Raw genomic sequence first — 72089 nt, 5'->3', positions numbered from 1 at the left:
ACAGAATGATCAGTCCTGGAGTCTGAGGTGCTCTGATGGAGGTTACTCTGTCTGTCACAATGAGAGAAGAACACCCATATCCTCCTCCTCCTCCTCCTCCTCCTCCTCCTCCTCCTCCTCCTCCTCCTCCTCTTCTGTCTCTAACAGAGCAGCAGTGTATGTGGACCGTCCTGCTGGCACTCTGTCCTTCTACAGAGTCTCCTCTGACACACTGATCCACCTCCACACCTTCAACACCACATTCACTGAAGAACCTCTGCATCCTGGATTTACAGTCTGGTCACCTGTTTCCTGGTTGTCTCTGTGTTGAGTATAAAGAGTTTCCTCCTGTCAGAGAATCACTGTTGAACAGATAGTTCAGTCTGTACATGTCTGTCTCTTTCACTCAGAAACACATTTTCAGATTCATGGATTCAGTCACTTTCTGTTTGAAACTCTTCTAAATGACTCCTTGGAAACTTCTTCCTCTTCCAGTCCTTTAAAGATGGAAGCTGCCATTCTTCCAGGATGTTGTTTTTCTGTGTGTTTCCAGTCAAAGCTTCACACTGAATATCAGTATGTTGTGTTTCTCTGAAGCTCACTTCAACTGAGACCATTCAGTTGCTGTCAGCTGCAGTTAGTTTGCTGCACATGTGACAAACTGTGATATCAGAGAGGAATCACTGAGCTGCAATCAGCCAAGATGAATTTCCAACCTGCTGACAGATCTTCACTGATTCTGCTCCAATGTTTAGGGACTCTGGTTTAAACTGATAGAATTACTCAGTTCTGTCAGAGACAGTCGAGTTCTGTCAGAAACTTTCTTCCTGGTTAACTTGTCATAGGCGTGATGACACCAGCAGAGAGTTTGACCAAAGCCTGTCTCATACATCTCACTAAGACCTCAGAAAATTGGGTCAAATTGTTACGAAAAAAAGGCAGATGTGTCTTTCTATTTAAATGTGTTTTAGTTTGTGTTGCAAAAGCTTTAAAAAAAACATGGATCATATAAAGAAAGCAACAGAACTGAGTGTTTGTGTTAATATGGTGTTATCTACTCTAAATATTGTTTTCATTATCTGTTCTCTGTTAATTATTCACAATAATAAAGCTGAACTTCAACCTAAATGCAGCCGTGCTTCCTTAAAGCGTAAATGATTCAATGAATCTGATGCTGATGTTTCACAGAGATGTTACTACATTGTTGTTTGTTTGATTGTTGAAGATTTGGATCATATATTGATATCTGACTGGACTTATTTACCCCATTAAATGTGTAAATCTTCCACCTCTCCGTTAAAACAAAACTTGTTTCTGCAGAGAGTTTTATTCTGAAATAACTGAGTCATGCTTTTCCATCAGGATGCATCACAGACCAGACTTCCTGGAAGCTGAAAAACAGCTGGAAGGTCGCGCACGTGTGATGATCCAGACACTGATGTTTAATCACTGATGTTATTTAGATATTTAAGAGTTGACAATATTCTTGGTTTTCCTGCTGCAAACATTCAACACATTAGTTTTTAAGAGGTTGAAAGCAAAATGCTGCAAAGGTGAAAATCTTTCTCTCACAGCGGTTGTGTTTTTCTGAGCGGTCTGATGTCTGTCCCGCGACCAACTGGACTGGAAACATCACTAAAACAATGAAGCTGCTGTTTTAGCAGCCTCATGAAGTCGAGTGTCGTCCTGCTGTGAAAAACAGCAGCTGAGAGCTCAGATCAGGCATGAGGAGGGAAAACTGGGCAGAAACCTTCAAACACACCAGACTGAGAGCTGAAAGCACCCAACCACAGAGCCACAGCCAGGACCAGAACCCACAACCAGAACCAGGTACCATAGCTTTGGCAGAACTAACAATTAGCCACTTTAAATATATTTTAAGGATGTTAAAATGTTTTCATTTTACACTGATTAGGGTCAAATGTGGAACTAAGAATTACAAAGAGTCTTTAAGATCAGATTACAGTTTAAGTACAGACGGTTCACGCTTTGTTGTCCTCTGGTGGGACCATAAAGATGTGAAATGACAGCTGATCATCATGCTGATTTAGCTGCTGCTCTGATGCCACATGTTAACATCTGTCTGTTTGTCTCCAGGTGAACCATGACGAAGCGTACTCTGACCGTCTTTGTCCTGCTGAACGTCTTCACGCTGCTCAGGATTCCTGCAGGTGAGACACATCAAACATCTTCATCATTTAGAGTTTCAGCTGCTTTCACACAGAAAAACTCTAAACTACCTCACAGAGGAGACAAAGACCTGCCTGATGCAGCCAGGAGCTCCATATTCACCTCACAGACGCCTCTTATTTAATGTTGTAAAAGGAGTTTTACTGCCGATCTGTCATGTGTTCATGTTAGCTGCACCAAATAGAGAAATTTCCCTCACTTTAAAAAAAAACAGACAGTTTAGTTTAGATCAGACAGTTATCGCTCATTTAAATACAACTTATTCCTCAGAAGTTCATAAAACCATTCTTATCATCCAAGCACTGCTTGAGCCACATTATTAACTGATGTCATTTATCATAAAGTTAATTCACTTTACATTCAGCATCCTCCAGATGAAAATAATCTCTTCTTAAAGTGGTGCAGAGATGGTGGTTCGGTTGCACCTGGGACAGATTGTGCATTTGCAGGCACCGGCTGACCAGTCTGCCTTCTTCCCCTCAGCCTGCTTGGACTCAATACCAGACGGCTGCTTTGTCTCTGTTCTGATTCATGACTTTGTCTCTGGCTGTTTTTATGTGTTTGTTTTGGTCCTACTCGTTATCAGTTTATTGTGTCTGATTATCTGTTTTGGTTCATAGTTTTGTGACCTTATTTTTCTTATTTTTCCCCATAAGACTAATGCTCACTCAGGTGAAAGCCACAGACTGTGCAATGATTTCTGCACCAGACACGGGCAGAAACACCATATATACAAATGCATTTGGATAGTTCCAGACATGTGTAGTTATAGATATGTTTGGAAGCACACAGCAACACTCCCACATCAGCCAGCACAACAGAAACTGACAGAAAGTGGCGTCCTAAAACAGATGCCAGCTATAAAAGAGGGAAAGAAGACTGAACTCAGCCTTGAACAAGTTTAAGTTTGAACTTGCACAACACTTCTCAGAGTATTTAGTATTCAGGAGTATTTTACAGCAAAAATCAGCATTTAGCTACATGTCATTAAACTTGTTTAATAAGGGTTGTATCGCATCGCATTAAAAGGCAAAAGAGCGGGAATTAGTTTCATTACAAACTCCTGATCCAGCCTCATTTCTTTCTGACTGTCCTGTCATCTTTAAAGTGGTCCTGATCAATAGTTCTCCAGCTTTCTGAAGGTCTCTCAGAGTCTTTCTTTGGACATTTTCCGTCCAGTCCTGGTACCTGAGCATTTTCAGAGGAATGTGTTTTTTCTTTGTTAAGCCACTTAACTCTGACCTATGAATCATTCAAGCAGAAAAAAGGCTCCTAACTCAAGGGATGAACCAGTGTTGTGTTGACACATAACAGACAACTTAGCAAAGAAGCCATTTTAAATTGGATCTTTAGGCACTTTGTTGCTAGCAGCCTGTCACAAAGACACATCATTTGTTCCCATTTCTTTAGTTGCATCTATGAAAAACACCAAAGATAACACAGTTTGACAGACAGAAAATTGTATTTTTACAGCAACAAAGTGATTCCCAAAGAGCTATGAGCTGAAAACTTGGCATATCTCAGCATGGTGTGCAGTGTGTCCTTAAAACATTTGAGGAAACTGGACAAGTGGAGGACAGAAGAAGAAGTGTGAGGCCTAAAAAACTATCTACAGCAGATGAACAGTATCTGAAAGTGATGTCCTTAAGAAAGAGGAAATAATCCAGTAAAGACCTGACAGGACCTGAGAGATGCATCTGGACCTTCAGCTGATCCATCTACTGTTGGCCCAAGCCTCATCAGAAATGGTCTCCATGGAAGGGTGGCTGTCAAGAAGCCGTTCTTAAGGAAGGGAAACAGGGAGAAAAGGCTGAGCTATGCCAAATGATACAAGAAGTGGACTGAAAATCAGTGGCAAATGGTCTTATGGAGGCATGAATCCTCCCCAGAGCCCGGACCTCAACATTATTGAAGCAGTGTGGGATCATCTGACAGAGAACGGAACAAAAGGCAGCCGACATCCAAAGAAGAGCTTTGGGATGTCCTTCAAGAAGCCTGGAGAACTATTCCTGAAGACTACTTAAAGAAATGACACAATCCTGGCAAAACATAAAGGAATGAGGTGTGTTTTAAGACTTTTGATCACAGTACTTTAGATAATCTGCATATTCCAAAAAGTTGAGAACTTTTCCTGTTCTAAAAGCACAAACTTTCTGCTTTACTGAAGAAAGGGATGATATGTATCTGTTCAAGCTGCTCTGTATTTAGTCTAACCTACAACTGGTCCCAACAGGACGATCATCTTCAGCATCAGTGCTCAGTGACAGCTTTAGAAGTATGTGTAGAAACCTGATTTGTATTTAGACTGTTTCTGTCCAGTCGAGCTCTCTGAGCTGACAACAAAAATAAACTATTCTGAACCATCAACTTGTATTTTAGACCCAATTACACCAGACTGTTCGAGGAGGTTTTCCCCTAAATCCACACCTCCACAATGGATTTGATCAGTCCACCACAGAGTTTTAAGGCTGCTGGAATTAAACCTTTACTTTAAACTTTCCTTTTACTCTGGAAGCAGAAATTCCCCTTAAACTTCTCTGAGCCATAATTGGTGGCAGCAGAGGCCTTGGAGGGAGTCCATTCCCTCTGAGTGCAGCCCACAGAGGGAGTGGGAGAGGTTCCTGAGTCTGTAAACTTCCTCTCGCTTTGTTGAGCTGCAGAGGCCTGGGGATGATTCTGCATCTTCTGGCCTGTTGGCGGCTTCCTCAGAACTTTCCTCTTTGCCACTTTCAAAGGGAAATATGTAGAAACCCTTGGACTCATTCTCCAGAATCTCTTCATCTACTCTGTCACCCCACAGAAGTGCAGGAGAGGATATTTTGGTTTGACTCAAAAAGGACTTTTTAAGTAAGTGTTGTTTTTCAGGCGGTTTGTCTTTCAGGCTTTTATAAACTACAGTGATGTCATGTCCTTTGATGACATGTTTCCATTGTGATGTCATGCAGAACTGTGAGGTCATAATCAGTGATGACATCACTTCTTGTGATGTCAGCAGCGATGGTGCTCTGTTCTCAGTCACCAGTCATCACGTGTGCTGTTCTGCTCTCTTTTTCAGCTTTATGATCTTAACTGTAAATAATATGCAGCACATGTTCATAGAGCCCAGGCAATGGTGGGAAACATGGATTGTATGAATGCTGAGTGAAATGTAAATGAAAACAGAAGCAGTGACCTGCAGATCCTTTATATATATGTGATAACTGAATCTGAATGTATCAGTGTCCAGGTCAGTAATAATGTATTTATTGTATGTTACGGTGCTCACAGCTGCTTTCTGCACGCCTCACCTGGAAGTATCTTTGAAGCTGCTTTGTATGTTGTCTACACTGACTGTGAAGCAAAAGTAACACAACAGCCACATATTCAGGCTGTTCTCAGTGTTTCCAGCACAATCATTCAGCTGTTTTCATGCATCAACATAATACAGTAATAACAGTGTAGTTATGGTTGTTTCTATTCAGAGCTGCTTACAAGCAGAATGGGATTATTTCTACGTGTCAACATACAGTGTATAACATCATTTCTAGTACAAATCTGACATTGAAAGATGTTCAAATGACAGAATCAGCATGTAGATGATAAAGTGTCTTCCTGTGGATGTTCTCAGATATGTACAGTATGAACACTGTGATCCTTTCCCACATGTCCCAGTATGTTTGATTGTGTTCCAAGTGAGGGTCAGACTGGAGAAAGTGTCATGAAGCTGTCACCCTTAAACAATCAATAAAAGCTCTGAATACAAAAGCATTTCAGTGTCATCTCTATAAGTAATGATGAGAGAAGCAAAAGCTTCAGCTGCACCTCCTGAGCTCTACTTTCCATATTGTCTACACTGACTGTGAATCAAAAGCAGCACAACAGCCACATCTTCAGCTTGTTGTTGAAAAGCTGTTCTGACAACATTCACAGCCCAATAAGCAGCACAGTGACAGCAGTGTAGTTGTGTTTGTGGGTCAGAGGAAATCTCATGTTCCAGCCATGTGATCCAGAACAACCCATGTGAGTGAAGGACAGACTGCAGCACTGATAAAAATGTCAGTTTGAGATGAATTCACAGGCATCAGTGTGTCAGTGGAACTGAAGGTGAACTGTTTGAGAGCTGAACACTGACAGGACTTTGTTTGCATGATGGAAACATGATGAAGAACAACATGACAAACTAAATCCATCATGTCAGAAGACAGAGTGGGAAAAGAATGAAAGTCAGCAGAAATTCAGCTCCATTATTGAATGAAGTCAAACACATTGAAGAGTTGGATCAGAGTTGAGGAGCTGTGTGGATTTGTAGTTGTGCATTTTCATCCCAGCTCTTAAACAACAGATAACAGTGTGTGTTACTAAATTCACCACCAAGCTGAATGTGTTTGTGGGAACATGAATGTTTTTTACTCTTTCTGCATCATGTGACTCTGATTTTTTTCATCTGCTGTCAGATTCAAATCAAGACCATGAAACCACACAGCAGCTTCAGCTGAGCTGTCAGTCAGCAGCAGCGGTCTTATCTGTGGGTCGCAGGGGCTGATGGGAGCTCTGAGGAGCTGTTAGAAAGCACGTGGCCCTGGTCTGATCTCACAGCTCGTCCTTGTTTGGCCTCAGCTGCATCAGAGCGCCACTTCTCCCCAGGTTCACCAGAGGAAACACCACTGCACAAAATGCTTTTCCTCCCAGCTGCTGCTCTGTGCTGTCTGTGTTCAGGTGAGTGTTTCCAGCCAATCAGGAGCCAGCAAACTCCACCTGGAACAAACACTGTCACACTGACCTTCATCTGTCTGTCTGTGTCTCTCCAGCGCTGGTTGCCATGGCAGCACAGCTGATCCAGGACCAGTTAACACTGACCAGGAGAGTTGGTCAAAGTGTCTCCTTCAGCTGTGGAACTGACCAGTGTGATGAAAACTGGATATACTGGTACCAGAAGAAAGAAGCAGAAACATTCACAGTGATTCTGGATATTAATAAAGATAGTGGTGATGTTTATAAAGGTTATGGTCATCCTCAGAAAGATGATTTCTCAGCTGTGAATAAACAGAACGGATGTGAGAGAGCAGTAAACCACAGCCCAGGTTCACATATTTCACCTCCATCTCAGACAGAGTCACAAACATACTGAGCTGAGGGAGTTTCTTCCTCACTGCTGTCTTTATTTATTTCAACTTTTATTCAACTTTTTCTTCTTATTAAGAGAAGTTTTCTGAAGGTTCAAAGATAAAAACTGTGAACATTTCAAAGATTTGTTCTGGAAAATGATCCAAATGAAACTTCAATTCACCATAAATAAAAGCAAGACATTTTAAAGACATTTATTTAATACTGAATGTTTTCATTCAAATGTCCAGATAAATATGAATCTGCTGCTTTGAGCTGCTGCTGGAATAAAGTCCATTCCTCCTTTAAAAAGTTTAATGAGCTCTTCATGAAAACACTTCCAGCAGCACTTGTTGTTTAACAGCTTTCAGCAGATTTCACCTCATCATTTCACTTTATTCCATTTTAAAAGACAGATCTTGGACTGATCTCAGGTCAGGATTTTGTCCTTCTAGCAGCAGCTTATCAGGACGCTGATTTTGTTGGACAGATGTTCATCAGTTTCCTGTGGATGTTTCTGCTTCCCAGAGGATGAATCCAGAGTGCACTGAGACTGAGGCAGGAGCAGGAAAACTTCCTAAATTCATGTGAAGTCTTTGTACCACATTACAGCTCAGAAACAGAACACATGCACAGTGAGGGCATGATGCTCAACACGTTTCTCAAAGCATTTACACAAGGACATTCATTATGTGCTGATAGTGATATGATTTCCTTCCCCTGACACTGAAATAACAATCATCTTTAAGTGATTTCATGTCACTTTTAGATCCATCAGCTCCACAGTTTTATATCTCTACATGTTAAGTATAAGGCAGCTTTCACAGCGAGCTATGTGGCAAATATCTGGAAACAACTGAGACTAACAGCCTGAAACATCCAGTTTCTACAAAGATAGCTCATATACACAGTTCTGTTGGAATGTTTCTGTACAGTCATCATGGACATTCATGTCATTTCCATTTAGTCATTTAGCAGATGCTTTGATCCAAAGTGACTCACAGGTGAGGAAACAACATCCCAGTGCAGTCAGGCATACCTCTCATTTCCCTGTATTTGTGTCCATCCTCCAGACTCCTGTGGATCCTTTTTACCTCACGCTAAAAAAGCCAATATCACAGACAGAGAAAAGTTAGATCATGAGAGAGAAAAAAACTCTTGAAACTTTCTGTGAACAAAGCAAGGAGGTCAATAAATAAGTCTACACCTCATTACAGTGGTTAATATTTCTGTCTGAATACGTTTTTGTTTGCATCTGTGTGGTTGTGGACATTTTTTATCTAAGGGAACTTCAGATTGAAACCTCGCCAGTGAAGAACTGAATGTAGCACAACGTGTTGGTGTAAAAGACCACTCTGATGCTTAGAAGTCCATACTCCCACCAACTAGTTTAAAGCTGAATAATCCTTTCAGATGAGAGATGAAACGTCTTCAAGAACCAAGAAGAAGAAGTTGCCCTTATTCAGGCTCTTACCCACAAAGTGTCACCGTGAGGAGCCCCCTTTCCAATCAGTAAACCTTCTTCTAAAAAAGTAGCCCTGAACAGCTGCCTCCAGCTCCTCTGAGGGACACACCTGCTGAACTGGTCATTGATATTAAAATAAAAAGGCTGCAGACAGACCAAAACTCCTGCTTTGGAGACGAACCCTCTGTGTAATGCTTCTCACAGTTCATGAAAGAATATTATAAAATAACAAGGATTTTAACCATCTGTAATTATACTGGGGCAGCTGCTTATCTGAAGTGTTGCATATGTCACTGTGATCTATGTTATTAATGTCCAAAGACATGTGAGCTGTGTTTAGATTTAGCCAAAAGCTGAAGTGGAGAAGAAGATCTTGGAATAAAGAAAGAGGAAAGGATGATGCACAGTTTTTACAGTAATGAATGACACACAGTGGTTCTAACGGTGCCCTGGAGCTGTTCACATCTGGTCTTAACATGATCAGAAAAGTGAACTAAGTACATCTTTGAACACGTTCAACAACGATTCAGCAGCTCCTTTCTCCACCTCTCAGCAGAACTCGTTAGTTCTTGTGATGAGAGATTTCAACTCATGTAACCTCTCCCAGGAACTGACGAGCTCCAAACAGCTGGTGACATGCGCCATGCAGGACAGCAACACACTGGACCACTCCTACTCCACCATAAAACCCTCATACCGCTCCATCCCCCACGCTGCCCTTGGACACTCCGACCACTGCATCATACAGATGGTCCCCACATACAGGCAGCAACTGAGAAGGGCCAAACCATCCAGGACTACAGTAAGGAGGTGGACTCCAGAGGCAAGGGACATGCTTCAGGACTGCATGGAGTCTACTGACTGGGAGTCACTGAGGGGCCCTGATGATGACAACGGCAGCTTTTCTGACACTGTATGTTCCTGCATCAGCTTCTGTGAGCAGGTCTGCCTCCCAACCAAAACCATCACAAGGTACAATAACCAAAAGCCCTGGTTCTCCAAGCAGCTCAGAGAGCTCAGGCGCCGGAAAGAGCAGGCGTACAGAGAGGGTGACATGGACACATTCAGGCTGGCCAGACAGGGCCTCAAGAAGGCCATCAAAAATGCTAAAGAGGACTATAGAGCCAGACTGGAGAGTGATTCAGGCACCAACGACCCTGCAGTTGTTGGAGCCCCCTCAGAACCATCAGACACTACAAAGGTAGAAGCCCTGTGGTCGCCCCCTCCCCCGGACTAGCTGACGATCTCAACACCTTCAACACCAGGTTTGAGAGACCCCCTGCTGCTTTATTGTCTCCAATCCCCCACCCCACCACCCCCCTCTCTCTCTCACAGGCACTGAGAGCTCACCGCCACCCATTTCTCATCCCCTTATCACATATGTGTATGATGAAATATTTCTTAATGTATTCTGTGTGTAAATTCTCCCAGAAAGGTAGCATCATATGATATGGAAGGTTGTGTGTGTTTTTCTGTCACTTTACTCAAAGAAAGTTAATGCCTTAGCATGCAGGAGGTGTTGTTATTGTACCCCAACTCCTTGGAACACAGTAAACACCTCACCTATGAATACATTAAGAAACTGTGAAAAATACAGTTCTTGATCAGCAAACCTAATGCATCTGAAATATGTTAGATTAAGCTTTACCTTAACAGGACATATCAAATCAAACACGGGGGAAATCTTCCTCTTCCTAGGTGGCTCCATCCTCTTACCTATCCTTCTCTCCTCACTCTCCCTAATCTCAAAACTATCTCTCTCTCTCACTTAACTCCCCAAACTATCTCCAAATTACATTAACGCTATCCAAACTCGAGTATCCTGAACCTGAACTGACCGCAACTCTCCATAAAAAAAAACACATCTTAAATGGAGACTGAGGGGTTTATATGCTTGTCAATACTCGGACATATAAATCTGACAAAAGAAGCATTTATGGAAGCAGTCACGTGGTTGGGACGGGTAGGGAGGTTGTGGACGTCATCATTTTCGGCTCCTCCCCTAAATGAAGTAAACCGTCTCCTCCATTATTCCACACACACTTCGAAGCCTCAGCACATTTCAGAACATCACTACAGGAAGCTGCATGCAGGTGAGTCCAGAAAAGAATACATGTAGCGGTCAAACATTTGCAGAAATGTCTTCAAAGTGCTTTGTATCATTGGTTTGATTCCTGCACCTGTACACGGGCAGTCAGAACATGTACTAAAGAGTAAAAAAGTTCAAATAACCTGGCTGCTATACACATTTAGCATGTCCTGCTAATGTTGTGCTAACCGTTGTACTCAAAGCAGAAAGCAGAAACACAACATCAACTATAGATTTCAATAAGCCGGCCAGATGGACAAATAAAATGGAGCTTTATCCTTTTAGCTGTGTTTTAAACATACTTCTGGACCCTTTTCTTCCGATTTTCTCACCTTGTTGGACAGTTTTTGACCATCTTGTCGCATTTTCCACTAAAGCTGCAGTTTTCTAAGCTTTTTTCTGTAGTTTTGCTGAAATCTTTTGTCATTTAAGAAATTTGATAAAAATGTGGAGAAAGAACATGTGATATGATGTGTTTAATGTACACACTATGCCATAGTTCATGATTATATTTTTAAATGGGATTTAATTGTGTTCAATATAAATGCTTCAATTACATTTAGAGTTTATGTTGTTTGAAGAGGAGTCATAGCATTATAATATAGATTTGTCAGTGATCCAGGAAAGTATCACAGGAGCAGTAGAAATATACAGTTCAGTATCAGTGTCTTATTTCTCAGATTTACACTCAGAAGCCCATTAAAAGACAGTCTGACTGTCCTCTTCAGAAGTGTCTCATGAAAGCTTCATTATTCAGTTTTCTTTACATATCCAATATTTTCTTTTATACACAAATCAAAAAGGACTGACCGCATGATAAAAAGGTTGTACATGTCTTTACTCATAAAGTCCACCTGCCAACATCTGGAGTTAAAATGGAGCTAAAATTATCTTTATTACGAGGATCTGTGCAACTTTTAGGAGCTGATACTCTGATCTGACCACAACACAAGATCACTTTTTACTCTTTAACTGGACACGTAAGTTTACTAGGTAAGATAATTTCCTAATCAAAATAAAGGAGACTGTAGGTTATTTGGGTTGAAAAACATTTCAGAGTTTTAAGGGTCAGAGAGTTTCCTTCATCTCAAACTTTAGGTTTCACTAAAGCAGCTTTCTGGAATGAATCACTGGACGAGCACTTCTGATGCCAGAAAAACACTCCTTTATATTTAAATGACAGCCTCAGAATGGTCCACTTCATGTTGTTCTTCAGAGTGTCTCAGATCAGTCAGACAGCTCCTGCTGACGTGCTGTTCGCCGCACAGAACTAGATCATTCCCCCACTGAACCATCACATCTTCTCAGTTTCAAGCCTCAGTCCAGACTGAAGCTTCCTGAGAACTGAACTGTTCAAAAATGGGCTTCAGAGTGTAACCTGTGTCAAATCTGAGATTACTCTGTTACTTTTCTGGATCCATGACAGCTTCTGGAAATGAGAACAAATTTAGAACTAGAGAAAATCTGAACTTCAGGCTTTGGGATGATATTGGGACCCTTTCCTCAAACAATATCTTTGTCTTAATGTAGTAAAATGATTTAAGTTGATCATGTTACACGGACTCAGATGAGATTCATGGGATATTGCACACAGTGAGATTCGTTCTACAGAGTATATTATGAAATTTTTTTCTGAATTTGATCAAAAAGCTCCAAATATTTTGAACTGTGACCTTAGTGGGTCTTTAAAGAACCATTTAAAATTTTTCAGGGGTTTAAATAAAAACCACGGTAATAAGTTTAATGAAATGTGACTAGATGGTTAAAACCTGTCCAGAAAGGTTATCAAGAGAAGAAGAAAAGTGGATGTGGTTTAACATGCTGCACGCCACAGCTGGATCTTATTGTTTGTACTGACAGTTTCAGACAGAGTCCATCAGTCGGAGGACCAGGACCAGAATGGAGCGGCAGAACCAGGATCCAAACCCCTCCACCAAGAACAGAGCCAGCTCATCGTCTGGTTCCACCGGGCTACAGGTCAGTGTGGAGGACATTAAAGACACGAGGACGAGTGTCAAGGCTCCTTGTATCATCCGCTTGTTCTGCTTTTATTTCAAGTGTGGAAAAAGTGTTTCTTGGTTTCATCTCCTCTCTCTGATACAGATGTGCTTAGACTGAAAATATGCTGCAGGCTGATTGATCTGCTGGAAGAAACTCAGTGGCTAGATTGTTGTGGTGGGACATTTTCTGTCAGTCTTCAGATTTGAGAGGTTCAGGAGCTAATATTCATTATTTGTGTTTAAAGTCTCTGGATTACATGAATTAAACCTGGTGGTGGTAATACTTCTGGGTCTTTAATGGTTAGATGACAGGTTTGTAGATCTCTCTACCTCAGGGTAAAGAGTTGTTTTAGAGAGAAACGAAGGTTAACCTAAAACTGTGTTTCCCTGATAATTGTTGAGCTCAGTGGCTGCAGACCTCTGGGTTGTAAGTTGGAACAAATGGTTAGTGTCAAGAATGTCATGTATTACCACCACTGTTACTTTTATTCATTTAAACCACTGGTCATCAACCTTTTTCAGTCCAACCTCTACATGGTGTTTAATTGAACAACTTGGACAAGACTGTGCTTCCTTCTATCATTTAGAAATATTGTAGCACAAGTTCCTTTTCAGAATTTCATCATGACAAAAAATAATTAGTGAAAGAGCAAAAAGCAAGAGTTTACTGTTTAAAAACCTGAATGTGTGCAGAACACATCAGAGCACAATGCTGACAGCTGAGGGCATTTACAAACACACTCTCAGCATTCATGTTTGATCTGAGATATTGAGACCTGTAGCTCGGTCTATACACATCCAGTTAGAATATGTTGGTTAGCTTAGAGAAATCTTTTGTGTGAACTTCAAAAGGATCTAAGTCTTTATTCTTCTCTGTCATTGCAGAAACATATAGCCCACGAGGGATCCAGATGTCACTCCTGTAAGCACTGTGGGAAAGTTTTCAAAAGATCATCACATCTGAGGTATCATCAGAGGCTTCACACTGGAAAGAAACCATATAGCTGTGGTCAGTGTGGGGCAGCTTTCACTCAATCATCTAGTCTAAAGACACATCAACGTATTCACACTGGAGAGAAACCATATAGCTGTGGTCAGTGTGGAGCAGCTTTCACTCGATCATCTAGTCTAAAGACACATCAACGTATTCACACAGGAGAGAAAGCATACAGCTGTGTTCAGTGTGGAACAGCTTTCACGACATCTTCCGATCTTAAGAAACACCAACGTATTCACACAGGAGAGAAACCATACAGCTGTGGTCAGTGTGGAGCAGCTTTCACTACATCTTCCAATCTTAAGCAACACCAACCTGTTCACACAGGAGATAAACCATACAGCTGTGGTCAGTGTGGAGCAGCTTTCACTCAATCATCTAGTTTAAAGACACATCAACGTATTCACACAGGAGAGAAAACATATAGCTGTGGTCAGTGTGGGGCAGCTTTCACTCAATCATCTAGTCTAAAGAAACACCAACATATTCACACAGGAGACAAACCATACAGCTGTGATCAGTGTGGAGCAGCTTTCACTCAATCATCTAGTCTAAAGAAACACCAACATATTCACACAGGAGAGAAACCATACAGCTGTATTCAGTGTGGAGCAGCTTTCACTACATCTTCCGATTTGAAGAAACACCAACGTATTCACACAGGAGAGAAAACATACAGCTGTGATCAGTGTGGAGCAGCTTTCACTCAATCATCTACTCTAAAGATACATCAACGTATTCACACAGGAGAGAAACCATACAGCTGTGGTCAGTGTGGAGCAGCTTTCACTACATCTTCCAGTCTTAAGCAACACCAACGTGTTCACACAGGAGAGAAAACATACTGCTGTGGTCAGTGTGGGACAGCTTTCGCTCAATTGTCTAGTCTAAAGAAACACCAACATATTCACACAGGAGAGAAACCATACAGCTGTTGTCAGTGTGGAGCAGCTTTCACTCAATCATCTAGTCTAAAGACACATCAACGTATTCACACAGGAGAGAAAGCATACGGCTGTGGTCAGTGTGGAGCAGGTTTCAATACATCTTCCAGTTTTAAGCAACACCAACGTGTTCACACAGGAGAGAAACCATACAGTTGTGATCAGTGTGGAGCAGCTTTCGCTCAATTATCTAGTCTAAAGAGACACCAACGTACTCACACAGGAGAGAAACCATACAGCTGTAGTCAGTGTGGAGCAGCTTTCACTACATCTTCCAATCTTAAGAGACACCAACGTATTCACACAGGAGAGAAACCTTATAGCTGTGGTCAGTGTGGAGCAGGTTTTGCTCAATTATCTAGTGTAAAGACACACCAACGTACTCACATTGCGGATAAATTATTGGTTTAAATCAACAATATATTTTACGGCAGATAAGAAAACATTCACCTGGGAGCAGCAACAGGAACTACCAATCAGAAGAATTTCCCTTGTTCACATGAAAAATCTTCTTTGTGGATTACCACCTTCTCTTGTCAGGACTTTTGTTCTGAATGTTTTGTGGGTAGCACATGTTTGTAGAATCATTGAAAGTGCTTTATAATTTTTTGGGATTGTTTTAACTGTGGACAGATCTCCCACCGTTCAAGATAAATATGGCATCAGTTGTGAGTTAATAGACAGAACAATATGTGCCTTGAGGTGACATTGATTTAATTAAGCGCTATATGAATAAAACTGAATTGAATTGAATATGCAATCTGTTTGAAAGTAGATACATGTTTTATTCTATTATACTGAACATGTATGTTTTGTATAAAGTTAAAATTCACAAACATACCCACCAGCTGTGGGTATGTTTGTAAACATACATCTTTAGAAGCAATATATAATTTCAGTTTGATGTAAAGTCTAGCTTTACACTTGTTTGTATTTCATTGTTTTCATTGTTCTACAAGGTCAGATGTCAACATTTTTCATGCTTTTCATGTTCTTGCTACAGAGATATTTTTAAAAAAATGTGTGTTTGGTGCTAATCTTTCCCAAAGACTTAGACATTTTTAACGCAGTCTGAAAAAGGTTTGGAGTTGTTCCCTGTACTTTCCAGACAGCTGTTTGATTGTCATGACTAAAGCTGAAAGTTAAGGCTGTTCCAACACTAAAAGGGCACGAGGCTCAACTTCAAGCTGTGAAACTATGTCAAATGTCTCTGTTGGTGTCATGAAAATTCTCTCAAAATGAGGCTCAGAGTCGCTGGAGACAATTAATACCAAACATTTATTCTCACAGCAAGGAGTCTGCATGACATATCAAGAAGCTGACACAGAGTTGTCTGAGTTAAAATAAACAAAACAATGATACTATCGTTTTTTAGTTTCCAGTTAGTTTATTCTGTACATTTCTGTATATAACAGTGCTGAGCCTGAGTGAGATGGAGATTTCAATTTCCCAGAGGCAACCTCCCAAAGGGATTAATAAAGTCATCCATCCATCCAACGAGATCACTGGCCACACAAGGTTATGCGACATTCAGTCAAACAAGGATTAGATAAAAGTTGAAGTAAGATAGATAAGAGGACTCTCAGCACACAGTGTCTCTTGACCCTGCAGCATCTCACACGTGGTACTTGCTTTTTGTCATAGTATAACTTCATGATATTTTTTAACATTTCCTTACTGTTTATAATAGAAAAGAGGGTGTAAATTCACAGTAGATTCATATATACACATGCATTTTTTTTGTATATCTTCTACATCATTGTCATTGTTAAACAGTTTGTTATGTTGACCTCTGTTTGTTCTTGGCTCTCAGTCTCCATGAGAGATGTCCCAGGTCATTGTTGGCTTTGATCCTCACATTTATCTTTGTCCTGAGAAAGAAGAAATTCCAAAAAGTGAAACAGGGACTGCTTTTGGATTTGACACAGCTTATATCATGTCAACGTTCATTTGGGTCTGCCGTTTTTCATTTAGTTTCAGACTTGTTATTGGATTCAAATGTTGATGAGTTTCTGTGTCAGGCTCCAGTCCCCCTGAAACCATGTAAAACAAATGGAAGGATGGATAGTTTGTGGGACATTCATTCCACTTCGGTATTGAAATATTTTTGTTCCATTCAATGTAAAGTTATCCTGAGGATAACAGGCAGGATTTGAACCAGCTGTTGCACCACTGGCAAGTTATGGTCTCTGTTAAACTCACCAAGCCACCTTCCCACTTGAAGATGTTTTCGGAGTGCTTTTTAATTTGTATTTTTAGTGTTGGAGCTGAAACTTCACTGAGTCATAAGTTTTGATCCCAGAACATCTGACATTTAAAACATTCACCAAACAGTCTGAGCTATTCCACTGAACCCTTTGCTCTGACTGTTGCACAGGCAGCAGTTTCATAATGAATCAGTCGGGGTGTTGAAAGGAATGTTTCCATGACATCGAACTCAGAGCCGTCTCCATTAACCTCAACAGTAAATATCATCTTCCCCCGTCCACACTACCTCTGTGAAGAATGTTTGCTGCAATTCTTCATTCACCATCCTGTCTCCTGTGTTACTAAGAACAGCAAAGTAAAGTAAGTTACTAAGTAAAGTAAGTAAAAAGATCTGGTTTGTGTCCAATGAGTGTGATCCTGACCGCATCAAAACCAGTCAAACGTCTGCTTAGTTCAGGTTAAATTGAAGGTTTAGCCAGTGGTGTTATTTATTTAGTCATTTACAAATCCTCTGAAAAGTAGATCATACACCAAATGAAGTTTGATTTATTCAAGCCTGCTCTTTAAAGTACAGAGCGATGTCACCTCCCAAACCCAACCCTGTCCCTGGTTCTGAAGGAGAGGAGGATGTTAGCAACGACTACAGGCAATGTGAACTTGTCAAAAGTTTAAAACTGTATGTTTTTCCTTTGACTAAATATTAGGTCAAAGGTTAAGAAAATTGAGCATGCGCGGTCAAACGCAGTTTTAATTGCTATTAGCTTGCTGTGGTTTGACAGGGGAGCAAATAATTAACAACTGGCATGGAAAACTCATTTCGTGAGTTATTTTTTTACTACTTGAATCCATCTTCTCAGTATCTAGAAATACTATCAATCGTACAACTCGCATAACAATTGCCAAGATATATTTTTTGTGTTTAATGCAGCAGGACGATTGTATATCGCCCAGTTAGCAAGCTAGCATGCTAACGTGAAACTCTTTCTGACTTTATTGGCTAACTGCGCATGTCTTAATTTATGTAACAGTTGTCGTGAGTGGTGACGTTGGTGGAGTCTTACGTCTGTTATCTTTTATTTTTACTAAATTATTAAATATTGTACTACGCTGAATTTCACATCCAGCTCGGTTGTTGAGAGAAGGGGCAATTTCACTTTTTATAGACATAATATAAAAATATATATATTTGTCTGAACTAGAATTGAGTACCCTTCAGTTAATGATTTGTAAATACTTTAGCTACATTTAGCTATGACTTAATCACAACATTGTGTATTTAGTGTTTATTTTAGGACCCTGTTTTATGGCTCATTGTCTATTGGTTGAATCCTGCAGTTACCTCTGTTCTCCACCAGGGGCCGATAGAGCTCTATAAGTTGTTTTACAACCTAACAAACAGCTCAGTGACTTTCACTTGATCATTTTCATGTCTAATCTGTTCACAGATTATAAGTAAAACATGGTTTTAAGCCCCAGCTTTCACTCGGCATCAAGTCTGTTTGAGCCTCCTATTAGCTGGCTGGTAACGTAGTTGTGGGTGAAAGAGGTTACCAGTGTTAACAAACAACAAAGTTTACTCTACAAACCGGCAAACTGCCATTTGGTTGATATTTGGAAGCTAAGTTTGTCAACTGTTAATTATAACTGTTCCCAATGGAAAAGTGCTGAAGCTTTTAGTAAAGTCTGTGATTAGCATTTAGAATATTAGTGATGTCATGATGTTGTATCCAGCTGTGTGCCAGCCCACCTTACATCTGTTTGCTTTTCTGTTACTTTTCCTGCTCACATATACCTGTGTTTCCCAAATATATTAGGCAACCTATTCACAATACCAACATGATTTTTTGAACACCTTCTTTTCCTGCTCTTTTACCGGCAGATGTTACAGCTGACTTTACTGCAGCTTCTCCAGTGAGTAACCAAGAGAACAAGGAGCAGCTGACAAGGACACAAATGTGAGTGAGACAAAAAAATCACAAGCAGGTTATTATGTAATGATGTGTAATGTAAAGATAAATATAACTGTACACATAGATGTAGCAGTCAAATCCCATAATTTCATGTTTCTGGAGTCAGACACCAGTGCAGCCCATTAAAAATTAGATTCTGACTTTGTAACGTCCCTTTATGTCCCTCCAGTCTCTCTCCATGCTGAATATATAAACATACAGACAGTAAACAGTTTAGAAGGTGCAGCACTTAGCTGTGATTTCTGTGCAGAGTTATAACTGTTATGGCTCAGATGTTTGTTACACGGTTGAATCCTGCAGGTATTTCTGTTCTCCACTAGAAATGGACTGAGCTGATTTATTTATTTATTTATTTGTAGCACGAGTTTCTTGTTTACTTTGAATTCCAGCCTGACAAACAGATAAATGACTTATTTATTGATGCTTTACACATGTGAAGATAAACATTCACTTTAAAGGTTATTAGGAACACCTTGTAGTGGTTCTTAAGTGTGTCGTGTACTTTTCAGCAAATAAAACCAAAAAATCCCATAAGTCACCCAGTGCAGTTCCCACCCCAGAACAATAGGTGGCAGTGTGAACATTATCACGCTCCATACTGAGTCAGTTTCATGGCGCCACAAACAAACAAAGAAAGAGGGAGCGCTAACTCTGTTAGCAGAAAAGAACCTGTGATCTGTGTGTTTTTATTCTTTTTTCTGGATGTCAGGTGTGTATTAAACAGTTTCCGGATGCTGTTTAAGTGAGATTTGGTTCACTTGAACTCCATGTTGGACCGTTGGTGGCTGCAGGGGGACAGATGGATGAAATAAGGGATTTCCTTCAGTTAGCCCAGTGGTTCTCAAACTTTTTCGTTCATTCCCCACTTTGGACAAGCGGGACTTTTCAAGCCCCACCTGGCCCCATCGTCCCAACACAATGCCAGTGAAATACGCCAAGCTTAACATTTTCAAGTAACATCATGCTGTATCTAAATTCTAACTCAATAACATCAAGACAAGATTGACAAGACAGGTGAGCAAGTGAACACAGCAAAGCTACAAGCTTAAAATGTTTCAATTTATTAAAGTAACATCAAGTAACATCCTGTTGTATCTAAATTCTAACAACATCAAATAACCGCAAGTTCAAAAATAAAGAAAAAAAGTGCAGCTGTGTCATAAGTTGCAACAAGTTAAAAAATAGAGAAAATAAAAGTGCCACTTTGCAATCTGTTAAAAAAAAGAAGAGAAATACATTTGGTGAACAGGTGAACATATGATTGTTATCCCTGCATTAGGGGCTGCAGTGAGCCTGTTTTGCATTGCACATCTTTTCAAAGCGGGGTTGCAGGCTTGATACCGCCACTCTCAAGTCATGCTCAATGTTCAGCTGAGATCTGTATTTTGTCTTCATTGAAGCAACAGCTGAAAAGCCCATCTCACAGAGATATGATGTTGCAAAGGGAAGCAGAATGCACGCAGCTCTCTGCCCGATGAGTGGATACTCCCTCTCCACTCCAAACCAGAATTCACTCAGTCTGAGCCTTAAACCTCAGTCTCAGGGTGGAGTCAGATGTCATCTCAATTAACTGGTCCTCCTCAGCAGAGCTAAAATCAGCAGGTGCTGCAGGCAGAATATAAATAAATGAGCTTACTTGTCATTGCATAATAAACACAAATCTGTTTGCCAACAATCCATTCCAGTTAGTTGGTAGCAAACATCATAAATAAAATGTCAAAATACCAACCTGCTGCATTGAATGGATCCATAACCCAGGCATACTGAGCACTGTTGTTTGGGAAGTATTTTTGAAACAATCCTCTCAGGGAAGAGATGTGCTGCTTAATACATGGGATCACTGTGGTGGCTCCAGAATCAGTGGTTTCAGCAACTTCACTCAGGTTCTCAAAGACATCTATGTTTGGCTGATCGAGGCGCCTGCCCCATACCTCGAGCTTTCGGGAGAATGCTGTGATCTTGTCTGCCAGGTGAGGTAGGTGCTTGTCTTTGCCTTGAAGCTGAAGATTTAATTCATTCAGCTTGCCAAACACATCGCTGAGGTAGGCCAGTTTAAGCAGAAATTGTTCATCACAGAACTTGCTTGCAGCCTCATACATGTGCTCCTCCTCCAAGAACATCCAAATCTCTGCCCTGAGCTCAAAGACACGCGACAGCACTTTACCCCGGGAGAGCCACCTTGCTTCACTGTGAAACAGCACAGATGTGTGATCAGCTCCCATTTCCTCACAAAGTGCGGAGAACAGTCGCGCTTTCAGGGGTCGGATTTTGATAAAATTCACCACGCTCACAACTTCTGTCAAAACCTCATTTAGTTCAGGGCTGAGCTGTCTTGACGCGAGCGCTTCCCTGTGAATAACACAGTGCGTCCAGTGTGCATCTGGCGCAACCCTCTTTATTAGCGCCTGCAGCCCGTTTCTTGACCCTGCCATTGTCTGTGCGCCATCAGAGCAAAAGCCCACACAGTTTTCCCATTTAAGATGGTGTTCTTTGAGGTAACTGTCCATGATCTTAAACAGCTCATCAGCTGTGGCTCTATTTTTTTATGTATTTGCAAAAGAGCAACTCCTCGCACAGTGACTCGCAATTCACAAAGCGCACGTACGAGATGAACAGGCAGTCTTTATTGCTGTCAGTAGCTTCGTCCACTTGTAATGCAAAACGACTTTCTTTTAATTTTTCTATGAGTTGTTCCTCAAGATCACTTGAAATGTCCCCTATACATCTCGCAATTGTGTCGTTTGACAGTGGGACAGCTTTTAATTTAGCTGCGCTTGTCTCGTCAAGCATAACTGACACCATGTCTAAAGCAGCGGGGAGAATGAGCTGCTCAGCAATTGTGTGTGGTTTTTTGCATTGTGCAATTCTGTATGCAACTCTATATGAAGCCATCTGTGCTTTACCGTTTACTGATGCAGCTTTTATCATGCGATTCTCCTGTTGACGGTATTCTGCCAGTTTTCTTTGAAAGAAATCAATGGGCTTATTGACGTGACTGGGGTGTGTGGTCTCTAGGTGTCTTCTTAATTTGTTGGGTCTCATGCTGTCTGCTGCTAGCGGTTTAAGACACAGAACACACATGGGTCTCTCCTCTGCCCCCACCGCCGTTGCCGTGAATCCAAGAGCAAGATACCCTTCATCATATTTCCTTTTTGGTTGGCTTTTTGGTTGATGAGGCCCGTCTGGTTTGTGTCTCTCTGCTGGCGCTGGTTCCACAACTTTTGTGGTCCGTGTCACAAATTTATCCATGTTGTTATTGCCTCCGCTCGTCTGCTACCCATCGGCGCGAAAGTTTCCCTCCCACAAACGGCTTCTGTCCAATCCTACGTTAGCAACTGTAACTATGCACAAGAGTCCAGTCAAGCTTTCGGCAAATGTTGAGTTCCTTTCGTTTGAACTTCGCCAACATTTAATCTGGTGAATGTATCTTTCAAAAAGCTTATTGTAAAAAAAATTATAAAGATAGAATCCCAGCCTCTGTAACCTCTGGTGTAGTTAGCTTATAGACTGTTTGCACCGTCAGTGTGCTCAGTATGTGTGTGAGTGACTCCCCCCTCAGTGAGCTAAACAACTCATACTTACTTGGCAGGGGAGCTACCATGATCAAGAAGATGGTTCTCCCAAGGTGAGGCTCAGCCATTGCACTGAGGCTGTTCTGACCTTTGTGAATTCCCCAAATGTGGGAATGTCAACTGCTTAATTTCTGGTAGTGGGGGACTGCGTTCGCGCTCTCCCCTGATAAACTTGTTCAAAGTAAAATATAAATTCTCAGAGCTTAAGGTAAAAACAGTTACATGGAACAGTTTTTCACATCAGTTTACATCGGTTCAATCTTGATTCTTTACTTGTTTTATTTTGTTCACAACAGATATTAATTGTTGGGGAGACTGGAGCAGGGAAAAGCTCCAGTGGAAACAGCATCCTGGGAAGAGATGAATTCACTGCGGAGATCAGTCAGTCCTCAGGGAACACAGAAGCTCCACTCTGCTTTGGGATTTTAGCTTTTAACTGCAGAACTGTTCATATACAAGCTGAACCAGAGGAAAGTGGAGTTGAAAGATGAGACTATTGTGCGAATTAGTTCTTCACGTGTGTTTTTAAAATGTGTTCAACTGTCGACTTTATGACTTTATGTTTATGCATTTAGCTTTTATCCAAAGCAACTTACAAATGAGGATATAACGATGCAGCTAACAGCAAAGCTAACAATAAGCTACATAGAAGGAACACCATTAGCCAGGCTCTGTCAGAGGTGACAGTGTAGAAATGGAGTGCAGGCATAGAGGGAAGCACAGGTTAAGTGGCAGATTAAATTTATACACCTGAACAAGGACTTGTGGATCCTCAAATTAGACGTCTGATGCTCTGCCGACTGAGCTGAAGCAGGGGAGCAATAGTCTGTATTTGAGGCGAAAGAAGAGGGAAAAGGGGGAAGGAGAAAAATGAAGGAAAAGAAGACATTTTGAGAAAATGAGTGGAAAAAAATGGAAGGAACTTGTAGTTATTTGTGTTTCTGCTGTCCATTTCAAGTAAAAGCACACAGTCTGGTGTATTCATTTGAGAAATCTAACCTAAATTGACACTGCTGTAGAATAGTGTAGGAGGCTCTCGATCCAAAGGTCGCCGGTTCGAGCCCACCATTGGACATGAGACAAACTTTTACCAAGTGTTATCAAATGTAACTAAATGTACTTTTATAGTAATTTTTACATTTCTGAATTGAGTACTGCAACAATGTAGTCGTCTTCTATGAATGAGTTGAAAAAACTGAAGACACTCACTAAAATGTAACAAATTTATGACTAATTTCACACACACACAAACACTGTGAAACACGTGTGAAATTAAACCTGAAGCAATAAAAACAGGAATAAATTAAATTAGAAATAGAAAAAATAAAGATAAATAACAAATAAAGTAAAAGCAATAAATGAACAAATATAGAAAATAATAAAATTTAGGAAACATTACAACAAGAGCAACAAGAGTACAATAATAACAATAAAATAGAATGAATAAATAAATGATAAATACCAAAATAAAATACATACAATAAATAAACAGAAAATGTTTAAAGTTATTAATTTCTTTCTTTATTAAGTCATTTAGAACAAGAAACAATATAAAATGAATAAAAAGATAAACAAAACAAAATAAATACAATAAATTAACAAAAGAAACTAATTAGAACAATAAATTAAGACTTTTTTTCTTTTAAAACTATTTACATGCATATTAACATGTAAAGAATGATCTGAAACACTTTTTTTCTTCCCTCTTTCTCCTCATCTCCTGCATCCATTCTTCCAGTGACATTCTGTTATTTTTGGGACAGTATATATTCCCATAATACTGCCCATGGCCATTTTCTTTTATGCGCGGCAGGTGGCACTGACGGCATTAGTTTTTTTCCACTGTGCGGGTGCACTTACGCTCTCCCGGTTGGCGGAGGTGAGGGCAGGGGACCAGACGGCACAATCTGTTTGTTTCCAGTTGGGATGACAAACACAACTGGCACAATGAAGGGGCTTAAAAGTACAGGAGCTGGAGGTGGTGGCTGACTGAACACCTGCCTCTGAGCTGCTGACTTCTGCTTATCCACTGCCTGTCCAGCTGTACTCTGGGGAGTCAGGCAGGTTGACCCCTTGCAGCAGAATGCTACTGTCCTGCCTCTTCAGCCTCTTATTGCGCCACTGAGTCAGTGTTGTTTGATTGCACTACTCTGCAGTTGTTTGATCAAGTGTTTCCCAGGATTTTAGGAGACTGTGGTGGGAGAGTCTCCGACCCTCGGGGGTTTTAATGTGTGTGTACGTTTTTAAGCCTGATGGATCACACTTAAGTGCATTTTGAGACCATGGATATAAATTGCTGTATATGAACATACGTTGATAAATAAGAACTTACAAAGGCATATCAGAAGTATTTTAAATTTAATTCAGAATAAAACAATACCAAAAACTAACTCAGTTGCTGAAGTTTATTAGGGAGGTCTGATTTCACCTAAAAATGAAGATAACTGCAATTAATCAAAAGGAATGAAAGCAGGAGGTGCCTTTGGAACACACATTTTGTACCCTAGTCTGGTTATGTATCCAGTTCCCTGTAAATGGATTAAATATTAGGCACACCTCTCAGAAACTCTGGTCATGGCATTTTGCCTTACTCGATTCATTGTGGAGAAGTCTCTCTCACAGTTTACCCTGGAAACTGGGTTGACCAGCGCAACTGCTGCCAAGTGGCTCAGCAGGGGGTAGATTTGTCCCCATTCATCACACTCACTTGCCAGGAGAGTCACAACTTCAGATTGGTTCTTGTCCTAGAAAAAATATTTTAGAGAGATGTTGATTATTTATATTGCACAAGTTTTGCCTTGATCTTGAATTGAATAATTAAGTTATTTAAAGTTGGAGTTACATCAAAAAAGTGTTTATTTAAATCAGGAGGGGAGAATATACATTAAAAAGCCGGTGCACCCGGTGGAAAGCGACCGACGCCGCAGGCCGTGGAGAAGCCATTCCACAGCGTGGGTGGAGCCCGTAGAAATATACCGTTTTTTCACGACCATACGGCGCACCGTACTAAAAGGCGCAGTCTCAGTGGTGTGCCGTTACTGTGTTTTTAACACACATAAGGCGCACCTAATTATAGGGCGTGAGTTTTATATACAATCCACACAAGCATACAAGTTTTTGTATTTAAAAATAGATCGGGAGCAAAACTGAGTTTGTTTGTGCTTTATTTAAAACACGGTTGAACAAGCAAGTGTGCGTCATAACTCAAACCCATCGAAGTCTTCATCTTCTGTTTCTGCATTGAACAGCTGTGCTAAATCTCCATCAAACATGCCAGGTTCTCTGTCTTCACTGTAAAAGCCGTGTGGCTCCTCGGAAATGATGCCGGCTTTTGCGAAAGCTCGAACAACAGTGCTAGCAGACACGTTAGCCCAAGCATCTACAATCCACTCACAAGCTGTGGCGTAACTTGCCCGGCGTTGCCTTCCACCCTTAGTGAAACTATGGTCTCCATCAGTCATCCATTGCTCCCACGCCGCTCGCAGTCTGACTTTGAACGGCCGATTCACACCAATGTCCAGCGGTTGGAGTTCCTTTGTCAGGCCTCCCGGAATGATAGCAAGCTCAGAGTTCGTTTGCTTAACTTGTGTTTTCACATCGGCTGTGAGATGGGCACGCATAGAGTCACAGATCAACAGCGATGGCGATGCGTGGAAAAAACCACCTGGTCTTCTTACATACACCTCCCGCAGCCACTCTTTCATCATTTCCTCATCCATCCAGCCCTTTTCATTTGCCTTACTGATAACTCCAGCTGGAAACTTCTCTTTAGGCAAAGTCTTTCTCTTAAAAATCACCATAGGCGGCAGTTTCTGTCCATTAGCATGGCAGCCTAGCACAACAGTAAAAGAAGACTTCTCGTACCCCGTTGTGCGTATCGCTACCACGCTGGTCCCAGTCTTCTCCACAGTGTGACTCACCGTGATGTCGAAAGTCCATATCCATCATCCATATTAGTGATGTGGCTGGGCTGGATGTGTTTATCGGTGATATGTTTAAAGCAGTGGGAGCGGAAGATGGCCAGCTTTTCATTATAATCCGCTGGAAGTTTCTGCGCTACTGTAGTCCTGGTCCGGATGGAAAAATGGCACCGTTTCATGAAACGAAAGCACCAAGACGGACCTCCTTGGAAATGTTCGATTTTCATTTCTTCTGCTAGCATTGCCGCTTTAAGTCGAATGGTGACCGTCGAAACGCTTCTCCCACTCGTTCTTTGCTCAATGATCCACTGCTCGAGTCTTTCCTCCAACTTGGGCCACCTCTCCTTATTTCCACGGAAACTCAGCTGCGTCTTCTTCACCTGTCGGAGCTCGTTTTCCAGCTTCCTCCACTTGCGAACCATCGATCCGTTGATCTTAAATTCTCTCGCGGCTGCTCGATTCCCATGTTCCTCCGCGTAGTTGATGGCCTTCAGTTTAAACACACACCCCTGTACTTTTATATACCGGTACAATCAACGCTCCCACTTCACCCTTTAACGTTCTCATGGTGTTCTCTACTATGTCCGCCTTACAACAACACTCCTGCGCAGGAGTGAGACACTGTCTGACAGGGCGCACTGCACTATAAGGCGCGCTGCACATTTTGAAGAAAATCTAAAACTTTTATGTGCGCCTTATGGTCGTGAAAATACGGTACAGTCCCTGTGTTTTAATTCCCGACTCGGAAACTCTCGAAAACTGCTGAGTTGGTGACACACAAGCCACGGTAACCTCATGTCATAAGTTAGGAAATCAGTCAGTGGGTCTGGATCAAAAGGAGCTGACAGCACTGGGTAGAGGGATGAGATAAATGGGGAGAAATAGCAGGAAATCAGCACCATGGAGGGCAGAAAGTTCGACTTGGTTTGATGAGATCAACAACATAGCCCACTGCTCCATTATCCAACTTGATGGCTTACTCTCTGCATGGGACTATTGCCCAAAAAAGAAGTTGCACTTACCTCAGAGTCAGACCCCCGCTCCGCAGTCCCGCTCCAGTGTCGTTGGAATCTGGGTCGCGCCAAATGCGTCAAGAAAAAAGTGACGTCTATGAGCGGGACGGGTGCAGTAATTAGCGCGCATTCTTCCTCTCGCTTGGTTACGGGCGGTAAGAAAGTACAGCTGTGGAATGGTCTGATAGACTGACAGATCTTTTTTTATTGTTATTGTTTTTCTCTTTCTCTCTCTCTCTCTAAACTTGTCTTCAGTCCAATCTCCCGTCCTGAGCGAGCCTGAGCGACTGTGCAAAGGAACGACTCCCTTTTAACAGGAAGAAACCTCTGGCAGGACCAGACTCAGGAAGGGTGGCCACCCGCCTCAACCAGCTGGGGTTTGACTACTCAAAAGCCTGCACACCCAGGCCATTTTCTCTCAAACATGGTAGAAACACTACTTTCCCAAAGAATGATTAAAATGGACTTTTTGATGATTAACATCAACTAAAAAATGATAATGGATAAATCTATCTATTATTTGTCTGTTGGAATTCTCAACAGTAGGCACGGCAACAGTTTCCGTAGTGTAGCGGTTATCACGTTCGCCTCACACGCGGAAGGTCTTTGCTTGCTCCAACTCTGTTTATTTCATTCTTGTGTGTAGATGTATGACTGCACGTTACTGATGGCAACATCAACATATTCATAATTATGGATAGGAGGGAGCCTCATCTGCTATTCTTGACATGCTGGAAAGAAAACAGCAAATGTTCTGCATCGTACAAAAGCGGATCCCGCCCTGCGTCCTATGAGCTGTCCCCAGGCACCACTCTGGAGTAAAGTCATTTTTTGGACGTTTTCAAGAGATTCTCCAATGCTGAGGTGTGAAACGGACTTTGGTGAACCACCAGCTGCTCAGCGAAAATGGCACCCTCCCTGTCAAGGAATCGAACCCCATTCCTCCGCGTGACAGGCGGATTCTAACCTTTGACCAGCGAAGATACAGAATGTGTTGCTTAACTGTCGTGCCCATATTAAGAATACAAGCTGTAAGAGCACCGCTGAAAAATTTAACCTTTATGTTGTCAAGCATTTGCATGAATAAGAGCATAGTTTGCCTGTGGAAGGGGTTCCATGGCCGTACCCGCCGGTTTTTGGACTGCCTCAGAGGTCCTAACACTTCCGAACACATTCTGTCAGGTCCGAACACTTTCCTAACGACATCAAAGAGTTCCTAACGAGGTCCGAACACAGCCAAAAATGGGGCAAAAGGGACACGTGACGTGACGTTGGAGGGGGCGCGGTTAACGCTTTAGAGTGTCGGCCATATTTTTCTTCGCATACACTTGTGACAAGCACGGGAACAAGGTTTGTAAACTTGATTAATACTCATAAAAGTAACGCCATGTATAAGCCAAATGTTAAACCGTGGGAAAACCAAAATTAAATTTAATCTTCCGTCCTTTCGGCACTTTATCCAAGTTGTATTTCAACTTCCTTGTAACGTAGCCATTTTGCCAATGGAAGTTCTGCCTGTAATAGCGTCGCTGTTCATACCGGCATTGTGTGGTGACGGTGGGGATGTTAGTGATATGACAGAATCAGAAGGCAAATAGTAACTTATGTTTTTGTTTATTTGCCGTATAAACTCTGCCGATTCCTCGGGGAAAGCCTTAAGATTTGAACTATCTTTTTTTGCATTTATTGTCCGTCAGTGCAATAGTAATTAATCGGCTATCTGTGGCGTTTTCTCCACTCTGGTAACGGAGCCTGGTTATGTGTTTGAGCAGAGCAGAGCAGACAGATGTGTCCAGATGTATTAACCCTTGTTTTCTGGTCATATTTTTGTTACTCAGGCAATGTTTGTTGGTCTGGTGGACCCGCTGCATTTTTGGGGTTTTTAATTCAACACAATCAAACAATTTTATGTTAAAATACTCTACAGATGTTTACTTCATCCCAATTTCAAGCAATATAAACAACAAGGTTTTTTGGTATAACTATCATGTATTATTCATTTGAACTTTTTTAGAACTTTGAACATTTACAAAACATAAGTAAGATCTTAATCTCAGCTCGGCTGCTGACCACTTGGTCCTGGGGCCTGCTGCTGTCTAGCTGTGGTTCATTCTCATTTAGGAGATAGCTGATGATTAATGTCATCCTCTTCTAAAAGTCACTGTCAGACTCTGAATTTGATCTTCATATTCTGAAACCTCTGTCTTGACCAAAATCAATTTCAAGGCCTTGTGTGCGATGAATCTTTTGGTTGTTGCGGAGAATCGGTTGTATTAGTAGTTATCACTGGGAAAGCTATATTTATTGCCCCCCCCCCAAAAAAAAAGAGGAATATGATAACAGGTGCAAGTGCGTGAATGTCGGTTTGACACATGTGTATAATTACAACAAACAGTTTGAAAGTAGTGTTTGTTTTACAGATCACCAAGAAGCTGGCTGGCGCTATTGGGGACAGTGCTGCATGGATGACAAACATCGGCAACGAGTTTGGCCAGGTTCTGAACTCTGTTTTGACGACGGGTGAAGGTGCAGGGTTGGAAGAGTTGTGCCATGGCATCGTCACTCGATACAAGAATGCGGGCCAAGCTGAACCTGAGGTCATCTATGTTGACCGGGACTGCTGCAGCCAGTCAGGTGGGTAAAAATGATAAAATTCTTTATCAAATATACGTTTGAAAAACTGTGTGCCACACACACACACACTGTTACCACTCCACTTGTGGGAGGAGGGGTACTGGCAATTGGGCAGCGGCTGACTTTGTTTTTCACAGGTGTGTCTTCAGTGGTCAAACTCTTCCACCCATGGAGGTCTGCAGTGCGCTTGGACAGCTTCCATTTCATGCGGCGTTTTAACTGCGGCGTTAAGTTTACGTTAAGTGTCTGTCTGTCTGTCTGTTTGCAGATGATTGCTCGTCTGTTACTGTGTGATTATTGTTACAATGTTAATAAAGTTTGATCATTTTACTTGAACCAAGAACAGCCTTCACATTTTTATTTAATTTCCATTTGCAAAACAGGACGACAGTGAGTGTGAGTGACATCCATTTAATGCAATTGTCAAAAGTGAAGCCGGAATTACTTGGAGAATTATTTTACATTTATTAATAAAACCCAACACTCTTTGTCTCAACCAAAGATTTTTTAAAAATACTTTCTTTGCTCAATTTGGAATTTGTTTCATTCACTTGTGTTGCACAAATAGTGATACAGACAGATAGCTAGTCTCTCAAATAATTGAGTGTACCAAAAAAAGAGGGGACAAATGATGGGAGACTTATTTACATTTACAGTTATACACATTTTGTGTGCTGCCCCCTACAGTAGGCTTTAGTAACGTCCAAAGCACTGTGGTATGTTGGGGTGTTGCCACAATACAGGTTCGAATCCCACAAGAAACATGAAAATTAAACGGATGATAAACCTTGCAATAAGTGCAGAAGTGTGTGTAAACAATGTTGAGAAGATAAGAGAATAGAGAAAAGTGGATATAGTGTACGTTTTCCTCCTTTTCTTTTTCTCTCTTTTCCCCCCCTCCTTCCTCTTTTTTTCCTTGATGATAACAGGTGCAAGTGCGTGAATGTCCCCCCAACATTCAGCTGAGAGGGTCTGTGCTATTTGCCTTCTCACCTCTGGGTGTCACTAATTGAAAAAGATGGTTTTCCTTAACAAGAGTGAACAGATTAGGCACGATCATCAACATGATAGTATAATAGGGCTTGGGTATCTATTTTAAATACTGAAGGAAATATGAAGCATTTGTATATATTATCCCTCTGTCCCAGGACAGTTCATTCCTTTTTATTCCTAATCCATGACTTGATGAAATTCATTCTCCAGTTTTACATTGTAACTCATTTGCAAATCATTTAGGATGACGCTAAAAACAAATAAACCTAAAAGTCATTATGATGTTGTTTTTGTTCCTTTAAGACTCTGAAAATGGCCAGATTTAAATAACGGAATTAAAAAAAATTCCAGGGGAGCCCCGAACCCGACTAGAAGTTCTGACTCATGACCTCAGTATTTTTTGGGCCTCTGCACCTAAAACCTCACTCAGGTAAAAGAATCAAAGTGTCATCAGCAACATTTACTAACACTTCCACCAGTAAAAGTATTTATTCTGCAGAGCAGCTCTCAGTGTTTGCTGTTAGATATAAAGTTGCCTGTTTGACAGTTTAAAGTGGCTGCACGTGCACTTTTTCTATCTGGCCTCAGTAAATCTCTGTAATTTATTCATTTGTGTTTGGAAAACATTGGAAACTTTATTTCTGAGCCCACATCAGTGGGTTCTGGTTGTTAACACATAGATGAGGAGACAGTTCAGTGTGTGAGGATAAAAGCAGAGGAGAACCTGGGACATCTGAGCAGATCTGGGATCAGCACCTTGGATATCAGCAGGGATTCTTAGGAAGGAAGGAAATGGGATGAATCTGCAGACTGCAGGAAGATCTGTTAACAGTCTGCAGACTAATGTGAGACAATAATATCTGTGTGTGTTTGGTATCCAGAAGAATTCAGACAGATGAAGTCACTGTGAGCTGAGCAGTGCTGGAAGATGATATGACAGAGTGACCTAAATGAGGTTTATGTGTGCGCTCATTTCCAGTCTTTGACAAAGATTGAAAAGTGAATTTATTTGAGTGATTTCCTTCCTGATGTGAAGTATGTCATGAAGCTGTCCGTGTTGAGTGAGCAGCAGCGCCTCCTGCAGGTGTAAAAAGCTTACAGCACCTGGTATTCCCAGGCGGTCTCCCATCCAAGTACTAACCAGGCCCGACCCTGCTTAGCTTCCGAGATCGGACGTGTTCAGGGTGGTATGGCCGTAAGCGAGAGAATCAGTGACAAATCAGCTTTTTATAGATGCTGAAACAACATCTATCACTGTGTTCTGACTTCTAAAATATAATGTAACTGTTTAAAAATGAGCAATTTGTGATGATTTCATCTAACTAAGCAGCCTCAGTCTCTCTGTGTGACGCTGAACACAAAACTACACACAGGGAACAGAAGAGGTCGACAGACACTAAGTTATCTGAGAGTTAGCTAGTTAGTTTAGTGGAGTGATTTTGTGTTTTGCTCTTGGAGGATCTTTGCACCGCCGTTATAGGTGTGCTGATAGATAACTGTTAAGGTTTCATAGTGCCTCTGTTTCTGAGAGAGCTTCTTTTGTTTAAGTCCGCCTCGTTAGGAGAGCTGCGAGTTTCTTATCTTTAATAGCTCTTTGTTTTCCTCCTGGAGTGGAGAGGCTTTTGGTTTGATCATTTTCACAGCTGCACTCTCCTCCTCCATAGTTATTGAGGAGAGTGCTCAGGAGTTTCACAGCCCCTTTCTTTGCTCTGTGAGCAGATCATCAACCTGTTGTTTATATGAATAAACAGTCTTGACTTTGAACTCGACCCTGCATCTGTGTCCTGAGGCCTCGACTAAATCTTTAGACATATTTTTACTTTGTCTAAATTTAAGTTTTAGACTAATCGTCGAGCAAATTGTTGGTCAGGAACATCCCTCGTGGGTCCAACTCGCCTCAGCTGAACTCAGATGGATCGTCCCTAGAAATCTACAGTACATCCGATGTGATAGAAGTACAGCCTACAACCCCTGTAGAGCTTCTGTTGCTGCTCTCTGTCACAGCTCTGGATTGTTTCTCCAGTCAGTAACTTGTTTGCTGCTCTGTCAGATAATGCAGCGACACGTGTTTCCTACAGACTGTCACAGACATTTTTGTGCTGTAGCTTTTGAATGCTGCTTTATCGACAGCTTAATTTAACTTAAAGCAGCACTTTGCTGCTTGTTTCCTCCTCTCCCCCTGATTTTTCTGCCTCTGCTTTTATAAAAGTGATGCTCTGTTCTGTTAATAAACCCTTTCAGTTTACAGCCTCTGAGGCTGTTTTTACTTCTCAGACCATCCTGAAAAGGATCATGAGGCCGATGCCAGATAGTGAGGATGAGCACAGCAGCCTGGAGGAGACGTGCAGCTCAGGCTTTCTGAGAGACCACACTGAAAATGCTCAGATTGTAAATGTTCTCTCAGAGAAACAGACCTGAACAATGTACATCTCCTAAAGCTGCTGCTGATTCTTCACACTGACTCCATATTTATGAAACCTGGTGGTGGAAAATCTACCCGGTAACATGATGGAAACATTGTTTTATTTTACCGCAGAAAGACCAGTTTCTTTTTACAGGTGAAGCAGAGATTCTTTGATCTTTGGGTAAACTTGAGAAAGTTCTGCTGTTCAGCATCTTATTGGCAGCTTTAAATACTTCTGACTGTGTCTCTGTGGGCTCCTCTCAGGAACTGCACCAACTCCTGAAGCTGTGGACAGGTTGGAGTATACCTCCCCAGCAGCTGTATGCAGGAGTTCCTCCTGAAATGACCACGCCTGTAGCCTCAGCCTGCAGGACCTGCTGAAACTGCCTCTGAAGAGCCAAAGCTAGCAGACATTCAGAGAAAAGCTCCAAGCGTCTGTTAGAAGTACAGACTTTGGCTTTGGAATGATCTGATGTGAATAATGTGAGAAACTGAGCGTCTTTAAGGTGAACATTTCAAAGTTGTAGCAGTTAGTCTGTTCCTCTGTTTCATGCTGCTCATTGAAGGCTGTGGAGCAGTGAGCCATGTTAAGGCTTTACCTCATTAACTGGAAGTGTGTGAGGTTGTGTAACAGTTCAGGAGAACTGAGAACAAACATTTCAATCTGAAGTTTTATTTACAAATGTTAAAGTTTGGTTAATAAAGACGATTGAACATGAAGTGTTTGGTGCACTTTTCCATCCAGCAGTGTGTGAACGTTGGTGAACTCGTCCAGTTCTGCTGTGGCTGCATCAGCTGCTGTGGTGCGGCTGCATAGATGTGGAGTGCATCCATGAAGGGAACATCGGGGTCAGGTGACCTGGCCATGTTCTCGCTCAGGTGTCCTTCAAGCTGCACTTGGGCTCCTTCAACTCGGTCCGTTTCACCTCCGAGGTCATCAGAGCCGTGTGCTCCATCCCAGTCAGTCCCACAGTCTGCCTCCACCTGAACACAAATAAAACACCATCACAGTTTTAAGCTTATTCAATATTTTGTAGGCTTTCTGGAGACTTAAACAAAAGCTTTGGCATCTTCAGATGTTTCACTGAAACATTTTCAGTTGCAGTTTTAAACTGTGAAGCTATGAAATCAGTTCTCCTCAGTATAAATATTAAGTTCTGTAATCTCGCCAAATCATTTTAGGCCTTTTAAATGTATCATTTAAATAATGGCTCCTGATATGATGCACTCAGCTGTTTTAACACACCTGATCAGGATCCTGAAGGTGTCTGAATGATGTCCAAAGCTGGTGGGGAGACTGGCTGCCTGCTGCTCTCAGGCCGTGATGCTTCCAAGCATCCATGAAGAAGGCAAGTTGCCTCTGCAGCTGAGGCAGAAAAGCCCAGTGGAGAGCAAAGAGATGACTCATCATCAGGGGTCAAAAGCCCTTCTCTCTCCAGGCTGAGAAACAGAGTATGGAATGGGTCAAGGACTGGAATGGAAACATCTGTCCATCAGCGTTCTATCCTGGAAGAACAAGAGACATGATTCAGAGAAACATTCCAAGCAGGAATAGAAGATGTTTCTGCTCTGAATTAGAACTTCTAGCTGCTGGATGTTATGACTCTACAATGAGGAAACTGATGCTCATAAGTTCAGTGATGGCTTTAGAAATGTGTGTCCAGCCTAATCTGGTCTTGGTGGAGCACTCGCCTGAAAAACTAAGTCTGAAAGTGTTTGATGCTGCTGCAAATACAAACAGTTCCAACACAAGAAATAAGAAGAAGGAAAACATGTCTGAAGGTCTTTCCCCCTCAAATATACTTTACATTTAGGAAATATGAAAAAACAACAGGCTCTGAAGCAGATGACAGATGTCATTCATGCTTTGTTCAGTGTTTTCTGTCAGTAATGGAGGACAAAGGAGAGTTTGTGAATGAGGCCAGTGAGAGTCCTGCAGAGGAACAGCAGGATGAACGTTGGGGAATAATAACACTCGTTATGTGCTCTTCTGCGGAGCTTTTCTCATAATACATCGCTATGGAAACCTCACCGTTGGTTATGGAAACTCCTTCCAGTAACGTGTGAGTCTGGGTTCTCTCCTCGCTGTTCCACCATGAAATGGGCGACCTCAGTATTCTCAGCAGCCTGTCAGAGCGCACAGGTGATGGCAAACCAGACGTGTTGATGGCACCAAGGAAGCTCTCCAGCACTGGAGATGCTCCATTGTTTGTTGCAGCAGACAGATGAACAGTTAAACGGCTGAAGCATCTATTCCAGCGTGAAGGACAGAGAAAAATAAGATATAATGCATCAGATCTAAATCTGAAGAAGGTTCATTCACAGCTTCTTTGACACAAAGCAGAGAGACTGCACTGATGCAGCTTACAGAGGACTTTCACATAAGGATCCACTTCATATCAGACTCACTTTGCAGCAGCAGTCCCCTGGCATGAAGGAATGATTTCATCATTCTGTGTCCTGTGTTTGGGGGACTTAGTTGGATTTCTGCAAAGACGGCATCCAGCTCTGCGTCACTCAGTCAGAACAACATGTCCGACCTAAACCCCAGGAACTCCACCCGGGGAGTCTTAAGGTCGCTCAGGTTAGAATTCCACACTAAGACAGACGTGATTTCATGTAGATCTCATGGACAGAGCTCGCTGCCAAACATTCCCACAATGCACTTGGGCCTAACAGGTCTGGCAGTCTTTCCCAGCAGTGGATCCACTGACCTGTATGAACTGCCTTTCTGAGCTAAAATCATCAACTGGTTCACAGCTACGAGCCCTTAACTCACTGAACAAACTACAGCTGCAGCAGTGTTGTTCAGGCTGTTCACAGCAGAGTTAAACTGCAGTTTAACTCACTGATGACAAGGTCTTCTCCTCCTGCATGATCCCATGAAGATAAACTCCTCTGACACACTGATCCACCTCCACACCTTCAGCACCACATTCACTGAAGAACCTCTGCATCCTGCACTCTGCTCAATTAATTCCTCTGTATCTTTATAGAAAGTGTCTTTCTGTCTGAGAAACACTCACTGTTGAGCAGAAAGTTCACTCTGCACATACCTGCCTCTTTCATTCAGAAACACATTTTCAGCTTCATGGATTCATGGAGGGATGCACAGATATATCGTCCTAACATCGGTATCAGCCAATACTCAGCTTGTTATCTGCAATCGAGGAATCAGCAAAAAGGATAACATGAACCGATGGCATTGACTGATGTTGAGCTGGTGTTGCAGGAGCTTTGCCCTGAAACTGACCGGCTTGGCCTACAGTTGCAGATTCAGCAAATATCCAGTAGATGGAAGCGTAATTCCACAGCAGGCAATCTATTCTTCACAAGAACATTTTGTTTGGGTATACAAGTACTGAAGTAATTGAGTAGGTAAGGGTTTAACTTTTGAAACTGTGACTCCATTCTTCACCATGGGCTGGGACTCCTGCCCCTGGAAATCTCCTTGACGACACCTCCTCCTGAATCTGATGAATAGCACCAGAAGTCATCTGGGATGACCTGGCTTGGCACCTCCTTCCACCACAGGCGCAACTGCCTCGGCCGCCGGATTAGTGGAACAATGTTCAAGGAACTTAGCTTTCAGAGCAGGACCCAGACCAGCGAAGAAGCGTCAAAACTTCTCCTCTCTTTGTGCCACATCTCCATAGTCTGGAAATGCCTCCACGACCAGCAAAAACGCAGACTTGCTCAAACAGGTTGGAGGAATCCTCGTGAGCTCACCGTAGTAGTCGCCGCCATCTCCCGTCCCTCCAGCCAAGGAAACTCTGGCTTCCGTCACCAGCAAAAGGAGCGGGTAGATCCACCAAACAGAGACCAACTGAACTTGACAGGGTCATGTCTCCACGCCGCGTGATGCTAACTTAGCCTCGCGCTAACTCACAATGCAAGCAAACTTCCATGGACCGGCAAAAGTCTAAACATATAAAAACATCACCTCTGCCACCAATGTAAGCGAGCTTGCTGGGTTCATTCAACTTAACACTTTAAAATAAAAACATTAATGGAGACTGGATACAGAGTTTAACTTTCAGAACCTGCCGCCCCCGTTTTATTACTTCTACTCCCTCTCTGTACTTACTGCCTACAATACGACAACTCTAGCCAATGTGAGAGGACTCTTCACCAAAAAGCCAAGACAACGTTTCTGACAGTTGAATCGTACTGGAGTCCGCTGGAGTCCAAGAATGGTAACTGGGATCAAGCACAAAAAAATACAAGAGCGAGAGACGTTCATTGGAGCTCCAAACGTGTCTGATGGACGACTGTTTGGTGTCTAAGGTCCCAAAGATGCTTAAATTAGAAACTGAAGGCCAAACTACACACTGTTAGGTTTAAGCTTTAACATTCGTATCAGCCAATAAACCAGTCGGGTTGTGTGTTTTTATAAAAACTGTCATTTAAACTGTGATCTGTCACATTCAGAGCCTGGGTAGCTCAGTCGGTAGAGCATCAGACTTTTAATCTGAGGGTCCAGGGTTCCAGTCCCTGTTCAGGCGATACTACCTTTGAATATGTCATGGTTACTATCATTGCATTATCTTATACTTCTATGAATGCAGAGAACAACTCTACACTGGTCACTTTAAAGCCAATAGGTGCATTTGGACAGAGAGTTCTAAGAACTGTACACCTCCAATTTAACTATAAGCACTGCCCTTCCCCAGTGGAACTGTTTCATTTTCGATTCGCACATGAGTCGGGAACCTTGATCGGGACTGATGTGACGCAGCCGTCAGCGACAGACGTGTTACTTTAGCGCCACACTCAACAACAAAACAAAACCCGCGAGGAGGCCACCGTGTTTATGGTCTGCATGACGGTGATATTAATCATTGACGATCACATCAGGCGTCTAAGATGGAGGCTGGAAGAGCACACAGCGAGAGTCAGGAGATGAAGAATCCAGCAGCGGGCGATACTTCTTCGTTTCATGAAGGAGAGAAGAGCGCCGCAGGCAAAGGAGACAACGTCTAAGTTTAACTTATTAAACAGGCGCCGGTTGTGTCCGTGTTGTATGAGTAAATATTTCAGACAAGGGGCGGAGCTACCAGCCACCAAACACCTACGTCATATGTGTTCCTGTTGAACCCAGAAAAGACCTCGGAGAAGGAGCTAAAATGGTTCTAGGAACTGAGGGCCGTGGTCCACAGTTCCTGTATGTCCGAATGCACGAAAAAACGGCCCTATTCCTGAACAGGTTCCAGGAACTGCAAAAGGTTCCTACAGTGGGAATGCTTCTTTGCTCCACTTCTGCTACTCTTAAAACATACGTTAAAGACAGCAAGGGTTATGATCTTCTTCGTTGTGTATGACGAGGTTTCTCAAAGACAATGAAAACACTTCCTCGTAGACATATTCACCGTTCTGAACAGCCAATGTGAGAGGACTCTTCACCAAAAAGCCAAGACAACGTTTCTGACAGTTGAATCGTATTGGAGTCTGCTGAAGTCCAACAACGGTAACTGGGATCAAGCACCAAAAATACAAGAGCGAGAGACATTCATTGGAGTTCCAAACGTGTCTGATGGACGACTGTTTGGTGTCTAAGGTCCCAAAGATGCTTAAATTAGAAACTGAAGGCCAAACTACACACTGTTAGGTTTAAGCTTTAACATTCGTATCAGCCAATAAACCAGTCGGGTTGTGTGTTTTTACAAAAACTGGCATTTAAACTGTGATCTGTCACATTCAGAGCCTGGGTAGCTCAGTCGGTAGAGCATCAGACTTTTAATCTGAGGGTCCAGGGTTCCAGTCCCTGTTCAGGCGATACTACCTTTGAATATGTCATGGTTACTATCATTGCATTATCTTATACTTCTATGAATGCAGAGAACAACTCTACACTGGTCACTTTAAAGCCAATAGGTGCATTTGGACAGAGAGTTCTAAGAACTGTACACCTCCAATTTAACTATAAGAACTGCCCTTCCCCAGTGGAACTGTTTCATTTTCGATTCGCACATGAGTCGGGAACCTTGATCGGGACTGATGTGACGCAGCCGTCAGCGACAGACGTGTTACTTTAGCGCCACACTCAACAACAAAACAAAACCCGCGAGGAGGCCACCGTGTTTATGGTCTGCATGACAGTGATATTAATCATGGATGATCACATCAGGCGTCTAAGATGGAGGCTGGAAGAGCACACAGCGAGAGTCAGGAGATGAAGAATCCAGCAGCGGGCGATACTTCTTCATTTCATGAAGGAGAGAAGAGCGCCGCAGGCAAAGGAGACAACGTCTAAGTTTAACTTATTAAACAGGCGCCGGTTGTGTCCGTGTTGTATGAGTAAATATTTCAGACAAGGGGCGGAGCTACCAGCCACCAAACACCTACGTCATATGTGTTCCTGTTGAACCCAGAAAAGACCTCGGAGAAGGAGCTAAAATGGTTCTAGGAACTGAGGGCCGTGGTCCATAGTTCCTGTATGTCCGAATGCACGAAAAAACGGCCCTATTCCTGAACAGGTTCCAGGAACTGCAAAAGGTTCCTACAGTGGGAATGCTTCTTTGCTCCACTTCTGCTACTCTTAAAACATACGTTAAAGAAAGCAAGGGTTATGATCTTCTTCGTTGTGTATGACGAGGTTTCTCAAAGACAATGAAAACACTTCCTCGTAGACATATTCACCGTTCTGAACAGCCAATGTGAGAGGACTCTTCACCAAAAAGCCAAGACAACGTTTCTGACAGTTGAATCGTATTGGAGTCTGCTGAAGTCCAACAATGGTAACTGGGATCAAGCACCAAAAATACAAGAGCGAGAGACATTCATTGGAGTTCCAAACGTGTCTGATGGACGACTGTTTGGTGTCTAAGGTCCCAAAGATGCTTAAATTAGAAACTGAAGGCCAAACTACACACTGTTAGGTTTAAGCTTTAACATTCGTATCAGCCAATAAACCAGTCGGGTTGTGTGTTTTTACAAAAACTGGCATTTAAACTGTGATCTGTCACATTCAGAGCCTGGGTAGCTCAGTCGGTAGAGCATCAGACTTTTAATCTGAGGGTCCAGGGTTCCAGTCCCTGTTCAGGCGATACTACCTTTGAATATGTCATGGTTACTATCATTGCATTATCTTATACTTCTATGAATGCAGAGAACAACTCTACACTGGTCACTTTAAAGCCAATAGGTGCATTTGGACAGAGAGTTCTAAGAACTGTACACCTCCAATTTAACTATAAGAACTGCCCTTCCCCAGTGGAATTGTTTCATTTTCGATTCGCACATGAGTCGGGAACCTTGATCGGGACTGATCTGACGCAGCCGTCAGCGACAGACGTGTTACTTTAGCTCCACACTCATCAACAAAACAAAACCCGCGAGGACGCCACCGTGTTTATGGTCTGCATGACAGTGATATTAATCATAGACGATCACATCAGGCGTCTAAGATGGAGGCTGGAAGAGCACACAGCGAGAGTCAGGAGATGAAGAATCCAGCAGCGGGCGATACTTCTTCATTTCATGAAGGAGAGAAGAGCGCCGCAGGCAAAGGAGACAACGTCTAAGTTTAACTTATTAAACAGGCGCCGGTTGTGTCCGTGTTGTATGAGTAAATATTTCAGACAAGGGGCGGAGCTACCAGCCACCAAACACCTACGTCATATGTGTTCCTGTTGAACCCAGAAAAGACCTCGGAGAAGGAGCTAAAATGGTTCTAGGAACTGAGGGCCGTGGTCCATAGTTCCTCAATGTCCGAATGCACGAAAAAACAGCCCTATTCCTGAACAGGTTCCAGGAACTGCAAAAGGTTCCTACAGTGGGAATGCTTCTTTGCTCCACTTCTGCTACTCTTAAAACATATGTTAAAGACAGCAAGGGTTATGATCTTCTTCGTTGTGTATGACGAGGTTTCTCAAAGACAATGAAAACACTTCCTCGTAGACATATTCGCTGTTCTGAACAGCCAATGTGAGAGGACTCTTCTCCAAAAAGCCAAGACAACGTTTCTGACAGTTGAATCGTATTGGAGTCTGCTGAAGTCCAACAATGGTAACTGGGATCAAGCACCAAAAATACAAGAGCGAGAGACGTTCATTGGAGCTCCAAACGTGTCTGATGGACGACTGTTTGGTGTCTAAGGTCCCAAAGATGCTTAAATTAGAAACTGAAGGCCAAACTACACACTGTTAGGTTTAAGCTTTAACATTCGTATCAGCCAATAAACCAGTCGGGTTGTGTGTTTTTACAAAAACTGGCATTTAAACTGTGATCTGTCACATTCAGAGCCTGGGTAGCTCAGTCGGTAGAGCATCAGACTTTTAATCTGAGGGTCCAGGGTTCCAGTCCCTGTTCAGGCGATGCTACCTCTGAATATGTCATAGTTACATAGTCCTACACTTCGGGATTGATGTGACGCAACAGACATGTAACTTTAGCGCCACTCAACAACAAAACCCGTGAAAAGTAAGGAGAGAAGAAAACAAAACAACACCACCAAGAAGCTAACATGGAGAGCGAGGAGGCCACCGTGTTTATGGTCTGCATGACGGTGATATTAATCATGGACGATCACATCAGGCGTCTAAGATGGAGGCTGGAAGAGCGCACAGCGAGAGTCAGGAGATGAAGAATCGAGCAGCAGGCGATACTTCTTCTTTTCATGAAGACAAGAAGGAGAGCAGAGCGCCGCGGACAAAGGAGACGACGTTAATAAGTTTAACTTTTTAAACAGGTGCCGGTTGTGTCCGTGTTGCATGAGTAAAGATTTCAGACAAGGGGCGGAGCTACCAGCCATCTAACACCTACGTCATGTTCCTGTGGAACCCAGAAAAGACCTCGGAGAAGGAGCTAAAATGGTTCTAGGAACTGAGTGCTGTGGTCCCTGGTTCCTGTATGTCCGAATGCACGAAAAAACGGCCCTATTTCTGAAAAGGTTATAGGAACTGCAAAAGGTTCCTACAGTGGGAATGCTTCTTTGCTCCACTTCTGCTACTCTTAAAACATACGTTAAAGACAGCAAGGGTTATGATCTTCTTCGTTGTGTATGACGAGGTTTCTCAAAGACAATGAAAACACTTCCTCGTAGACATATTCGCTGTTCTGAACAGCCAATCAGAGCGGACTCACCAATAGACAAGACAACGTTTCTGACAGATACTACCTCTGAATATGTCATGGTTACTATCATCTTACACTTCTATGAATGCACCGTCAGGTAGACTGATCACTATTAGTTTAGTACAAGTGCGTTTACTTAATTCATTTTTGTTTCCCCACGCTTCTCCTGAGCAACGACTGTTGCAGTGGGTGATTTGTGGATGCACCACACCCACCATCTGTATCTAACAAACATCCTAGAAAAGTCTTGATGTTCTGCTGCACAGTTTGTGAAGCAAGAACGTCCAGATTTTTTAAAATGAAAGAGGACGCGTTTTCTTTTTCACATGAATGCAATTACAGGAAGAACCAGAGGAAACCAAAGCAACTGGGTGTAGCAGAGCATGATGTCTTCAGAGGATGCTTAGTATGATTATTCCCCCGGCTTTAACACAGAGATTGTTTATCACCTGGCGTGGCTGTAGCTCAGGAGGAATCAGCAATCAGGAGGTCAGTGGTTCAACTCCAGCTTCCAGACACTGAACCCCCAATGTATCCATCAGTGTATGAATGGACTAACCCAGTGTTGGAATGCATGTAGTTATGTGTAGACTTAAGATGTGCTGTATGAGTGCATGTAGTGTTAGAAGCACTTTGAGTGGTCAGTTAGACAAGAAAAGCACTATACAAGTCCATTTACCCACATGAGCTGAAGCAACTCATGAAGTTAAGAAGGCATTTCACTTCAAAGACAGATCACAACATGAACTGGTGTACAGCGCAGAGCCATTATTTATCTTGCATCTTCTAAAAAGTCAGGCAAATCTCTTCCTCTGCAGATGTAACTCGACATTTAAACGTCTGAAGGCTGGTGCAAAAAAATATAAAATAAAATGTCAATCAAGTTTATCAAATTAATTCACAATTTTAATCGTACAATCCAAAGCGCTCTGCTAATCAATACAAACAGTTTATCAATGCCTTTACAAGTTTGCAAGCGTTTTCATGACGATTATCTTCCAATCGAGGATATTTCCCTGAAAAAAATGGCAAATACATCACAACTATTTTCATTAACTGACTTAAAAACATCACGCCTCAGTTACAGTTTACATCAGTTCCATTTTTACACCCACCCCCCATATGTGAATGAATTACCATACAATCTATAATCAGAAGAAGTCGAAGTAAGTTCATCATTTTTGTCCCATTATTCAGAACAATATTATTCAGTCTTTAAAAAGACACATTAAAGTGATAAAATTCATTCTTACAAATTAGGACACAAACTGTCTAAAGAGCATTAGCAGATACATCAACATATGTTTGGATTTTCTTATTCAAAAGTGATGAAGCAAGTCTGCAGCTATGCATCCGACACAAAGAGGACAAAGTCGGACACAGTGTTCACTAATTTGACCTGATCAAAGCTTCCATCTCACAGATGAATTTGAGTTGAAATTTATGATCAGATGTGTCCCAGCTCTGTGTTGCGTTCCTTTTAGGGATAACCAGTGCATATGGACCTGATTGACCTATCTCCTGCTCCACCCAGTACCTTAAAATGTAAACATGAGCAATATTAATAGCATTCATAGTACAGCTAATGCACTTAATTAAATCAAACAAGTTCAGTGTTGCAAGAAACAAACAGCTGACATCAAATCCTGGTGAAACAATAGTTTATACTTTGAATTTGCATTAAAACTAAATCCTTTCTTTTTCTGTCTCAGCACCGGGCCGTAGTCGTGGTCAATATTTATTTTTACTTACCCAAGAGTGTCGTTGCGTCCATCAATCCAGAACCAGGTGTTGTCAGTTTCTTTTAACCCAATCCAGTATCCATGGTTAGGGCTCTGGTAATACCGGATGTTTTTACTGACAAATTCCTGGAAGTCATGACATGGCGGATCATCGGAATCATTCACACTTTAGTAAAGGCATCAGTTATAATAATTTAAAAGAAAATGGAAATTTGGAAAATGCCATTTATGCTCTTTATAGCTCACCTGTTCTTGCAGATTATCAATAACAACCAGATCTGCAGCTTTGTCTTTGCAATAAGTTTGACTTTGTGGCCATGTCTTCCAACTTGGGGGTTCATCATAAAACAGGTAGCACTTTTCCTGGTAAAGAATCCAGCCGTCCCGACAGGGCTGACACTCACGAATTGGGCGGAGAAATTGATTAATTATTAAATCTAACATGTCAAAATCAAATGACAGCCTTTTTAAACTGACTGAAATTATACGGATTAGACCAACTTGGATTTTAATGAATGTGATTTAATTGGAATCTTATTACAATGAATTGGATTACAATTAGTTTAAAATGGACTGTAGTTGAAATGCCTCGAGATAACATTTGTTGCGATTTGATGGTATGTAAATAAAACTGAATGATAACAAATGATAAAACCTTAAAAGACTTATGACTGTTATCCTACATGAGGAACTATAAATCTATCTACTTCTAATATTTCCATTCTGGAGCATCTTTTTTGGCAGGACGTTTTCTTCCAGAATAAATCCAGCAGGTATAAATTCAAGATATTAAATGTTTTTTTCAACTTTATTAGTTGCATTTCAGGTCTGAAAAATGTTTTTAAAAAGTTGTGATGTGGGTTAGTAATAAAGAAAATTAGACGATAGTTATTATGATTTGGCACAAAATATGTTCAGAGGAGCTAAAGTTTGTCCTCAAATGTGATTAAAAACAATGTTCCTCAGAGAAAGACTGGAAGGGATCTGCATATTTCTGCCTCTACAGAGCAGAATATCATTAAAGCATTCAAGGAATCTGGAGGAGTTTCAGTGTAAAGGACAAGGGAGCAAGCCTAAGCTGGACACCCGTGACCTCTGACCCCTCAGACGGCGTTGCATCAAGAACCGTCATTCATCAACAGCTGATAGAAGCACATGGACAAGGGATTACTGTGGAAACCTTTGTCAAGCACTACAATACAGAGTTCCATTCACAAGCTTTACTGTGCAGAAAAGAAGCCTCAGAAAAGAGGCGGCGTCCACTTCTCTGGGCTCGGAGGCATCTGGGATGGACCATCACACGGTGGAAACGTGTACTGTGGTCAGACCCATCAGTATTCCAGATCTTTGTTGGAAGAAATGGAGCAAAGAGCAAAAGCAGCATCCAGCCTGCTGTCAGCAACCAGTCCCTGCAGCCAGGCTCTGTGATGGTATGGGGTTGGATCAGGGCCCTCGGCAAAGCTCATTTCCACTTCTGTGATGGCAGCATTAATGCAGAAAAGCTCACTGAGATTTTACAGCAACATATGCTGCCTTCAAGGCCACATCTTTTCCAGGGATGTCCAAGCATTGTTCAAGCACACCATGGAAAACCACATTCTGACACATTCCAAAGGCCTGGCTGAGGAAGAAGAGGGTACGGGTGCTGGACTGGCTGCCTGAACTTTGAAATGACAAATATGGTTATGTGCCTGAACTGCTGCACAGTTTAAGATGATTTTACTGGAAGAAAAGCTCTTCATCACTTGATATTCTCAATGCCTGAATGTCTTTTCAGTGTCATGAGAAGGAAGATTATAAAGCTTTACAGGCATGCATTTTACAGGCCTGAAATGCATAAAGAGATATACACGACCAAGATGACGAAACAATGACGTCAAGGCTACTTTTTTTTGTTTTGGGACTCTCTAAAACAAGGCTTCTGAAAGCAGAGGGTTTTCTGATCAACATGAAACTGATGTTTTAATTCTCACTTTCTGAAGAAATCAGAAACATGACATCAAAATTGAAAATGTTGATGCAGGTCAGACGTTGCATCAGGGTTGAAAGGTAAGAATGTGTTCAAAACGATTTAAATCTCTTTAAAGAAGGCAGAGAAGATTTTACTTTTGGAAAAACTAAAGTAACGCTTGTAGAATAAATAACTTATAGAAAGCTGCATGCTTTTTATTCTAAATAAACTTTAAAAAGGGTATAAAGTACTGAATTTACCATCCTGCTAATAACATTTGGGTGTTTTTTTATGAAGTATAATGTTGTTAAATGACTTTATTATGTACTTACTTTTGTCAGGGCAGAATTAATTCACTGGAAATTTGTTGAATTTCAGGATGACTTCCAGCGTCCAGTTGAAGTCGTCTTTCTGTCTGTTCAGGTGCTTGGTCTGATTTTCTAAGATTTCAATCTCCACCATCATCAGATCGGTCCGATTCTTCAGGACTCTGTTGTCGGCAGTCAGCTGCTCGGTCCGATTTTTTAAGACTTTCATCAGCTGCTCATTTTCTGCTTCGAGGTTTGCTTCCTGTTTGTTCATTACAATGGTAACTGAACGAAAAGAGAGAGCACGTCAGTCAGTCAATATATATCATATTTGCAGTTGATATGTCCATAATGCTACTGTTATAATTGGCTTTGATCTTAGACATTATAAATTCATATTCTGTATTTTCCTAAATAACGTTCCTAGCTGGTACTTTTCCACTTTGCTCATACTGCACAACAGATGACCTTAAATGGTCCAAGACCTTAGAATGACATAAACAACTGGGTCAGACAAAACATCTCTATTAGGGCAGATAGGTCTGGTACATTAGATCCACGCCTAAAACAGCACTCACACACACACACATTGTTTATCACATCCAAAGAACACAACAAGGACAGCAGCTGGCCTGAGCATGTCACCCAAAACTGGCCAATTATACTCTGACAAGTGTGAAAACAACTTCTGTGAGATAAAGCTGAATATAAATATGAAATGTTTCCGGATAACGGGGCTCGGCCTGACGGATTTCCTGCGGGAGCTCTGGCACTCCGAGTCCAGCGCTGCAATATACTTTACATGTGACCACTAATAAATACTTTTTTAATAAACGATTTCTCCAGCTTGTTCTTGAGCTTCCAATGAAAAAACCGGGCTAACAAAGTACATCTGTGAACACGTTCACCAAAGATTCAGCTGCTCTTTTCTCCACTGTGGAAACCTCTCGACCAAACTCAGTAGTTATTGTGTTGAGAGATTTCAACTCGTGTAACCTCTCCCAGGAACTGACGAGCTCCAAACAGCTGGTGACATGCGCCATGCAGGACAGCAACACACTGGACCACTTCTACTCCACCATAAAACCCTCATACCGCTCCATCCCCCACGCTGCCCTTGGACACTCCGACCACTGCATCATACAGATGGTCCCCACATACAGGCAGCAACTGAGAAGAGCCAAACCATCCAGGACTACAGTAAGGAGGTGGACTCCAGAGGCAAGGGACAGGCTTCAGGACTGCATGGAGTCTACTGACTGGGAGTCACTGAGGGGCCCTGAGGATGACAACGGCAGCTTTTCTGACACTGTATGTTGCTGCATCAGCTTCTGTGAGCAGGTCTGCCTCCCAACCAAAACCATCACAAGGTACAATAACCAAAAGCCCTGGTTCTCCAAGCAGCTCAGAGAGCTCAGGCGCTGGAAAGAGCAGGCATACAGAAAGGGTGACATGGACACATTCAGACTGGCCAGACAGGGCCTCAAGAAGGCCATCAACTGACTATAGAGCCAGACTGGAGCGTGATTCAGGCACCAACGACCCTGCAGTTGTGTGGAGTCCCCTCAGAACCATCACAAACGTCCCCTCCCCCGGACTAGCTGACGATCTCAACACCTTCTACACCAGGTTTGAGAGACCCCCTGCTGCTCCATTGTCTATATTATTGAATATATCCTCTTACCTATCCTTCTCTCCTCACTCTCCTCAATCTCAAAACTATCTCTCACTTAACTCCCCAAACTATCTCCAAACTATATTAATGCTTTCCAAACTCTAGTATCCAAACGATCCAAACTCAAAACCTGAACTGACTGTAACTCTCCATAAAAAAACACATTTTAAATGGAGACTGAGGGGTTTATATACCTGTCAATACTTAAGACAAAATCTGAACCGCGTCCTGAAGCAGTCACGTCGTACGGCCGCATAGCGAAGCATAGACATATACAGTAGCGAGCCTTCTGACGTCATAATTTTCAGCTCCTCCCCTAAATGCAGCAAACCGTTCCCTCCGTTACTCCAGACAAGCCTCAGTCAGCACGTCTCTGAACATCACAACAGGAAGCTGCGTACAGGTAAGTCAAGAAAAGAATACATGTAGCGGTCAAACATTTGCAGAAATGCCTTCAAATTGCTTTGTGTCATTGGTTTGATTCCTGCAGCTGGACACGGGCAGTCAGAACATGCACCAGAGAGTGAAAAAGTTTAAATAACCTGGCTGCTATTCACAGTTAGCATGTCCTGCTAATGCTAATGCTAATGCTCTGCAATACCAGACACACAGCCTCAGCTATAAATTTCCCTAAACCGGCCAGATGGACAAATAACATGGAGCTTTATCCTTTTAGCTGTGTGTGAAACATACTTCTGGGCCCTTTTCTAACCGTTTTTAACAGTTTTTTTTATAAACTTCTTTCTGTAGTTTTGCTGAAATCTTTTGTCATTTAAAAAGTTTGATGATCATTGTAAAATTTAGAATAGTTCTTTCCAGGCTTATCTGGGTATCGTTTGGCTTTTTGATAAAACTGGAGCACAAACATGAAGAGGAGTCATAGCATTATTATAAAAACTTGTCGGTGATCCAGGAAAGTATCACACGAGCAGAAGAAATACACAGTTATCCTCAGTATCAGTGTCCGATTTCTCAGATTTACACTCTGAGAAAGACACCATTAAAAGACAGTCTGACTGTCCTCTTCAGAAGTGTCAGAATGAAAACTTCATTATTCAGTTTTCTTTACATATCCAATATTTTCTTTTATCCACGAATCAACAAGGATTGATGGCATTATAAAAAGGTTGTACATATATTTACTCATAAAGCCCACATCTGGAGTTAAAATGGAGCTAAAATGATCTTTATTAGGAGGATCTGTGCAACTTTTAGGAGCTGATACTCTGATCTGACCACAACACAAGATCACTTTTTTTCTCTTCAACTGGACACATAAGTTTACCAGTTAAGATCATTTTGTAATTAAAATAAAGGAGATTGTAGGTTATTTGGGTTGAAAAACATTTCAGAGTTTTAAGGGTCTGAGAGTTTCCTTCATCTCAAACTTTAGGTTTCACTAAAACAGCTTTCTGGAATGAATCACTGGACGAGCACTTCTGATGCCAGAAAAACACTCCTTTATATTTAAATGACAGCCTCAGAATGGTCCACTTCATGTTGTTCTTCAGAGTGTCTCAGATCAGTCAGACAGCTCCTGCTGACGTGCTGTTAGCCACACAGAACTAGATCATTCCCCCACTGAAACATCACATCTTCTCAGTTTCAAGCCTCAGTCCAGACTGAAGCTCCCTGAGAACTGAACTGTTCAAAAATGGGCTTCAGAGTGTAAATGTGACAAATCTGAGATTACTCTGTGTTGCTTTCCTGGATCCCTGACAGCTCTTGGAAATGAGAACAAATTTAGAAATAGAGAAAATCTGAACTTCAGGCTTTGGGATGATATTGGGACCCTTTCCTCAAACAATATCTTTGTCTTAATGTAGTAAAAAGATTTAAGTTGATCATTTTACACTGACACAGATGAGATTCATGGGATATTGCACACAGTGGGTGTCATTCTACAGAGTGTATTATTACATTTTTTCTGAATTTGATCAAAAAGCTCCAAATATTTTGAACTGTGACCTTAGTGGGTCTTTAAAGAACCAGTTTAAAGTTCACAGGAATTTGAATAAAAACCACAGTTAAAAGTTTAATGAAATGTGACTAGATGGTTAGAAACTGTTCAGAAAGCTTATCAAGAGAAGAAGAAAAGTGGGTGTGGTTTAACATTCTGCACGCCACAGCTGGATCTTATTGTATGTACTGACAGTTGCAGACAGAGTCCATCAGTCGGAGGACCAGGACCAGAATGGAGCAGCAGAACCAGGATCCGAACCCCTCCACCAGGAACAGAGCCGGCTCATCCTCTGGTTCCACCGGACTACAGGTCAGTGTGGAGGACGCTAAAGACATGTGGACGAGTTTTGAAGTTCCGTGTATCCTCCGCTTGTTCTGGTGTTTCCTGGTTTCATCTCCTCTCTCTCTGAACTGGAGATACAGATGTGCTGCAGGCTAAATGATCTGCTGGAAGAAAATCAGTGGGCAGATTGTTGTGGTGGGCTTCAGATTTGAGAGGTTCAGGAGCTAATCTTCATTATTTGTGTTTATAGTCTCTGGATTACATTAATTAAACCTGGTGGTGGTAATACTTTAATGGTTAAATGTTAAATGACAGGTTTGTAGAGCTCTCTACCTCAGTGTAAATAGTTGTTTTAGAGTAAAGCTAAGACTATTTCCCTGTTTGCTGTTGAGCTGAATGGCTGTAGACCACTGGGTTGTAAGCTGGAACAAAGGGTTAGTGTAAAGAATGCTATGTATTACCACAACTGTTACTTTTATTAATTTAAACCATTATTCATCAACCTTTTTCAGCCCAACCTTTAAATGGTGTTTAAGTGTACAACTTGGACAAGACTGTGCTTCCTTCTATCATTTAGAATTATTGTAGCACAAATTCCCTTTCAAAGTTTCATCTTGACAAAAAATAATTAGTAAAAGAGCAAAAAGCAAGAGTTTACTGCTTAAAACCCTGAATGTGTGCTGAACACATCAGAGCATAGTACTGATAGCTGAGGGTACTTATAAACACACCCTCAGCCTTCACGTTTGATCGGAAATATTGAGACCTGTGTGGATAGGTCCGTCCAGGTCCAGTTAGAATATGTTGGTTAGCAAAGGTTAGATTAGAGAAATCTTTTGTGTTAACTTCAAAAGGATCAAAGTCTTCTTCCTCTCTGTCATTGCAGAAACATATAGCCCAAGAGGGATCCAGATGGTGCCGTTATAACCACTGTGGGGAAGTTTTCAAAAGATCATCACATCTGAGGTATCATCAGAAGCTTCATAAAGGAGAGAAACCTTACAGCTGTTGTCAGTGTCGGGCAGCTTTCACTAAGACTTCCCATCTTAAGACACACCAACGTATTCACACAGGAGAGAAACCTTACAGCTGTGGTCAGTGTGGAGCAGCTTTCACTACATCTTCCAATCTTAAGACACACAAACGTATTCACACAGGAGAAAAACCATACAGCTGTGGTCAGTGTGGGGCAGGTTTCACTCAATTAGCTAATCTACAGAGACACCAACGTATTCACACAGGAGAGAAACCATACAGCTGTGGTCAGTGTGGGGCAGCTTTCACCGCATTATCTGGTCTAAAGAAACACCAACGTATTCACACAGGAGAGAAACCATACAGCTGTGGTCAGTGTGGGGCAGCTTTCACCGCATTATCTGGTCTAAAGAAACACCAACGTATTCACACAGGTGAGAAACCATACAGCTGTGGTCAGTGTGGAGCAGCTTTCACTACATCTTCCAATCTTAAGACACACAAACGTATTCACACAGGAGAGAAACCTTACAGCTGTGGTCAGTGTGGAACAGCTTTCACTCACTTATCTAGTCTAAAGACACACCAACGTATTCACACAGGAGAGAAACCATACAGCTGTGGTCAGTGTGGGGCAGCTTTCACTCAATTATCTCACCTAAAGAAACACCAACGTATTCACACAGGAGAGAAACCATACAGCTGTGGTCAGTGTGGGGCAGCTTTCACTCAATCATCTAGTCTAAAGAAACACCAACGTATTCACACAGGAGAGAAACCATACAGCTGTGGTCAATGTGGGGCAGGTTTCACAGCATTATCTGGTGTAGAGAAACACCAACATATTCACACAGGAGAGAAACCATACAGCTGTGGTCAGTGTGGGGCAGCTTTCACTCAATCATCTAGTCTAAAGAAACACCAACGTATTCACACAGGAGAGAAACCATACAGCTGTGGTCAATGTGGGGCAGGTTTCACAGCATTATCTGGTGTAGAGAAACACCAACATATTCACACAGGAGAGAAACCATACAGCTGTGGTCATTGTGAAGCAGCTTTCACTCAATTATCTAGTCTAAAGAGACACGAACATACTCACACTGCAGATAAATGACTGGTTTAAATCAACAAATTTTATAGCATATAAGACAACGTTAACTTGGGAGCAGGAACAGTAACTACCAATCAAAAGCCTTTCTTTTGTTCAGATTAAAACTATTTTGTGTGGATTACCACCTTCTCTTGTCAAGACTTTTGTTCTGAATTTTCTGTGGGTAGCACATGTTTGAAGAACTATTGAAAGTGCTTTATAAATTGTTGGGATTGTTTTAACTGTGGCCAGCTCTCCCACCATTCAAGACAAACATGGCATCGATTATGAGTGTATGGACAGAACTATATGCAATCTGTTTGAAACTAGAAACATATTTTATTCTGTTATACTGAACATTTATATTTTGTTTAAAGTTAAGATTCACGAAGTAGCTTTGCACAAGCTGTGGGTATTTATGTAAATATACAACATCTGTAGACACAATATATAATTTCATTTTAATGTGAAGTCTAGCTTTACACTAGTCTGTATTTCATTGTTCTGCATTTTATTAAAGGTCAGATGTCAACACTTCTCATGCTTTTCAGAGATATTTTTGAAGAAAATGTGTGTTTGGTTACGAGGGAAAGTTGGACTTATTCCCCAAAGACCCAGAAATCTTTAACAGTCTGAAAAAGGTTTGGATTTGTTCCCTGTACTTTCCAGATAACTGTTTAATGACTGAAGTTGAAAGTTAAGGCTGTTCCAACACTAAAAGGGCACAAGGCTCAACTTCAAGCTGTGAAACTGTTTCAAATGTCTGTTGTGTTGGTGTCAAGAAAATTCTCTCAAAATGAGACTCAGAGACAATTAACACAAAACATTTATTTTCATAGCAAGGTGTCTGCATGACATATCACGAAACTGACACAGAGTTGTCTGAGTTAAAAAGATTATACTATTGCTATTTATGCCACACAAGGTCATGAGACATTCAGTAAAACAAGGTTTAGATGGAAGCTGAAATAAGATAGATAGGCCTTCTCCAGCACCCTTGACCCTTGTACCTGTGACGGTCCTTAAACAATACGTGGAACAGGACAATGAGAGTTGAACAGTTCTCAGCCCCACCACAAAATCTCAAAATTTCTTCATCATATTCTCATTAATGATCAGAGCTGAGTAAGATTTCTTTGAAAAGACAGAATAAACAGGACTTGATGGCTTTCAGTTTTCTTCCAGAGCAGAAATCACAGGCCACATCTTCAGGTCCAGCATGGCAGTGATCAGCAGGAGCAGCTTGGAGTCCAGTCTTCTTCAGCTGCTTCATTAAATCAGCTAACATGGTGCTTTTCTCCAGGACAGGCCTCGGTGTGAAAGTTTTCCTGCAATGAGGGCATCTGTGAATTCCCTTCTTATTCTTTCCATTCCAGTAGCCTTTAATACAGTTCATGCAGTAGCTGTGCCCACAGGGAATAGTCACCGGATCCTTCAGTAGATCCAGACAGATCGAACAAGAGAAAGTTTCCAAGTCCAGTTTAACACTTTTCTGAGCCATTTCCTCCATTTGGCAGAGCAGTGTGTGACTCTCAGAGCAGAAACACCGTCTGTACTGTGATATAAAACTAATTCCACCTCCTTTTGTTGCAGCTGATCTTCACTTAAGAGCTCCTCTACTATCACACAATGGTTTCACACATCCTCCCACCTTCAGATCAGTTTAGGGAGGGAACAAGGAAGTTTCCGCTTGAAATTCTTAAATCATGATCTTCTTCTGAAATGTTAACCTAAATCTTCTCCCTGGTGCATTCAAGTGCGTGACATGAAACATGAGCTCTCATACGGCTGCTGGACTTCAGAATAGGTAAAAACCTGCAGAGTTGAGCTGCCTGAAAACTAAAGCTGACCCCTAACCTGCAAACTTTCTGTACTCCTGGCTGGCTGGACCAGAGTCCAGAGAAGAGTCCAATATTAGCTCTTAACTCACATGTAGATTTGACCTATTAAAGGTTTGTTAAGACTGCATTGTCATTTCAATTTTCACTTAAATAATATAGTCCAATTCAAGCCAATTGGAATTCAATTAATTAATTTCAAAATAATCAAATTAATTCATGTAGAGCCAATTAAAAAAAAATATCCTAGCTAAGGAAACCAACAGATTGCACTGAAACTTGTCTTCAGTCTAATCTCCCGTCCTGAGCGTGCCTGTGGCGACTGTGGAAAGGAACGACTCCCTTTTAACAGGAAGAAACCTCTGGCAGGACCAGACTCAGGAAGGGTGGCCATCCGCCTCGACCAGCTGGGGTTTGAGAAGACAGAAAAGAGGGGGGAAAAACACCATACCACCATTCAAAGGACACCTGTTGGAACAGGGAAACAGAAATTAATAACCACAATAATGTCACATGTACATAATAGCAATTGAGAAATTAAACAGGGGGAAAAAGAGAGCAAAGTGAGGAAAGGTGTGACAGATGAGGTCCCCCAGCAGTCTAAGCCTATAGCAGCTTAACTATGGGATGTTTCAGGATCACCTGAGCCATCCCTAACTATAAGCTTTATCGAAAAGAAAAGTTTTAAGTCTAATCTTAAAAGTGGAAAGGGTGTCTGCTTCCCGGACATTTACTGGCAGCTTATTCCACAAGAGAGGGGCCTGATAACTGAAGGCTCTACCTCCCATTCTACTTTTAGAAACTCTGGGAACAACAAGTAAACCTGCAGTTTGGGAGCGAAGTGCTCTGTTAGGAAAATATCTTACAATTAAATCTTTAAGATATGATGGAGCTCGGTCATTAAGAACTTTATATGTGAGAAGAAGAATCTTAAATTCTATTCTGAATTTAACAGGGAGCCAATGAAGAGAAGCTAAAACTGGAGAAACATGATCTCTCCAGTTAGTTCTCATCAGAACTCTGGCTGCAGCATTTTGGATCAGCTGGAGGCTTTTCAGAGAATATGTGGGTAAGCCCAATAATAAGGAATTACAGTAGTCCAATCTTGAAGTAACAAATGCATGAACTAGTTTCTCTGCATCACCTTGAGACAGGATGTTCCTGATTTTGGCAATATTACGAAGGTGAAAGAAGGCAGTCCTAGAAACCAGTTTTATATGTGCGTCAAATGATAAATTCTCGTCAAAAATAACTCCAAGGTTCCTCACTGTAGAACTAGAAGCCAAGGAAATACCATCTAGAGTAACTATATAACTAGACAATTTCTCCCTGAAGTGCTCAGGTCCAAAGAGAACAACTTCAGTTTTGTCTGAATTTAAAAGCAGACAGTTCTGAGTCATCCAGGTCTTTATGTCTTTAAGACAGGCTTGTAGCCTGACCAACCTGTAGGTTTCATCTGGTTTCATAGATAAGTACAGCTGAGTATCATCAGCATAACAATGGAAATTTATGCCATGCTGTCTGATAATGTTACCTAATGGAAGCATGTATAAAGTAAAAAGAATCGGTCCAAGCACAGAACCCTGAGGAACTCCATGACTTACTCCAAAGTGTGAGGAAGATTCCTCATTTACAAGAACAAACTGGAATCTATCAGATAAATATGACTTAAACCAGCCTAATGCAGTTCCTTTAATCCCAATAACATGTTCAAGTCTCTGTAACAGAATGCTGTGATCGATCGTATCAAATGCAGCACTGAGATCCAACAGGACAAGCACAGAAACAAGTCCGCTATCAGAAGCTAACAGGAGATCATTGGTAACTTTCACCAGTGCCGTTTCTGTGCTATGATGCACTCTGAATCCTGACTGAAACTCTTCAAACAGATTATTTCTATGTAAATGATCACAAAGTTGAACTGCAACTATTTTTTCAAGAACTTTGGACAAAAAAGGGAGATTGGATATAGGTCGATAATTAGCCAACACTTCTGAATCAAGAGTAGGTTTTTTAAGTAAAGGTTTAATTACAGCAACCTTAAAAGTCTGAGGTACATATCCTATCAACAAAGACCGATTGATCAAATCCAATATGGAAGTGTCAATTAAGGGGAAAACCTCCTTGAACAGTCTGGTTGGGATTGGGTCTAACATACAAGTTGATGGTTTAGAAGAGACTATTGCTGTTGTTAGCTCAGAAAGATCAACTGGACAGAAGCTGTCTAAATACAATTCAGGTTCGAAAGATACTTCTAAAGCTCCTCTACTTGATGATACATCAGTGATAATAATGGGAAGGATTCCATTAATCTTCTCTCTGATAGAAACAATTTTATTGATGAAGAATCTCATGAAATCATCACTGCTGAGAGTTAAAGGAATACATGGCTCAACAGAGCTCGGACTCTTTGTCAGCCTGGCAACAGTGCTGAAAAGAAACCTGGGATTATTCTTATTCTCTTCTATCAATAATGAATAATAAGCAGTTCTAGCTTTACGAAGTGCTTTCTTATACGTTATTAAACTATCTTTCCAGACTAATTGAGACTCTTCTAAATTAGAGGAACGCCACTGTCTCTCCAGCTTTCTTGCAGTCTGCTTTAACGCACGCAGCTGTGAATTATACCAAGGAGCCAACCTCTTCTGACTGATTACCTTCCTTTTCAGATGGGCAACATTGTCCAGTGTTGTACGCATTGAAGCTGTAGTGCTGTCAACAAGAGAGTCAAGTTCTACTGGAGTAAAATTTAGGTAGCCATCCTGTGTCATATCAGCACATGGCAGTGAAGAAAAGGATGATGAAATCAACTCTTTAAATCTGGTTACAGCATTCTCTGACAGACACCTTCTATATGTAGAATTCTTCTCAGAAACCATGTAGTCAAGTAATGTAAATTCAAAAGTTATTAAAAAATGGTCAGACAAGACAGGGTTATGAGGGAACACTGTTAACTGTTCACTCTCAATGCCATAAGTCAGCACAAGGTAAAGGGTATGGTTAAGGCAGTGAGTAGGTCTGTGAACACTTTGAGAAAATCCAATAGAGTCTAATATAGAATTAAAGTTAATATTTAGGCTGTCATTTTCAACATCTACATGAATATTAAAGTCACCCACTACAATGACTTTATCTGTACTCAGCACTAACTGGGATAAAAACTCTGAGAATTCAGAGAGAAACTCAGAATAAGGGCCAGGTGGACGATACACAACAACAAACACAAGAGGTTTTTGTGATTTCCACTTTGGGTGGGAAAAACTGAGAATCAGAGATTCAAAAGAGCTAAAACTAATCTTGGGTCTAGGACTGATTAGTAACCCTGATCTGAAGATAGCTGCCACTCCTCCTCCTCTACCTGTGGTTCTAGGAACATGAACATTTAAATAGTCAGAGGGAGTTGATTCATTAATGCTAACATGATCCTCCTGCTGCAGCCAGGTTTCTGTAAGACAAAATATATCAATATGATGATCACAAATCAAATCATTCACTAACAGAGACTTCAAAGGGAGAGATCTAATATTCAGCAAACCACATTTAATAGTTTGATGTTTTTGTTCAGTTAAAGTTTTTGTTTTAAATTTTTTTTGCACAAGAGGATTTGCTCCTTTTGTGTTTTTTGATTGAGGGGGGGGGGGGGGGGGGCAGCATCAGGTGGGAAGCCGCAGAGAAGTGTGTAAGACTACAACTCTGCATCCTGGTCTCAACCCTGGGATGTCATGTTTTTGGATGATTAATAAATTCGTCCATATTTCTAGAAATGAGAGCCGCTCCTTCCAAAGTGGGATGGATGCCGTCTCTCCTCATCAGACCAGGTTTTCTCCAGAAAGATTGCCAATTATCTATGTAGCCCACGTTGTTTGCTGGACACCATCTAGACAACCAGCGATTGAATGAGGACATGCGGCTAAACATGTCATCACTGGTCAGATTTGGCAGGGGTCCAGAGAAAACTACGGAGTCCGACATTGTTTTGGCAAAATTACACACCGATGCAACATTAATTTTAGTGACCTCCGATTGGCGTAACCGGGTGTCATTACCGCCGACGTGAATAACTATTTTACCGTATTTACGCTTATCCTTAGCCAGCAGTTTTAAATAGGATTCTATGTCGCCCGCTCTGGCCCCTGGAATGCATTTGACTATGGTCGCTGGTGTCTCTAATGCCACGTTTCTGACTATAGAGCTGCCAATTACCAGGGTTTTGTCCTCAGCGGGTGTGTCGCTGAGTGGAGAAAATCTATTTGAAACGTGGACAGGTTGATGGTGAACCACGGGCTTGACTTTAGGACTATGACTCCTCTTCCTGACAGTCACCCAGCCACTCTTAAGTCCCGGCTGCTCGGGATCTGCTCGGGGACGACTAACAGAGCTAGCTACGCTAGGTGGCTCCGCACTGACTAAAGGGGCCTGGCTCGCTATCGGGTGGTTTTCAACAGTGCAGAGCCGAGCTTCCAATTCAGATAACCTTGCCTCCAAAACTACAAAAAGACTACATTTGTTACATGTACCATTATCACTAAAGGAGGCAGAGGAGTAACTAAACATCTGACACACGGAGCAGGTGAAAGCAGGAGATAGAGGAAGAGAACTGGTAGCCATGCTAAGCTAGAGAACCAGACACACCGCTAAAAAGTGAAAAATAAAAACTAAAGATCTGTAAGAGTGAGCGTTAGAATATAACAAGTATGGGATAGAGTTAACTATGCAAGATGTGTAAATTATAGGGAGAAATAATGTGATTATTAGTAGTTCAAGAAGAGCGAGAACTGTCACAGTGCACACACAAAGCAACAGGAAGTGATGCAATACGTCTTACCGCAAAGCAAAGCCGTTGGGACCCCATTATTGAAAAAGCACATTTTCAGGTCATTTTACCTACAACAATCACAAAAAGTTGAGAATAGCGATAAAAATATTTTCATTCAACCCAATGAAAGATGTAGAATGTCCAGAAATATCATGTCCAGAAATCCAGTTACTTTCTCAAGCTGTCCCTGTGATTCTGAACTCTCTCAAACATGATGCATAATTATGGAATGATGTTTACGTTTTGTCAGGCTTCAGCAAAGGAGAGCAAATATTTCCAGACATAATCATTTAGTTGTAAAAATAAAAATAATTTCTTCTCCCCGTCGGGGAATCGAACCCCGGTCTCCCGCGTGACAGGCGGGGATACTCACCACTATACTAACGAGGAGACGTCTTCATTGTCAATGATGCTTTCACGGCCCGTCAGAAATTCGATAATTAATCATTTTTGGGGGAGACCATTGCTTATATCTGGTGTACTGCCTCCGCAGGGAATCCCATCTGTTCTTCATCTCTTTCGCTGACAGACAAAGTCAAGCTGTGAGCAAAGTCACATTTATAAAGTGCAAACAGAGGTTATGTGTTATAAATTCAGCATATTATTAATTCAAAAATAATTAAATAAATTAAAAAGTACCAAACAAAGCTGTTATTCAGCCATAAACAGCTATGAGTTAACAGTATCATATCACTTGTAGATCTTTGATTTTGTTGGACTTTTAAGCTCCATAGCTGAGTGCTTCTGTACAGCTCAGAGGCACATAGAGATTCATACCTGATATAAGTGTCTCCCCAACCTGCTGCCAGAGCTCTGCTTTTACAGCTTAGTTGGCGTTGTGTTTTTCAGTGATGTCATAAAGAGCTCGTCTCTCTGAATCATGGTTATCAGCAGGTCCTCAGTTTGTTCACACCAGATGGGCAAGTTTCTGTTAAACTCTTGCTTGTGTGGAGAGATGCGTGATGCAAGAAGTCAGACATTTTGCTTCAGGGAGACATAAATAGTGAGAGAGCAACACTACTGTCTTGATGTGTTATCAGTGGTGCAACGAATGCTGGATCATATCTCTGGTCTGCTACCTGCTCATGAGTTTTGCTTTTAAATTGATCTCTTATTTCTGTTTTTCACTTTCTTGTCCCTGGTGGTTCCTGCAGGAATCCTCACATGCCTCTGCAGTTATCTGCACCTTTAAAGGTGGATAAGCCACGAATGTCAGGGAGGGTTGCTGCTCCTGCAGTTAGATTTTTACTGTCGTTTCCTTTGCCTCTTTTGTTTCTACTTGCAGTTGAGTTGCTGACAGGGCAGGAGGGTTGACAGTATCTGGGTTCATGGAAACACAGGAGTCAGTTACAGAGTACCACAGCTTCTGAAGGTGCTGCTTAGGCCCGACACCTTTTTAGATTGAAACAACTTTCAGAGAATTGGTTCAGCATTTCAGAGAGGAGATATACTTCCTGATGACACAGCACTCACTGTTTTGGTTAAATAAAGCTGCCTCATCTGTAACTGCTGTGCTTTTCTTGCACAAACTGGGCGTGCACTGGACTGGTCTGCCTGCAGTCCTTGCCCAATAGAGAAGGTTGGAGAACTTTGAAACAACCACCACCCCGTGCTGTTGCACACCTTAAGATGTGTTTGCAGGAAGAAAGGAAGAATGGGACAAATGTGGGTCCACACCTGTCAGCTGTGGACAGGGCAGTAAAAGCTAAACTGGATAGATAAGAAATCTTTAACACTTGGACAATAGCAGTAAATAATAACAGCAGATTATGATGGCTTTGAGGGAATAAAAATGATTCAATAACCACAATAAATCAAATGTACATTTGTGGTGGAAATAGAAATAAACATAGTAACATAAAGAGTGAATACTGATTATATTCATTCTATATTTTATTTGTTCTTTAACCACAACAACAGTAGAAAGTGTATGGAAATAATATTTACAAACACACATGAATACACACATGCATGCATTCATACATTAATAATATAATGCATGTTTCAAAGAGAGAAAAAAATAAAAAAGATCAAATTAAATGAATAATAAGATGTAAAAAAAAGACAAAAAAGGAGACAGAAAGACAGGACTCTTCTTTGAGCTTCAAACGTATTTGATTTCCATCAACTGGTTTGATTGATATGTGATTAAAATAATTGTCAGAATTTGTTTCTGAGTTGTCAGTTTCATTTGATGGAGACGTGAGTTTAGTTCTCAGACTTGGTTCTGGAGATCTTTACCTGTATATAAAAGCAGCACACTTCAACAGACCCAACGCTCTGACGTATATGCTTAAATAATACGTCATATTTGTGTTGTGTAGACAGTCAGATTGTCCCTTTTTGTCCCTTTGTTTCCTCTGCTGTCATCCAGAAACAGTCTGATGTCCTGTTCACGTTTTTCACCATGTCAAAACGCAGACTTGGGCTTGAGAAGCCTGTTTAACATTTATTCTGTTTTACCCTGAAAAGACAGAGGCCATGTAATACCACCTGGGGGTCTCTGAAAGGCGTATTTCTGCTCTCTTGGTGGAAATAAAACAAAAAAAGATGTGAGTTCACAACAGGTTTGTTACTGCAGCACATTTACAGCAGCTTAGAAGAATGAAATGGGCTGAGTTTGTCATTTTGCTCCAAGAAAGTATCAGAAAATATGAGCCAGCTCTGTTTCATTCATCATCATAAGTTCTGCTCATTAAGTAAATTCATCTTGGCTGATTGCAGCTCAGTGATTCCTCTCTGATATCACAGTTTGTCACATGTGCAGCAAACTAACTGCAGCTAACATCAACTGAATGGTCTCAGCTGAGCTGCAGGGAAACAAAATGTAAATGTATGTACAGACTGAGCTTTCTGTTCTACGGGGTATTTCTCAGACATTAAGAGAGTCTTTGTTCTAAACTCAACACAGAACCAGGCACATAGTGTGTGAATTTAAATCCAGGATGCAGAGGTTCAGTGAATGTGGTGTTGATGGTGCAGTAGTGGATCAGAGATGATGTTGTAGACGGAGAGAACGCCAGCAGCATGGTTCACATACACTGCTGCTCTGTTAGAGACAGAGGAGGAGATGGATGTTGGACTCTCACTCGGAGGTGAACTGTCCCAGAGGTCTACATTCCAGGACTGATCATTCCTTCCAAACACATTGTCAGAGTCATCAGGGAACTGCCTGCTGATTCCTCTGTAACTCACTGATAGATAAACTCCTCCTCTCCACTCGACCTCCCAGTAACAGCGACCAGTCAGAACATTTCTACACAGCAGCTGACACCAGTCATCAAATCTGTCTGGATGATCAGGATATGACTGAACCTCCTCCACACATGTCACCTTCCTGTTGTTGTCAGACAGTTTCAGGTATCTGTTCACTGTGTTTGTGTCGATTGTGAGTTGACAGGAATCTGATGGAGAGAACAAACACAATCCAGCTGCAGTTATTGATCTATCATCTGTTCACTTTGATCAATGAGTGATGTGACAGTGTGAAGATGGTTGGATGTCATGAATCAGATGAAGAACACACTTAAGCTACATTTATACTCTTCCATCCGTCTTCATTCGTTATTCAAAGATCTGCATCGAGGGAACACATTGCTCTGCAGTTCACCATGCCGGGGTTCTAACAATTTCTGCTACTTGTAGAGAACTGCTACTTTGTGGTTTTGTCTTTTTTATTTCTAAGTTTGATTGGCACACCCATAATTTCTTTGAAACCCTGGTTGCGGTTAATGGTGAGTTAACAACGGCGGTGAGGGGACTGAAAATGTTTCAGTGAAACATCTGAAGATGCCAAAGCTTTTGTTTAAGTCTCCAGAAAGCCTACAAACTATTGAATAAGCTTAAAACTGTGATGGTGTTTTATTTGTGTTCAGGTGGAGGCAGACTGTGGGACTGACTGGGATGGACCACACGGCTCTGATGACCTCGGAGGTGAAACGGACCGAGTTGAAGGAGCCCAAGTGCAGCTTGAAGGACACCTGAGCGAGAACATGGCCAGGTCACCTGACCCCGATGTTCCCTTCATGGATGCACTCCACATCTATGCAGCCGCACCACAGCAGCTGATGCAGCCACAGCAGAACTGGACGAGTTCACCAACGTTCACACACTGCAGGATGGAAAAGTGCACCAAACACTTCATGTTCAATTGTCTTTATTCACCAAACTTTAACATTTGTAAATAAAACTTCAGACTGAAATGTTTGTTCTCAGTTCTCCTGAACTGTTACCAACCTCACACACTTCCAGTTAATGAGGTAAAGCCTTAACATGGCTCACTGCTCCACAGCCTTCAATGAGCAGCATGAAACAGAGGAACAGACTAACTGCTACAACTTTGAAATGTTCAACTTAAAGACGCTCAGTTTCTCACATTATTCATATCAGATCATTCCAAAGCCAAAGTCTGTACTTCTAACAGACGCTTGGAGCTTTTCTCTGAATGTCTGCTAGCTTTGGCTCTTCAGAGGCAGTTTCAGCAGGTCCTGCAGGCTGAGGCTACAGGCGTGGTCATTTCAGGAGGAACTCCTGCATACAGGTGCTGGGGAGGTATACTCCAACCTGTCCACAGCTTCAGGAGTTGGTGCAGTTCCTGAGAGGAGCCCACAGAGACACAGTCAGAAGTATTTAAAGCTGCCAATAAGATGCTGAACAGCAGAACTTTCTCAAGTTTACCCAAAGATCAAAGAATCTCTGCTTCACCTGTAAAAAGAAACTGGTCTTTCTGCGGTAAAATAAAACAATGTTTCCATCATGTTACCGGGTAGATTTTCCACCACCAGGTTTCATAAATATGGAGTCAGTGTGAAGAATCAGCAGCAGCTTTAGGAGATGTACATTGTTCAGGTCTGTTTCTCTGAGAGAACATTTACAATCTGAGCATTTTCAGTGTGGTCTCTCAGAAAGCCTGAGCTGCACGTCTCCTCCAGGCTGCTGTGCTCATCCTCACTATCTGGCATCGGCCTCATGATCCTTTTCAGGATGGTCTGAGAAGTAAAAACAGCCTCAGAGGCTGTAAACTGAAAGGGTTTATTAACAGAACAGAGCAGCACTTTTATAAAAGCAGAGGCAGAAAAAGCAGGGGGAGAGAGGAGGAAACAAGCAGCAAAGTGCTGCTTTAAGTTAAATTAAGCTGTCGATAAAGCAGCATTCAAAAGCTACAGCACAAAAATGTCTGTGACAGTCTGTAGGAAACACGTGTCGCTGCATTATCTGACAGAGCAGCAAACAAGTTACTGACTGGAGAAACAATCCACAGCTGTGACAGAGAGCAGCAACAGAAGCTCTACAGGGGTTGTAGGCTGTACTTCTATCACATCGGATGTACTGTAGATTTCTTGGGACGATCCATCTGAGTTCGTCAGCTGAGGCGAGTTGGACCCACGAGGGATGTTCCTGACCAACAATTTGCTCATAGATTAGTCTAAAACTTAAATCTAGACCAAGTAAAAATATGTCTCAAGATTTAGTCGAGGCCTCAGGACACAGATGCAGGGTCGAGTTCAAAGTCAAGACTTTATTCATATAAACAACAGGTTGATGATCTCCTCACAGAGCAAAGAAAGGGGCTGTGAAACTCCTGAGCACTCTCCTCAATAACTATGGAGGAGGAGAGTGCAGCTGTGAAAATGATCAAACCAAAAGCCTCTCCACTCCAGGAGGAAAACAAAGAGCTATTAAAGATAAGAAACTCGCAGCTCTCCTAACGAGGCGGACTTAAACAAAAGAAGCTCTCTCAGAAACAGAGGCACTATGAAACCTTAACAGTTATCTATCAGCACACCTATAACGGCGGCGCAAAGATCCTCCAAGAGCAAAACACAAAATCACTCCACTAACGGAGGGCTATGAAACTAAAACAATTAACCAACGCAAAAGCTCCGCTAACAGAGATGATTAAAAGATTACAACAAAGATCACTCCAAAAAGAACAGAGGAACAAAACCAGGCTGTGAAACTGAGCGTAATAAAACTAAAGCTATGGATAAAGAATAAATTACAACAAAGGATACGCTCGACTGCAGGCTGAAGGAAGCTGTGGCTGTGGAACAAAGAGGCGAGGGTGAGGCTCATGGTGGAAACAACACACTGGCACAAGACAAGGGAGACACAGACTATTAGAGCACAAGAGGAGCCAAGGAGAACAGCTGGAAACACTTTGGAATCAGGGAAGACAATCAGACGCAGACAGAGGAGGAAGGGCAAGGTACCTGAAAGGAGAGGGACGTTAGTGATTTCAAAATAAAACAGGAAATGACGAGACAAGACATGAATCAAAACTTAAATCGTCACAGATTTCTTTTTTAAAAAAATCAGAGGTTTAAAAATACTTTTGACAGTAAAATTGCACATTGGAAAACAACTTAGACCCCAAAAAGTGACCAAAGTCCTACTGTGTTTGAAGTACTTGAGGGAACTGAAAAAATTACATTAACATTAACTATCATGGCACAAGAAGCTCTGACAATGAACACATTTTCTTAAAGTCCATGTGTGTGAAATGTTGGGACAATCTGTGTTTATATTTGAGTCACCTTCAAATGAAGAGAAGTTACAACACGAACAAGGGAACCCAGAGAAGGATGCAAGATTTGGATAGCAAGCATTTCCCAGCTGGTTGGCTATTGTCATGCTTCCTGAGCGATTTACACAAGTCAAACAAATTCTCAACATCTGACACTGAAACACATGTTTGGTCCTACAGTAAACTTGGAGATTAAGAGGGGTTTCCCCTTTTTATCCTTTCAAAATAAAGAATGAGCAGATTTCTCACTCATTTTGGTCACAGGCCCATTATACGTGACTTACAGTTTATCATAGAGGGAGAAGGACCAGGAGAGGAGCCGTTCATCCCTGCACTCTGTGGGGCTACAGACCGGTGCGCAGCCGCAGCTTCTAGGCTTCGGACGTCATCATTTTCGGCTCCTCCCTTAAAGTAAGCAAGCCGTCTCCTCCATTACTCCACACACGCTTCGAAATCTGGGCACATTTCAGAACATCACTACAGGAAGCTGCATGCAGGTGAGTCCAGAAAAGAATACATGTAGCGGTCAAACATTTGCAGAAATGTCTTCAAAGTGCTTTGTATCATTGGTTTGATTCCTGCACCTGGACACGAGCAGTCAGAACATGTACTAAAGAGTAAAAAAGTTCAAATAACCTGGCTGCTCTTCACAGTTAGCATGTCCTGCTAATGCTAATGCTAATGCTAATCCGCAAACCGTTGTACCCAAAGCAGAAAGCAGAAACACAACCTCAACTATCGATTTCAATAAGCCGGCCAGATGGACAAATAAAATGGAGCTTTATCCTTTTAGTTGTGTGTGAAACATACTTCTGGGCCCTTTTGTTCCTCTTTTCTAACCTTTTTGAACAGTTTTTGACACATTTTCCACTAAAGCTGCAGTTTGCTAAACTTCTTTCTGTAGTTTTGCTGAAATCTTTTGTCATTTAAAAAACTTGATGATCAATGTAAAATATAGAATTGTTCGTTCCGGCCTTATCTGGGTATCATTTGGCTTTTTGATAAAAATGTGGAGAAAGAACATGTGATTTGATGTGTTTAATGTACACATTATGCCATAGTTCATGATTATATTTTTAAATGGGATTTAATTATGGTCTATATAAATGCTTCAATTACATTTAGAGTTTATGTTGTTTGAAGAGGAGTCATAGCATTATAATATAGATTTGTCAGTGATCCAGGAAAGTATCACAGGAGCAGTAGAAATATACAGTTCCGTATCAGTGTCTGATTTCTCAGATTTACACTCAGAAGCCCATTAAAAGACAGTCTGACTGTCCTCTTCAGAAGCGTCTCATGGAAGCTTCATTTTTCAGTTTCCTTTACAAATCCATCATTTTCTTTTATCCACGTATCAAAAAGGACTGACCGCATGATAAAAAGGTTGTACATGTCTTTACTCATAAAGTCCACCTGCCCACATCTGGAGTTAAAATTTTGATGATTGACACAGAATCTGACACACAAGTTTACCAGTTAAGATAATTTCAGAATCAATATAAAGGAGACTGTAGGTTATTTGGTTTGAAAAACATTTCAGAGTTTTAAGGGTCTGAGAGTTTCCTTCTTCTCAAACTTTAAGTTTCACTAAAGCAGCTTTCTGGAATGAATCACTGGTCGAGCACTTCTGATGCCAGAAAAACACTCCTTTATATTTAAATGACAGCCTCAGAATGGTCCACTTCATGTTGTTCTTCAGAGTCTCAGATCAGTCAGACAGCTCCTGCTGACGTGTTGTTAGCCACACAGAACTAAATCATTCCCCCACTGAAACATCACATCTTCTCAGTTTCAAGCCTCAGTCCAGACTGAAGCTCCCTGAGAACTGAACTGTTCAAAAATGGGCTTCAGAGTGTAAATGTGACAAATCTGAGATTACTCTGTGTTGCTTTCCTGGATCCCTGACAGCTCTTGGAAATGAGAACAAATTTAGAAATAGAGAAAATCTGAACTTCAGGCTTTGGGATGATATTGGGACCCTTTCCTCAAACAGTATCATTGTCTTAATGTAGTAAAATGATTTAAGTTGATCATGTTACACTGACTGAGATTCATGGGATATTGCACACAGTGGGTGTCATTCTACAGAGTATATTATTAAATTTTTTCTGAATTTGATCAAAAAGCTCCAAATATTTTGAACTGTGACCTTAGTGGGTCTTTTAAGAACCATTTTAAAGTTCTCAGGGATTTAAATAAAAACCACAGTAATAAGTTTAATGAAATGTGACTTAGATGGTTAAAAACTGTCCAGAAAGGTTATCAAGAGAAGAAGAAAAGTGGATGTGGTTTAACATGCTGCATGCCACAGCTGGATCTTATTGTATGTACTGACAGTTGCAGACAGAGTCCATCAGTCGGAGGACCAGGACCAGAATGGAGCAGCAGAACCAGGATCCAAACCCCTCCACTAAGAACAGAGCCGGTTCATCCTCTGGTTCCACCGGTCTTCAGGTCAGTGTGGATGACATTAAAGACACGAGGACGAGTGTCGAGGCTCTGTGTATCGTCCGCTTGTTCTGCTTTTCCATGAAATGTTGAAAAGGTGTTAGCAAAGTGTTTCCTGGTTTCATCTCCTCTCACTGATACAAATGTGCTTAGACCAGGGGTGGGAAATTCATTTTTACAAGGGGCCACATGAGAAATTGTGTCAGAGGGCCACACCAACAATAACTTGAACTTGATTCTGCTCAACTTTCTCCCACTGTAAAATTATATTATTTGAATAGCTAGTACCACTTCAAATGTGGAAATAGTGTTTCTTGGTTTAATCTCCTCTCTCTGATACAGATGTGCTTAGACTGAAAATGTGCTGCAGGCTGAATGATCTGCTGGAAGAAACTCAGTGGCCAGATTGTTGTTGTGGGACATTTTCTTCAGATTTGAGAGGTTCAGGAGCTTATATTCATTGTTTGTGTTTGAAGTCTCTGGATTACATGAATTGAACCTGGTGGTGGTAATACTTCTGGGTCTTTAATGGTTAGATGACAGGTTTGTAGATCTCTCTACCTCAGGGTAAAGAGTTGTTTTAGAAAGAAACAAAGGTTGAGTTAAAACTGTTTCCCTGATAGCTGTTGAGCTCAATGGCTGCAGACCTCTGGGTTGTAAGCTGGAACAAAGGGATAGTGTAATGAATGTCATGTATTACCACCACTGTTACTTTTATTCGTTTAAACCAGTGATCATCAACCTTTTTCAGTCCAACCTCTACATGGTGTTTAACTGAACAACTTGGACAAGACTGTGCTTCATTCTATCATTTAGAAATATTGTAGCACAAGTTCCTTTTCAGAATTTCATCATGACAAAAAATAATTAGTGAAAGAGCAAAAAGCAAGAGTTTACTGCTTAAAAACCTGAACGTGTGTAGAACACATCAGAGCACAGCACAGCTGAGGGCACTTATAAACACACTCTCAGCATCTCAGCACGTTTGATCTGAGATATTGAGACCTGTGGCTCGGTCTATACACGTCCAGTTAGAATATGTTAGTTAGCTTAGAGAAATCTTTTGTGTGACCTTCAAAAGGATCTAATCCTTCTTCCTCCCTGTCATTGCAGAAACATATAGCCCAAGAGGGCTCCAGATGTCACTCTTGTAAACACTGTGGGAAAGTTTTCAAAAGCTCATCACATCTGAGGTGTCATCAGAGGCTTCACACTGGAAAGAAACGATATAGCTGTGGTCAGTGTGGGGCAGCTTTCACTACATCTTCCCATCTTAAGACACATCAACGTATTCACACAGGAGAGAAACCTTACGGCTGTGGTCAGTGTGGAGCAGGTTTTGCTCGATTATCTAGTCTAAAGACACACCAACGTATTCACACAGGAGAGAAACCTTACAGCTGTGGTCAGTGTGGAACAGGTTTTGCTACATCTTCCTGGCTTAAGACACATCAACGTATTCACACAGGAGAGAAACCTTACAGCTGTGGTCAGTGTGGGGCAGGTTTTGCTACATCTTCCAATCTTAAGACACATCAACGTATTCACACAGGAGAGAAACCTTACAGCTGTGGTCAGTGTGGGGCAGCTTTCACTACATCTTCCCATCTTAAGACACATCAACGTATTCACACAGGAGAGAAACCTTACGGCTGTGGTCAGTGTGGAGTAGGTTTTGCTCGATTATCTAGTCTAAAGACACACCAACGTACTCACACTGCGGATAAATTATTGGTTTAAATCAACAATATATTTTACGGCAGATAAGAAAACCTGGGAGCAGCAACAGGAACTACCAATCAGAAGAATTTCCCTTGTTCAGATTAAAAATCTTCTTTTTGGATTACCACCTTCTCTTGTCAGGACTTTTGTTCTGAATGTTCTGTGGGTAGCACATGTTTGAAGAATCATTGAAAGTGCTTTATAATTTGTTGGGGTAGTTGGGAACTATGGACAGATCTCCCACCGTTCAAGATAAATATGGCATCAGTTCTGAGTTGATATACAGAACAATATCTGTGCCTTGAGATGACATTGTTTTAATTTGGCGCTATATGAATAAAACTGAATTGAATTGAAAATGCAATCTTTTTGAAAGTAGATACACGTTTTATTCTATTATACTGAACATATATGTTTATTTTAAAGTTAAAATTCACAAAGCTGTGCACCAGCTGTGGGTATGTTTTTAAACATACAACATCTTTAGAAGCAAGATATCATTTCAGTTTGATGTAAAGTCTAGCTTTACACTTGTTTGTATTTCATTGTTCTGCATTTTATTAAAGGTTAGATGTCAACATTTCTCATGCGTTTCATGTTCTTGCTACAGAGATATTTTAAAAAAATTGTGTTTGGTTCTAATCTTTCCCAAAGACTTAGAAATTTTTAACGCAGTCTGAAAAAGGTTTGGAGTTGTTCCCTGTACTTTCCAGACAGCTGTTTGATTGTCATGACTAAAGCTGAAAGTTAAGGCTGTTCCAACACTAAAAGGGCACGAGGCTCAACTTCAAGCTGTGAAACTATGTCAAATGTCTGTGTTGGTGTCAAGAAAATTCTCTCAAAATGAGGCTCAGAGTCGCTGGAGACAATTAATACCAAACATTTATTCTCACAGCAAGGAGTCTGCATGACATATCAAGAAGCTGACACAGATTTGTCTGAGTTAAAAAAAACAAAAACAATGATGCTATCGCTATTTAGTTTCCACTTTGTTTTTTCTGTACATTTCTGTATATAACAGTGCTGAGCCTGAGTGAGATGGAGATTTCAATTTCCCAGAGGCAACCTCCCAAAGGGATTAATAAAGTCATCCATCCATCCAACGAGATCACTGGCCACACAAGGTTATGCGACATTCAGTCAAACAAGGATTAGACAGAAGTTGAAATAAGATAGATAGGAGGACTCTCAGTACACAGTGTCTCTTGACCCTGCAGCATCTCACACATGGTACTTCCTTTTTGTCATAGTATAACTTCATGATTTTTTTTAACATATCTCTCCTGTTTATAATAGAAAATAGGGTGTAAATTCACAGTAGAGTCATATATACACATGCATTTTCTTGTATATCTTCTACGTCATTGTTAAACAGTTTGTTATGTTGACCTCTGTTTGTTCTTGGCTCTCAGTCTCCATGTTGCTGATCCTGGATCTGCTGAGATGTCCCAGGTCATTGTTGGCTTTGATCCTCATACATTTATTTTTGTCCTGAGAAAGAAGAAGTTCCAAAAAGAGAAACAGGGACTGCTTTTGAATTTGACACAGCCTATATCATGTCAACGTTCATTTGGGTCTGCCGTTTTTCATTTAGTTTCAGACTTGTTATTGGATTCAAATGTTGATGAGTTTCTGTGTCAGATAGGCTCCAGTCCCCCTGAAACCATGTAAAGCAAATGGAAGGATGGATAGTTTGTGGCACCATTATTAATTTATTCCACTTCAGTATTGAAATCTTTTTGTTCCATTCAATGTAAAGTTATCCTGAAGATAGCAGGCAGGATTTGAACCAGCTCTTGCACCACTGGCAAGTTATGGTCTCTGTGAGGGGGTGAGCTGGTTCGTAGTGCAATTATTGATGAATGTAATTGGCAGATTGTCTATGATCAATATTATATGTAATTGTACCTTATTTATTGATTGTTTAACAGAAAATGGGTATTTTGAGTCTCACACTATAACAAATATGATAGCACCTCAATGAATTCTCTATAATGAATTAGTTTTCTAAAGAGTTTCATAAAAAATCATACAAATATTGACTGTCTGTCCTTCCAGAAACTTACATTCCACAGCTTTGAATAAGGTATTTGATATGATACCTTTTTAATCCACCTGCGAATATGACAGTATCATAATTATGATTGTATGAGCACAGTGGTCGATCCTGTAACGCCTATTGTTCAATCTGTACATGCTCCCATCAGGCCAG

At 41.5% G+C, this 72089-nt stretch overlaps 2 protein-coding genes, 6 non-coding genes and 1 pseudogene across 8 annotated transcripts in view; 7 read left to right on the top strand and 2 right to left on the bottom strand.

Moving 5' to 3' along the window:
• LOC140291438 (uncharacterized) overlaps positions 1-991 on the top strand; it is an 873052-nt gene extending 872061 nt beyond the window's left edge. The window contains exon 17 of the mRNA XM_072379413.1: positions 1-991. This exon is cut by the window's left edge and continues 262 nt beyond it. Coding sequence (XP_072235514.1) covers positions 1-310 — 310 coding nt within the window. The 3' untranslated portion in view covers positions 311-991.
• An 11713-nt stretch (positions 992-12704) lies between these two features.
• Positions 12705-52548, top strand: LOC140296525 (uncharacterized). The gene is made up of 3 exons (XM_072379727.1): positions 12705-12782; positions 13691-15089; positions 51482-52548. The coding sequence occupies exons 1-3, from the start codon at positions 12705-12707 to the stop codon at positions 52546-52548; spliced, it is 2544 nt and encodes an 847-aa protein (XP_072235828.1).
• LOC140297492 (U1 spliceosomal RNA) lies at positions 22499-22662 on the top strand. Its single transcript, XR_011913222.1, has one exon. It is a non-coding gene; the product is annotated as a U1 spliceosomal RNA (small nuclear RNA).
• LOC140298778 (5S ribosomal RNA) lies at positions 32149-32257 on the bottom strand (annotated as a pseudogene).
• trnak-uuu (transfer RNA lysine (anticodon UUU)) lies at positions 37893-37965 on the top strand. Its single transcript has one exon. It is a non-coding gene; the product is annotated as a tRNA-Lys (tRNA).
• Positions 39163-39235, top strand: trnak-uuu (transfer RNA lysine (anticodon UUU)). Its single transcript has one exon. It is a non-coding gene; the product is annotated as a tRNA-Lys (tRNA).
• trnak-uuu (transfer RNA lysine (anticodon UUU)) lies at positions 40433-40505 on the top strand. Its single transcript has one exon. It is a non-coding gene; the product is annotated as a tRNA-Lys (tRNA).
• On the top strand, positions 41703-41775 carry trnak-uuu (transfer RNA lysine (anticodon UUU)). Its single transcript has one exon. It is a non-coding gene; the product is annotated as a tRNA-Lys (tRNA).
• A 6948-nt stretch (positions 52549-59496) lies between the features above and the next one.
• Positions 59497-59568, bottom strand: trnad-guc (transfer RNA aspartic acid (anticodon GUC)). The gene has a single exon. It is a non-coding gene; the product is annotated as a tRNA-Asp (tRNA).
• Between the last annotated feature and the right edge of the window lie 12521 nt (positions 59569-72089).

The sequence above is a fragment of the Leuresthes tenuis genome, unplaced genomic scaffold (genome assembly GCF_036924035.1).
Source record: "Leuresthes tenuis unplaced genomic scaffold, fLeuTen1.0.hap1 SCAF_1, whole genome shotgun sequence".
In the NCBI taxonomy this organism is placed as follows: domain Eukaryota; kingdom Metazoa; phylum Chordata; class Actinopteri; order Atheriniformes; family Atherinopsidae; genus Leuresthes; species Leuresthes tenuis.
Note: the sequence above shows the minus strand (reverse complement) of the source record. Positions and strands in the feature narration are given on the sequence as shown.

Bases quoted from the DNA above. Each gene is read 5' to 3' on its own strand.
- LOC140296525 (XM_072379727.1), top strand. From the start codon at position 12,705: ATGGAGCGGCAGAACCAGGATCCAAACCCCTCCACCAAGAACAGAGCC. The intron at 12,783-13,690 runs GTCAGTGTGGAG...CTGTCATTGCAG, and splicing joins CTGGTTCCACCGGGCTACAG to AAACATATAGCCCACGAGGG. The intron at 15,090-51,481 runs GTTTTGCTCAAT...AGTGTCGGGCAG, and splicing joins CTGTGGTCAGTGTGGAGCAG to CTTTCACTAAGACTTCCCAT.